The sequence below is a fragment of the Mustelus asterias genome, chromosome 3 (assembly GCF_964213995.1).
Source record: "Mustelus asterias chromosome 3, sMusAst1.hap1.1, whole genome shotgun sequence".
NCBI lineage: Eukaryota > Metazoa > Chordata > Chondrichthyes > Carcharhiniformes > Triakidae > Mustelus > Mustelus asterias.
Window position 1 is genome coordinate 68,921,901 of NC_135803.1, and position 72,089 is coordinate 68,993,989.

A 72,089-nucleotide genomic window follows, 5' to 3' on the forward strand; every position below is an offset into this window, starting at 1 on the left:
AACCTCTCCTCATAGCTAATGCCCTCCATACCAGGCAACATCCTGGTAAATCTTTTCTGTACCCTCTCCAAAGCCTCCATGTCCTTCTGGTAGTGTGGCGACCAGAATTGAACACTTTATTCCAAGTGCGGCCTAACTAAGGTTCTATAAAGCTGCAACATGTCTTGCCAATTTTTAAACTCAATGCCCCGGCCAATGAAGGCAAGCATACTGTATGCCTTATGACTACCTTTGCCATCTGCATTGATACTTTCAGTGACCTGTGTACTTGTACACCCAGATCCTTCTGCCTATCAATGTTCTTAAGGGTTCTGCCATTTATTGTATATTTCCTATCTGTATTAGACTTCCAAAATGCATTACCTCCTATTTTCCGGATTAAAATCCCTTTGCCGTCTCTCTGCCCAAGTCTCCAACCAATCTACATCCTGCTGTATCCTCTGACGGTCCTCATCACTATCTGCAATTCCACCAACCTTTGTGTCGTCCACAAACTTACTAATCAAACCAGTTACATTTTCCTCCAAATCATTTATATATATATATATTACAACCAGCAAAGGTCGCAGCACTGATCCCTGAGGAACGCCACTCCATTTAGAAATGCACCCTTCCACTGCTACCTTGTCTTCTATGTTCAATTTATAATTAATTTGAGGATTTTCTCCCTCCCCTCTTTCTGCTGATGTCCTCTTTTGCGCTATCTATAATAAGTCCCAAAGCACTTCACACTTAATTAAATATTTTTGAAGTATAGTCATTGTTGTAATGCAGGTGTTATAAAGCCAAACTTTCTCTCAAAAATGACTTTATTTATTTACTGGTTGAAAAACACAGATTTGAAAGACTGAAATGGCATTCTAGCATCTTGAACCAGCAGTTTATAAGATGACTTAAACAAGGGGCATTCTGGTCCGGTGATCCAGGCTGATATGCTGGGGATATGGGTTCAGATCCCACAGTGGTAGCTGGTGAAATTTAAATTCAATTAATAAAATCTGGAATTGAAAGCTGGTCTCAGGAAGGTTGATCATGAAACCGTTGTCAATTTTCATAAAAAAACAATCTGGTTCACTAATGCCTTTAGGGAAAGGAATCTGCCATTCTTACCTGGTCTGGTCTACACGTAACTCCAGACCCACAGAAATGTGGCTAACTTTTAGCTATCCTCTGAAATGGCCCAGCAAGTCTTACAGTCCAAGAGCAATTAGGGGGCAACAAATGCTGGTCTTATCAACAATGCCCACATCACATGAAAGAATGAAAAAGAAAGTTGCATCCCTGTGTCTTATAAAAGCCAATAAAATGGAGCAAACCTGTCCACAGGGCCTCAAAGATGGTCACCTGAGAGGAATGTGAATGAGCCACATCTCCTGACCCTTTGACAGAACAACCAGACAGCACCTGGATGGAGAACAAGTCTTTTGACATAATCACTTCCGACAATGGATTGTGCCTGAGAGAGTAACTCTTCCAGCCAATCAAGTAGAAACCATGCACCAGGTATCCACTGGATACATGCATATTTGGATAACTGATCAGTTAAGGGGGCCGGGGGGTGGGGGGAGTAATGTGGTAAGTCCACTAACCCTCTTTTGTGTTTGAGAAATTGCTTTTCTCGAGGCCTCAGAACAAAAGCAGAAGAGTTGTTAAAGAGACAGGGGCCCCAAGTGGAATGATTCTCTCTCTCTATCCCACCTGCAAGTCTGAGCCCCATTTGCTGTTCAACTGCCCACATGCCAGAGGCAGAGTTTTAAGAACCAACCCATGGCTGCTGCCTCCATAAGAACTTAAAAATCATCCATTTGTATTGTATTGATGTTAAATCCAGAGGAGCCCTCAAGCTTAGCCTAAAACCATCCACACCATCAGTCTGCTGGATTGTGTGTGTGCACGTGTGTGCGTGTGTGTGTGTGTGAATCTGAGTGAATGTGTGCAAAGGATTGGTGCTTTTTTGATTAGACTGGGTTAAATACAATAAATACTATTCTCTTTTCTTTTAAAAAACTTACAAGGAACCTATGTATTTGATTACAATCACAGGACATAAATAGTCAAAACACTCCTTGAATTGGCAAGGAGAAAAATTATTTTGACTGTTACAGTCAAATAAAGAGAGGAAAAAAGAGTGAAGCCATTTTACCCCTGCTCACCTATTGTAACACAGGAAATATTGTGACCAATTTGCACACAGGCAACAATGAAATAAATGACTAAATGATCTGTTTTATTGATAATGACTGAGGGCAAAATGTTGGCCACAACACCCGGAAAATCTGCTGCTCTTCTTCAAATTATCCCAGGGATCCTTTGTGTCCTTCCAAGAGGACAGACGGAATCAGTTTAAGATCTCTGAAAGATATATGGGAACAATAAGATCATAAAAAACAGAAGCATTCTGCCCATCAAGCCTACTTGCTATTCAATGAGATCTTGGCTGATTGGCTTGTTGCCATAACTCCATTTTCCTGCCTGTTCCCATAACCCTCAATTCACTTTTGAATCAAATATCTAACACCAACTTGAATAAAATCATGATCCAGCCTCCACCGCTCTCTGTGGAAGAGAATTCCAAAGATAACCAGCTCTCTGAAAGAAGCAAATCCTTACTTATCTCCATCCTAAATGGGAGACCCCCTATTTTAAACTGCAGTTCTAGATGCCCCCATGAGGGGAAACATTCTCTCAGGATCTACCCTGTCAAGCCCCTAAGAAAGATTTACGAGCAGTAGTAGGCCATTCAACCCCTGAAGCCTGCTCTGCCATTTAACTAGATTGTGACTAACCTTCTATATCAATGCCAATTTCCTGCATTATCCCCCATATCCCTTAATGTCATTGGTATCTAGGAATCTAAAAGCCTCTGCTTTGAACATACTCAAATACTGAGCATCCACAATGCTCTGGAGTAGAGAATTCTAAAGATTTACCACCGTGAGTGAAGAATTTCCTCCTCATATCAGTCCTAAATGGTCTGCCTCTTATTCTGAGATGATGTCCCTTGGTTCTAGACCCCCTAAACATCTGCATCTATCTTGTGAAGCCCTATTAGAATTTTGTACACTTTATTTGGTCACCTCTTATTCTTCTAAACTCTAGCGAATACAGGCTTAATCTCCTCAATCTTTCTTCATAGGACGATATAACGATTCCCAGGATTAGTCTGATGAACTTTTGTTGCACTCCCTCTATGACCAGTATATCCTTCCATAGGTAAGGAGATCCAAACTGTACACTACTTCTGGTATGGTCTCACCAAGGCTCTGTACAACTGCAGCAAGACTTCCTTATTCCTACACTCAAATCTCCTTGCAACAAGGGCTAACATACCATTTGCCTTCCTAATTGTTTGTTGAACCTGCACATTAGCTTTCAATGACTTATGAACAAGAACACACAGGTCTTTTTGGACATAAACACTTCCAAATCTCTCCCCATTCAAGATTCTGACAGAGCTCAATAGAGTAGATTGAGGAAGGATGTTGTCCCTAGTTCAGGGGTTTAGATCTCGGAGTAGGCTTTTTAGTGTCAAGATAAGAAGGAACTTTTACAATTCCTACCCAAGTGTACAATTTCATGATTTCAACATTATATTCAACCTACCATGTTTTTCCCACTTACTTAGCCTGTCTAAATGTCCTTGAAGCCTCTTTACATCCCCCTCACAACTCACCTTCCCACAATGTTTTGTGTCATGAGCAAACTTGGAAATATTACATGCGATTCCCACATCTGAATCATTGATACAGATTGTGAATAGCTGCAATCCAAGTGCCAATTCTTATGCTACCCCACTATTCATATCAACCTGAGAATGATCCATTTATCCCTACTCTGTTTTCTGTCTGTTAACCAATCCTTAATCCATGCCACTTTATTTCCCCCAATCCTGTGAGTTCTAATTTTGCATACCAACCTCCCGTGTGGGACCTTATCGAAAACCTTCTGAAAATCCAAATGCACCACATCCACTGGTTCTCCCTTATCCATTCTGCTAGTAACATTCTCAAAAAAATCCAACAGATTTGTCAAACATGATTCCCCTGGCATAAATCCATGTTGACTCTGTCCAATTATGCCATTATTTAATAAATGCCATGTTATTACATCCTTTAGAATAGATTCTCGCATTTTCTCTACTCCTGATATCAGGCTAACAGGTCTGTAGTTCCCTACTTTCTCTCTCCCTCCTTTCTTAAATAATGGGGTCACATTAGCAACCTTCCAATCTCCAGACACCATTCCAATTTTGAAAGATGATCATCAATGCATGTTTCAATAAATTCTCCCTTCATTCTTCTGAACTCCAACTAATATTGGCCCAACCTGTTAATTTTTTTCTCACAAGACAATCCAATCCCTTCATCCAGAACTCAACCCAGTGAACCTTTTATGAACAGCTTGCATTCCAAATATAAGGAGACTAAACTGCATATAATACTCCAAGTGTAGCCTTATCAATGCCCTGTACAGTTGTAGCAAGGCACACCTATTTCAATATTCAATTCCCCTTGCAATAAAGGCCAACATTCCATTTGCCTTCTAAATTATTTATTATACTTGCATGGTGCCTTTTTGTAATTCATGCACAAGGCCACCCAGATTCCTCTTTACTGAAACATTCTGCAGTCTCTCTCACCTAAATAATATTCCTTTGCTATCCTTCCTGTCCAAGTGGACAACCTCATATTTTCCCACATTATATTCCATCTGCCAAATTTTTACCCACTCACTTAACCCATCTAATCCATTTGCAGACATCTTTGGTCAGAACTTTCCGGCCATTTACGCCAGTGGGATCTTCCGGTCCCGCATTGTCACAGGAAACCTGTTGACAACAGTGGGACCAGAAGATCCCAATGCCAGCCAATGGTGGGCCACCTCCACCATCGCGAAACGCAAGGCAGGTTGCGTGGAAAAATCCACCCTGTGCATCCACCTCACAAGTTGCTTTTGTACCTATCTTTTTATCATCTTCAAATGTTTTTATAATACAATCAGTCCCCCCATCCAAATCATTAATATAAATTGTAAATAATCAAGGCCCCAGCACTGATTCCTGTGGAACTTATAGTTTGCCAATGTGAAAATGGCCCATTTAACCCAACTCTCTGTTCCTTGTTAGATAACCAGCCTGCTATCCCCTAACATATCACCTCCAGCATTGTGGACTCTTATCTTGTGTGCTAACCTTTTATGTGGTACTTTACTGAATGCCTTTTGGAAACAAGAAAAACACATGGACCTTCTTTCAACCTCCAGACAATTTATTTCTGATTAATTGTTTGACATTTCTGTGGTTCCCTATTACCTGCTCGAGAGCTTGATGACATTTAAGGGAACATAAATGTTTTTGAATCCAGAATGTTCCTGACAACCTCTGAGATTTTTAAAACAGATGCAAGTGCAGCAATGTGAACCTTTCTGATCTGGTCCAACAGTTCTGAATGGGAAGTGCCTGTGGAACTGTTCTATAAACAACGTTCGGAGCCCAAGGTCATTTACATAAAAAGCTATTTGTGTTCAAAAAACTGACTTGCATATTTCCCAGCATTGAGAGCAACTGATTAAAAATCAGACTTGACAATGGTGATGTATGAGCAGACCTGCTCGCTGCTGTTTGTTGTGCATCAATAGATTTTATTATACAACCTGCCCTTTATTGCTATCATTTGCTGTTTATTGTTACTTATTTTTTTAAAGTAACAATTCTTTTCCATTTTTTTTCTAAATTGCCAACTCTTGCACAGAACACTTTTTTAAGTGAAACATTCAGCCGAGAGTGCACTCCATCATTTTGTCACAGCAGCTTTCAGATGCAAGCGATGTCGCAATTTTTGAATGGCCCAGTGTCATCAGGAACAGCATGACTCTGCGGTATCAGTCACTGAAAAGGCTGCCTGACTTGTCGCATCAATTTTAATACAAAATTGTTCTGCTTGAATGTTGTTTCAGAGGGAAAGTGAGATAACCTAAACAGCCAGAATGCCTATTACCCCGAATGCGAACAGAATTAGTCATAATAAAAATCATTTCATTTTGTCTGTTAATTTACCTGAGCCAATGCTAATTTTGCGTGATTGATATCACTGGAGACCAGAACAAAAGGCAAAGCATTTCCACAGCACAGACTATAGCATTTTGGTACCTCCGAGTTGAGGTAATATTGCACTGAACAAAAGCGATAAAAGCTTCCCTCAATGTTGCTTAATTTTGGCCAGCTGTATAATGTATGTATTGACCACAGGTTTTCCGATTGCAATTAGGAAATGATGACCCTTCAGCTTATGTGCGTGAACTCAAATAGACTCTAATGACCTCAGTCTCTAGTAATTCCCTCATAAAACACGTTGACTTCATAGAAATCATCATAGAAATCATAGAAACCCTACAGTACAGAAAGAGGCCATTCGGCCCATCGAGTCTGCACCGACCACAATCCCACCCAGGCCCTACCCCCATATCCCTACATATTTTACCCGCTAATCCCTCTAATCTGCGCATCCCAGGACACGAAGGGGCAATTTTAGCATGGCCAATCAACCTAACCCGCACATCTTTGGACTGTGGGAGGAAACCGGAGCACCCGGAGGAAACCCACGCAAACACGAGGAGATTGTGCAAACTCCACACAGACAGTGACCCAAGCCGGGAATCGAACCCAGGTCCCTGGAGCTGTGAAGCAGCAGTGCTAACCACTGTGCTACCGTGCCGCCCTTCTACCGTGCCGACTTCTCTAATCCTGGTTTGATGGTTCAATATCCTACTCCCAATTCTTTATTGCAAGGGAAATTTATCAAGGGAGCACCAACATAAATTATATTAAACCATACATTGTTACAACTAACTGTGGGCTGAAATGGGATAGCACTCTGACTTCTGAAGATTGTGCCTTACTCTGGGGTGTGGCTTTATAAATTTGTATTTCTATGTTTGCTAAATACAAACTTATCAATCTCACATGGGACTGGTAAACCTAATGTAAGTTCAGTTTATTTGAAGATGTTGTACAGGATTGCTCAACAGGCAGATTTAACAGTTATTGTTAATAGGAACATACTACTGCAACTCCTTCACACCACAAGTTGCTAGCTAAACTTGCCTGCTGGTTTACATCCTGGTTGCTTATTCATTTGCATATTCTCTCAAAGTAATATCACAAAATCTCCTTTTCTTCCCCAAGGTAACATTATATATTAAGAGTGAAAATGCATACATGTGAGGGTAGCAAAAACAATTTACACAAAAAAAATCTCCATTCAAGAGTTTAAGGATTTAGAGTTTAAGGGTGGAATTCTCTGGCTGCACTCACCTCAAGGCCAGAAAATCCTGCCCAAGGTCAACGGACCTTTGCATGGTCCATGTCCTGCCCACTACGATTCCCGTGGCAGGCAGGACGAGAAAATTTTGCCCTTTGTGTTAATGTGAGTGGTGAAGAGAGTGTTAAGAGGCATCAATGTGATTGAGACAAGTCAAGTGAGTGGGCAAATACGTGGCAGATGCAGTAAAATATGGATAAATGTGAAGTTGTCCACTTTGTATAATATATAGGTGGTTTAAAAATGATCTGAGATCTCATAATGGCATGACTTTCCTCAGATCTAGACCTATCACTTGGGTGTTCTTGACTTGTAGCTGTGTTGGTATTTTGTGTTTTGTTGGAGTGCCGATAGTTTACTTGGTGGTTTTCCGTTAGCTCTCTCTCTGAATCCCTCTTTGGATGTAATCTAGACACTGTTGGACTGCTCATTGTTATGCAGTTCTACAATTCCCTTAGCTGGCTAGTGTTCCTTCTTAATGCCATTCCATTTGTTGTTGTGACTTCCTAGGATCTAGGCACAGTGCACATTTTTGATACTTGTTTAACTAAGATCCCTGGGTAGGGTATATGACTTGAACCTTTTGTCCTAGGCAGACTAGGCAGTTCCATACCTACATGTCAAGCATACACCATCTTCATTTTCCCTCGTTTATTGAGAAGTTTCTCCTATACTTCTGAGAAATGGCTTGGCAAGGTTGTCCTATCCCGCCTTTTGAACATGGTTTCCAGTGGTGAAGGTAAGTCAACCTCTCAAGGTGTTGCTCTTAAGTGCAACATGATAATATAGAGATCGTGTTTTGCCTCCTTGCATTTTATGATTGATGACTTGACAGTACAAATCATCTGCTTGGTGAGGCTGGTGATCTGGAATTGTGTGGCAATGCTGTCACATGGTTTCTACCCCATTTGGCACACGTGTCCCCAAAAGGTCTGCCACTGTACCACGATCCATTGCCTGGTATGATTGCTTCAGGCATACTGAACCAAACGGAAAGTTGAATTCATTGTGACTGTCACGAATGCACCTGAGCTGTCCTTCAGTGATGATTGGAAACTTTGAAAAATAGTCAGTGACTGGGAGAAAGCTGTTGCACGAGTAGTGAATAAATCTATTGCGAATTAAGACCAAGGGAATGACGGAAGTGCATGGAAGTGTAAAGGTTCTTTGCATTGATATGACTAGGCTCTCTGTCATGCTTTGCACATCCTCACTGCTTTCTCAATACTGTTGTTGACACAATATTCTGTGCCAGTCACCTTGTTTGCTCCATGCCCATGTGCCCCTGATGTAACTGTAGCAGTGTGTCCTGGCAAAGAACTTCAGGTTCAATCACCTGTTAACCCTTGTGTGACATTTTAAAAGAGAATCTGCAGATCACAAAGGTATAAAACAGACAAGAGCTTTTTATTGGGGAAAGTGTTGCTTCTACAGGCCCTTAGATTAGACAGACTGTAAGCCCAGCCCAACTGACGATGATGCCATCAGTATGTCACATGATCAAGTTCTTAAAGGGACCTTATCCCAACTAGGGACAACACACCACTGTGAAAATCATGTGTCTGGAAATACCTAGTTTCTCTCTGTACAGCCAAAAGTATCTGACGGTATCTAGCAGTTTTTGTATCATGTTAGGCCAATCCTCTGCAATAACTCTCTAGGATGCCTCCAGTCATGTATCATTCACTGTTCCTTTGTGAAGTTGGTTGCACTTGTGTTGACTAAAATTCATCAACGTTGAACACATCATCTACATTGGTGTCTACACCATCCACTCGTAGGTCTGGTGAGACATCCACAGTTTTTTCTGATCAGGTAATCTGCTCAGTGTGGCTGAAGTAACCATTCTGCTCCCAGATGTGTAAGTTGTAGCCCTGTATCTTTATCAGACCTCCTCTTGCTGTCACCATGATGTGGGGGGGGCGGCTTGAGTGACTTAGTGATCCTGAGAGCTTTGCAAGCGTGGGCTTCAGCTCCTGGTAGGTCTAACCAAGCTGGACAGGTTTTGGGTGAAAGGTCCAACAAATAATAGCAATTGGTCCTCCAGATTGGGGGTTGGGTGTGGGGCCAACTATCTCACCCTCTAAAAGTAGCATCAAGTTACAGAAATTGCAATAAACAGCCGTAAGTAATCTTTATCAGAAGTCACTGTAATCTGGTGGTGTACTTGTCAATGCCTTGCACCAAATCATTTCCAATGGTTTGTGGTCAATTTCCAGAATGAATTGTTAACCAAATAGGTGCAAGTGGAACCTTGTGTAACCAATTGCTAGAGCAAGTGTCTCATGCTCAATGTTCAAATAATTAGATTGCACTTACAATAGACCTTTGGAACCAAAAGCGGTTAGCTTGCCATCTTGCCTAATGCACGCTCCTAACTCTTTTGAGATACATCAACCTCTAAGATTATTTTCTTTCTTGGGTCGTGAAATACGTCTCCCCAGATGATGCCTGTTTAACTGACTCAAACGCATATTGATGGTCCTCCTGGCATACATATGGAACATCCTTCCTTGGCAACTCTCTAAGTAATGATGTTCCTTTGGCACAGTTGAATATGCATGGTGCTAAGAAGTTAATGGCAACTCTGCAAGTCCTCTTTATTCTGAGGAACAAGAAAGTCTCATAAATCTTCAAGTTTGCTTGAGTCAGGATGGATCAGAACTTGAATAGAATGAAAAAAGTGAATCTGACCCATGTTCACCTGGCATTTCTTGCTGTTCAAGATGAATTCTTCATGAAGAGCCCCTGCCATCAGTGAATGCAGATTTCAGTCATGCTCTGCTTTGGTTTTGCCCATCACCATAGTATCAGCGATGCGTATGCATCCAGACTTATTTTTCATAATTCTGTCCATCTGCTTCTCCAACAGACCCTGACTGATGGATAAACCAAAGTATCATCTGAATGGTGCCATGAGAGTAGTAATTTCTTGAGATCCCTCTGCCAAATGGGCCAATCAATATCCATGTTCGGCATCCAACTAGGAGAAAAGCCTTACTCCTATAAATTTGGAATTCAATTTCTCTAATGTTGGAATCTTGTGTGGGCATTTCCTCAGAATGAGAGTTAAATGTCCTGGGTCTATGCAAACCCGGATTTTGCCATCTATTTTCAGTGTTGATGTGATTGAACTGCAACAGTCGGTAAACAACGGATAATGCCGTTATACTTCATCTCATCCAACTCGCTCTTTAGCTTCTCCTGCACTTTCTAGGAGGATTAATCAATGGAATTGCATCTTCTCTGAGATATAGTACAGTAAGACCAGTACTGGTTTTAAATCTATGAGGGTACATCTATTGCAGATCATGGACTGACTCAATGTGATTGGTTTTGGCCTCTTCCACTGCAATTGTTACCTTGTGACCATACATAAGATCACCAACATTGAGTTCTGTAGCCATGCCACTGTTTGTGTCCACCACGTAAAATACTTATTGGAAGTTTTTCAAGTCTTCTACCATGTTGACAGATATAAAATAGTTGTTCAAAATCTCTGGTATTTCCTTGTCTTCATGATTAATATCCCCAGCATCATCCTCGAAGGGCCAAACATCGAAGAATGCTTGAGGATGTGGAAGACTTGGGCAGGAACTTGCCAGGAGTGAGAGGTGCATTCAATGGGAAACCCCGTTGACAATGTTGGGATCAGAAGATCCCACCACTGGCCAATGGCAGGCCATCTCCTTTCAGGGCGGGTTGCGTGGAAAATCCCACCCTATATGTAAATATAAATTCTTTCCAATTGAAAAGGTATGTCTGACCGTAATTGGAATTCCTACTTTTTTCAGGGATTTGTTCACTCTCAGTGACTAAAGAACATCACTCATCACCCTCCCCTCCCCAGCCTCCATCCAACTGCACAAACTTGAGTTTACCCAAGTTGTTTCTTCCCAACCCTGTGAAACAAAAGCAATCATAAGGAGACATGGTGGCATAGCAGTAGTGTCACGAGACTAGTGATCCAGTGGCCCTGACTAATGCCCTATAAGAAGTCTCACAACACCAGGTTAAAGTCCAACAGGTTTATTTGGTAGCAAATACCATAAGCTTTCGGAGCACTGCTCCTTCGTCAGATGGAGTGGATATCTGCTCTCACTCCATCTGATGAAGGAGCAGTGCTCCGAAAGCTTATGGTATTTGCTGCCAAATAAACCTGTTGGACTTTAACCTGGTGTTGTGAGACTTCTTACTGTGCTTACCCCAGTCCAACGCCGGCATCTCCACATAATGCCCTATGAACAAGGGTTCATATTCCACCACAGCAATAAATAAAACCTGGAATTGAAAGCTAGTTTCAGTAACAGCGGCCACGAAACCATCATCAATTGTAGCAAAAACCCATCTGGTACATTGATGTCCTTTAGGAAAGGAAATCTACTGTCCTTACCCAGCCTGGCCTATGACTCCAGACCCACAGCAATGTGGTTAACCCTTAACTGTCCTCTGAAAAGACTGAGCAATCCATTCAGTTCAAGGGCAAATATGGATGGGCAACAAATGCTGACCTTGCCAATGACACCCACATCCCATAAAACAAATGACCTTTACCTAGTCAACAATGACATTTACCTGGTAAAATGTCTCAATGAACTTCACAAGAGCATTAACAAACAGACAGTGAGCCACATGAGGAGATACAGGGATTTGTGACTAAAATCTTAAAAGTGAGTTTGTAGGAACATGGGAATGAATGTTCACGAAGGTTTACCTGCTAATCCATCGTGATTCCTGTGGCTCTTTTAACAAAGCTGCAGAATCGGGAAACGTCCAGGCAATGATTAATCCAGAATGATTTTCTGTATGTGTAATGCCAGACAATACATTAATTTATGTAGAGATGTGCTCTCCCAGAATAGGCATGGGGGCTAATGGACAATCTTACCAGGGCTGGGCATTCAAGTCAGTTGCAGGTCCTCAAGTGCCTGTTTCTGTTTAGCTGCAGTATTGCTGCTCAGTCACACTTGTGCATGTTTAAAAAAGTTTTGACAACTGCATTAGAACATGAAGAAAAATGAAAAAGAAAATGCCATTCTGTTTGGAGAATCACAGTGCAGTCACTTTAGACCCAGACAGTGCAGTGAGGCACAACCCCATCCCTAAATGTATCTTCAATCAAGTTAGAAAGGCTAGGAGCCAGCTGTTAAAAGCAATGCTTACTGACAGTTTGATTTGATTTGAACATAGGGCATTACAGGAATACAGGGATCGATCAATCACTCCTAACTTTATAGTGTTGTCCAAATAAGATGAAACGTTTTAATCTTGGTTTACTTGTTCTGCTCTAGAAAGACAACTGATGGTCTCAAAGTTTTATTTATTTATTTGCTCACAGCATGTGGGCGTCGCTAGCTAGGCCAGCGTTTATTTCTCATCCCTAATTGCCCTTGAGAAGGTGGTGGTGAGCCGCCTTCTTGAACTGCCGCAGTCCATGTGGTGTAGGTATACCCACAGTGCTGTTAGGAAGAGAGTTCCAGTATTTCGACAGTGGCAGTGAAGGCAATATCGTTCCAATTCCCAAAGAAAGTGTCTTGAAGGGGATCTTGAAGCTGGTGTTCCCATGTTTCTGCTATCTCTGTCCTTTTAGGTGGTAGTAGTGATGGGTTTGGAAAGTACTGGCTGAGGAGCCTTGGCACGTTGCTGCAGTGCATCTTGTAAATGGCGCACACTGCTGCTACTGTGTGTCGGTAGTGGAGGGACTGAATGTTTGTGGATGGTGTGTCCATAATTGTCCTGGATGGTGTTGAGCTTCTTCAGTGTTGTGGAGTTGCACATATCTAGGGAAGTGGAGAGTATGCCATCACACTGCTGACTTGAATGCTGTGTAGATGGTGGAGTCAGGTGAATTACTTTTTGCAGAATTCTCAGCCTTTGACCTCCTCTTGACCAACCCAAACATCCCCACTTTTGATTTATGAAGGGGAAGATATTTATGAAACTGAAGATCATTGGGTCTAGGATACTACCTTGATCAATGTCTTGGGATCTCCAACAACCTTTGCGTTCATGACTCCAAACAGTGAAGAGCTTTCTCCCAGGTTCCCATTGACTGATTTTGCTAGGGTTCCATGATGTCAGCCTAATGCTGCCTTGGATGTTAAGGTGAGTTAAGCTCGTTCACTTTTTTTCCCCCATGCTTGGACCAAGGCTGTAGTAAGGTCAAGAGCTGTGATGTCAACAATCCCTTCAATTGTTTTGCTGATGATCGTGAGTAGATATATAGGGTTGTAATTGGGTTAGATTGCTACTGCATTCTGTGGATGGGACATTCCTGAGCAATTGTCCACATTGCAGGGCAGATGCCAATGTTGGAGCTGTACTAGGCCAACTTGGCGAGAAGGTGCAGCTAGTTCTGGAGTACAAGTCTTCAGGACTATTGCCGGAAAGTTGTTGAGGCTCACAGCCTTTGCAGAATCCAGTGCTTTCAGCTGTTTCTTGATATCATGTGGATTGAATCAAATTGGCTCAAATCTTAGGCCAAAATGAATCATCCACTCAGCACTTCTGGGTGAAGATAGTTGTTGATAATTCTTGGTGGAATTAAATTTCAGTGGAATAAAGTTTGTGGAATGCATTCTGAAATTTCAATGAAAAAGTTTAAGGAATACATTTTGTTCAAAGTATGCTTTTGTCTAGCACAATTTACCTCTCCAAAAAATGCTTTGAAAATCCATCAGATTATGCAACCAAAACTCCATGTTGGGAGTTCAATACCTCCAGGTCGTACTGGTGAGAAGGTTGAGACATTATAGTAGAGCTTCACTCAGGGAACAGGCAGCAAGGTTAAGCACAGAGGGAAGTAGTGCTAGTTGTGTTTACAAAGAACAAAGAACAATACAGCACAGGAACAGGCCCTTCGGCCCTCCAAGCCCGTGCCACTCCCTGGTCCAAACTCGACCATTCTTTTATATCCCTCCATTCCCACTCCGTTCATGTGGCTATCTAGATAAGTCTTAAACGTTCCCAGTGTGTCCGCCTCCACCACCTTGCCCGGCAGCGCATTCCAGGCCCCCACCACCCTCTGTGTAAAATACGTCCTTCTGATATCCGTGTTAAACCTCCCCCCCCTCACCTTGAACCTATGACCCCTCGTGAACGTAACCACCGACCTGGAAAAAAGCTTCCCACTGGTCACCCTATCTATGCCTCTCAATTTTATACACCTCTATTAGGTCACCCCTCATCCTCCGTCTTTCCAGTGAGAACAACCCCAGTTTACCCAATCTCTCCTCATAACTAAGCCCCTCCATACCAGGCAACATCCTGGTAAACCTCCTCTGCACTCTCTCTAAAGCCTCCACGTCCTTCTGGTAGTGTGGCGACCAAAACTGGACGCAGTATTCCAAATGCGGCCAAACCAACGTTCTATACAACTGCAACATCAGACCCCAACTTTTATACTCTATGCCCTGTCTTATAAAGGCAAGCATGCCATGTGCCTTATTCACTACCTTCTCCACCCTTGACGTCACCTTTAAGGATCTGTGGACTTGCACACCCAGGTCCCTCTGTGTATCTCCACCCTCTATGGTTCTGCCATTTATCGTATAGCTCCCCCCTACGTTAGTTCTACCAAAATGCATCACTTTGCATTTATCTGGATTGAACTCCATCTGCCATTTCTTTGCCCAAATTTCCAGCCTATCTATATCCTTCTGTAGCCTCTGACAATGTTCCTCACTATCTGCAAGTCCAGCCAATTTCATGTCGTCTGCAAACTTACTGATCACCCCAGTTACACCTTCTTCCAGATCGTTTATATAAATCACAAAGAACAGAGGTCCCAATACAGAGCCCTGTCAATTGGAACTACAAGTGTTTGGTTTACATTTGGGACTGGTTTATGCGGTCTTAGATCCTGGAGGTAAATTAAATGAGTGCAAGATTTTGAGCTGTTAAAACAGTCAATTACAGTGCAATGGAGAATCAGTGCTGCATCTCATTTAAGTTATCACTCCCTTTCTCTATTTAGCTCCTTCAGTAGAAGCAAGGAGAAATATTTTGAGAGCAAACTGTAAAATAATGTTATTTCAATCAACCAAACCCAGCATTGGAATTGAATTCCAATCTAATAACCAAAAGGCTACTACAGGATAGAATATGTAATAAAAGATATTAAGCTATAATGGGAATAGAGACAGCAACAATTTGACCAGGAGACTTTGCCGATGCTTTTAAATACCTTTGCCCGAGAACTGCTAAAATTCTGGTTACTCTTGATTATCCTCCAGAAATTGGACAAGATTTCAGCTCGATATAAGGATAGGTAGCTGAGAAATGCGGTATATTTCAGTTACCCATCTGTGTTAAGCCAAATGTTTGGGAATATAACTGACAGCACCTGTGCTTCTACAACCCACCACGACACCCTCCCCTCCTCCATGGTAGTTGCCCCCACCCCACAGTATTTCCTGCCCCTTCCTGTGCCACCAGTCCCACTCTAAGTCCCCTCCCCCCGCCCCCAAATGGAACCTGAAACAACCTCCAACACTGCCTACTGCCCACCCCCGCCCCTCCGCCCAACAACTCCAACCTGTCAATTTCACTGGGCCCTTTAAACCTACTTGTTTTAAGGCAACCAGTGCAGTAAAATATGTGGGTGTGGCCTCCCAGTTGGCTGGGGTCCGCAGGGACTCTTTCACTGCAGGCTCCAAGCAGCTCCAACCAGCAGAGGTTTGAACAAAGTTTTCCCCGAGGGGCTAAGTATGCTTTAAACTCTAATTCCAGCGGCCATCACTTTCCAACGCTAGTAGGAAGCTTTGGCCCAGTGTTTCCAGTCAATCACCTTTCATCAGAACTGCTCTCACCCTACTTCAACTAACCCCATCAACATATCAATGTTAATGAAAGATAACTCTGGAAAAGCTTCTTTGCTGCTTTGTTCAGACTGAAAAAAGATAGTGTATAAATTACTAATAAGAGGAAACATTTCCAATTCTGTACAAGGCCATCAACCCGAAACACCAATTATTTCTCTCTCCACAAATGCTGCCTCATCAACTAAGTATTTCCAGCATTTTCTGTTTATTTCAGATTTTAGCAGGTGTAGTATTCCACTTTTATATTAAAGCTTTTATTGAGAATGGTTAATTCATTCTCCATGTTTAATTACCTTAGTTTACAGCAGATATTCAATCCACTTACTGGGAACAAGGAAAACAAAAGATAGCCCGCAATGTATTCTAGTACAGGGGTTCCCAAACCAGGTCCAAAAGGACTCCTCCCAGGGGTTCCATGGTAGGTCCGGTCGCAATAAGGGGTGGGGCAGGGGGAGGGGGTGCTGCTGGGAGGAGCCAGAGTGACCCGAGGGATGAGTAGGTGTGGCTGTCAGAGGGTGTGAGCTCCCATTAAAAATGACAAAAAAAGGTAAGGTTTGGAAGTACCCATTAAATAACAAAAGCTATTATAATAAATGTGTACAAAGAAGACATAGCAATATCTTGTTTGTTTTTGTATGCTGGTACCTATTGCACAATTTTAATTTTCCATTATAATAAGAATGTTTCTCAGGAGTTGCTCCACTACTCACTCATAGGTCAAAAGGGCTGGAAAAGTTTGGGAAACCCTGTTTTAGTAAATCAAATAATTAATGACAAGTGATCTCTATGCCATCCCGTAATCTTGCTGTTACTTATCTAGATAGTGGACATGTGGAGGTACGTTCAGACGCATGGGAATAGTCAGTGACATTGACCAAGATGGACCAATGTCCATCAATAGCTCCCCCCACCTCTGCCATTGTTGAACCCTGCAACATTCAGCAACAAAGACAAGAGGTGGAAAATGACAATTTGAATCAAGTGCTGGAATTTATCAGCACTCAACTGCATTGCCTTCCAACAACACACCAATCCGTTCAGAGGAGGAGAGGGAAAAGGGGAAGAAAAAACAACAAACATAAAAGCAAATCTCTGCAGAAGCTGGAATTTGAAACCAAAAACAGTAACCGCTGGAAAATCTCAGCAGATCTGACAGCATCTGTGTAGAGAGAACAGGGCTAATGTCGAGTCTGGATGACTCGTCATCGGAGCTGAAAACAAAATAAAACAACACTGGACAAGAGAGTGTTCGAGTGCTTATGTTGATGTACATTCTGCGAATAGGAGTCCAACACTTCACCACTGGAATTACCATAATGTTTAACTCAATTTGTTTAAAAGCTTTACCCGGAGTATTGAAAAACGGAGAGGACAGTTGTACAGCAATTAAATCAGTTTATTTAAATACACAATCTCATTCCACATAAACAATTTTTAATGGTACAATTAGCAATATTGAACCACAGAATCTACAACGTTTCCTACTGCTTTTGATGGAACATTCCTAAAAGCATTTTTAGCAGCTGATTAATCAGAGTTTAAATGAAGTACTAAAAAAATTAACATCTGCACACAAAAGACATTCTATAATTTCACTGGAGAGGATGTTTCTCTAAACATCAGTGCAACAAATAGGAGTAAGGCAAATAAATGAGTGTCCTGTTATTTGATGGAGAGCTACTGCAGTGAACACTAAGAGGGAGAAAATAGTTATTTACTGCCAGTGACAACCAACTAAAATAATTCTCCAAATCCCCACATGATTCATTCAAGCCACTTAGTGGCTCACGGCACTGCGCCACTTCACTCGATCCTGTCAATATTCAAAAGTAAAATTCACATCAACTTCCAGTGCTTCTCTCACGCTCCCATTTTCCCATCTGCGTACATTCTCATATCCAACCTATTTGTTCATCTGTGTTTGCGATTCACAGCTCTCCACTTGATTAGATTTTTTTTTCCCTGCTCCCTCAAAGCGGTGGTCACTAGCCAACTTCTGCAAGGTATGAAGATTTTCTTTTGTTAAATAGATATAAAGCTGTTATGACTAGGCTGTTCTATTAACCTGCTGAATAAGATAGAACATACTGGACAGTTGTGAGCCAGAAATCATCATGGGCATGATTTGGGTCACATCGTCACGAGTGCTTTAAATTCACTTGGGTACAATCACTTAAAATACAGTCCTAAGCAGCCACTCAGTTAACAAAACCAACTAGAAAAGGAACATCAGATCGTGCACTATGTGGAATCTTCACACACCTCCACCTTTACCTCAACTCCCACCCCTCAAAGTAACAAGTGGCTTCTATTAGATTGCTCATTTCTCATGGGGAATGCAAACAGTACCAGCCCACCTCCAACCCCACACTTTCCAACTGTTCCAATCCAAAAAGGGCGTATTCTTTGTTGGTTATGTACACGTCTGTAGAGAAACACAAGAAGAAACAAGCTTCACGACACTCCACGGAGCAAAAAAGGATGGGCCAAGGGATGTGTTGGGGCAGCAGTGAAGAGTGACATTCTCTTGGTTCCACATTGATAAAAGCATCAGACAGCCAAAGGCAAAATGAGCTCAAGGTCCAATAAGATGGTAAATTTGGAAGTTGGAGACATGCTGTTCAGCATCAATCAGGTTGAAGAGTTAAATGCCAAAGACTCCCTTCAGTATTGGAACAGGTTCACACTAATATCAAACATGAGCTTCCCCATCACTCAATTTCCTAACATGGAAATAAATGCTTGGAGGGGTACAAATTTACCTCAAAATTAAGCTCATTTTGGATTCCCTCTGGGGTAAGCTGACTGGCCAGCAGCAAATGACAGATGTTGAAAATGAAATGGACAGGATCCATTAAATTTTAGTCCATCATGCTGAGGGAACAGAGGCTGCCAAGTTCTCAGTTGATTCTAGTCAAGGTAACCTTCCTCAATTGCACTAGACTTACTGAGAACTAGAATTACAGGCAACCTAATACAAAATACATCAGAATACCCAAGAATTAAAGACCACCACTCTCCCCCTTCATTCCCCACAATTAGCAGCATCTATTTTTCCTTCTTGCCTGTGTGTGTTATTAGGGGAGGTGCACTGGATCAATAAACTTCCAATACCTTCCAATGACAAACAATAACTCATCCAAATAAGTTACCTCCAAGCACAAGGCACCTGCATCAATGTGATCTAACGCAAAGCTCTGAAGTGCTACAATGAGCAAATGAACTGTTAAAGCTGAAAGGGGAAAGCTTTCTAACAGCTTGTGATGCCAAAGTTCCAACTGCTGCTGTTACGTTTCTTGGTTTGTGGATGAATTAGATTTGCCACGATACTTTAGATGCGCAACAATCCACTGGAACACTTTTACTCCGAAGCCCCGATTTTGACAGTTTTACACCCAATGGCACATTTACCCAGAAGCAATTTAATGCTCAGTCAATACAAGGAGACACAGGATGAATTCAAAGCAATTTGTTCCCACTCATCTCTTATTGAAGTGTTTTCCCTGCGGCCTGCCTCCTTCTCATGCTTTGCTTCACGTAACAACATCCTGCTAACCTCTGCGCGGGCATCTCCGAATATCCTCAAGTAGTACAAGCGTGCACTTGAGATATACCAGCTACCAATTTATTCTTTCATTGGTGCGGGAGTGGGAAGGGAGACAACATCATTTCACAGTTTGCGTGGAGAATACCATGCAGGAATCTATAGTACGGTCTTCAGTCTCGAGAGGGGAGTGGGAACTGCATGTGAACTACACAGAGTTGGAGCTTCAACACTTTAAATAGAAACCAGGAGTTACAGACTCCACAACAAGTAATAGGAACACAAGTCTTCCATCACCAATTGATTGGTATGACTACATCAGACAGGTGAAGCAATTCAATAGTTCCTTTAAAAATCTCAGACCCTACCAGAGTTATCAAATAAATGCCTCCCTGGCCAAATTAAGTATTCACAGGTTAGCTCTGTCTGGACTGCACTCATCTTTCAACTCCAATGTCAGCCCTATTGATTTCCACTGTTTGCTTCTGAATTTACTACAACTTTATCTTCAAGGAGAAGTTCAGGACAAATCGCGTGCACAAGTCAGGTTCAGATCCAAGGCAAAAGTATGTACATCTGTTAACCAGTGGTATGGACAGAATTGGGGAAAGAAGGATCCAGGGGTTGGTCCCAGCTGACTGTGGAGACAGTGAGCGAATATTTATCAAGAATCCATACGCACAGCACCATATTAAATATAGCAATCAGAACACAGGAAGCTTGAAGACAACATAATTTCATGCTTCAACAAAGTGACACCACTTCTGTGGCCTCAAACATGTAAACGCTCTTTGATATAGAGATGTTAAGGGTTGACGCTTCAGAAGGGGAAAGGAAAGAGATTAATCGGGTCCTCATTTATCCAATGACTCATGAAATGGCTCTATTCAAACAAAGGACAAGTATGCAATTAAACTAGCAAATGGTAGCCAAACTGTAATTTGGATAAATGTAAACTATACTGATTTAAAAGTTGTGCATGTTAAATGTCCAGCAAACTGAACAGAATTTAAAACTGAGACACGTGGAAACAGATTTTTGGAAGTCACTTTCTATGTTGAGGCAAAGTGGTAAGTAAACAAAACACTAGGATGTAGAATATGAACAATCGGACACCAGTAATGCATGGCGGTTACAATGCTCTGGTCGGAATCCGTGCACAGCATTGTCTTCAGGTCTGGTGACAATCTCAAGGGAAAACCAGCATGCATTGGAAATGACTAAGTATTAAGAAAACCAGCAAGCATGATCCCAAGGATAAAACTTTGAGGATGGATTAGAGAAGTACAAACTCCACCAGGAGGTGGTTCAAGTGGAGATCTCAACTCTTAAATTTATAGCATTATAGGTTAAGCAAACACAGACTAATTTGAAACAAGCCAGGGAAATAGAATCAGAGGATATTCGAAAGGACTGAAAATGCTGGAAATATACAGGGTCTGTGAACGGAAAAGACTGGTCAATGTGTTCAAGTTTAGGAGGCCCTTTGTGCAGCTAGATTTCTGCTATTTTTTCAGCAGTGTCTGTTTTGGTTGAGTCAGAGCACAGATCATAAATCCGTATGCATGAAAAGAAAGGGTAAACAGATGGAAGCTTTGTTATTCAGTGATAAATGCTTGGTCTCGATGGAGGCATACACACTAAGGATATACATGGCTTTCATCAGACTGAACGGTCTTTCCTCATCCTTGACTTATGTTCTACAACCTGTTACTTTGGGATAGGAATGAGCATTGAAATAGAGTATGGACAATTAGCACATTTTTCTGTTTACAGTCCTTGCGTTTTGTCCCATTGAAGGAGCCTGCAATTTGCTGGAATTTTGTTGCGTGGTTGGTAACTAATGCAAAGCATCCAAATTGGTACCGGTGCTATTTTGCAAATGTAAGTGGAACAACCTTGAATGCAAATTCCAGGACAAAACTCAGGACGGTGCTTGAAAATCCATTGTACAAAATACATTATCCTTGTTAACTAGTTGCTAAACAGACTGGCAATGTAGCTTGAAATTGCATTTTCCTCCAAAGCATCAATTCTCACATGTCACACCTGGAAGGGAAATGGGCGCAGGCTAATTTGCAACATTCACTCGATGCAACAGAGCCAGATTCGGCTGAATTTATGAAGCAACCCAAGGTTTCTTCGGCAAGTCAAAGGGCGGACATGCAAAAGCTTTCATCCCAACACCCTGGACTTAATTCAAGAATCAGGGACTCTGAGGGAGTTACAACCCATTCCATCAACTCCACTACATATGTCACATTTTTCAAAAAGAATTTTGGAAGATATAAAATTAGAATGAGTGAAACGCATGATTTATTCATGGCATTCTTGAAACAAACTAATTATAATCTTGCTCATAATATAATAGACGCACTATTCAAGTCTGCTGCAGAAATGCCAGTGAAAATCTCAGGATGTGCTGTAATAAGACTAAGGTGCCATGTAGTAACGAAGCAAGTGTACCACTGCAGTATGTGTTAGGAACTTTGATGCAAGGTGCAAATTGCAAGGAGTGAGTCTACCAGGAAAGTGAAGGCGACGTAAACAGCAGATGAACTCAGCTGTCAGGAGTTCTAGAAGGCCCAAAACAGTGAGCCCAGCGCCATTCCAGTGGCAGCTCCTGCCACCATTCCCAACGCAAGGTCCCCATCGTCACGCCGCCGGTCTTGAATAATCACGTGATTGGCCGCTGGTGGGTAAGGGCCTGTAGAGACAGAAGAGCAACACAATCAACCACTTGCATTTAACATTCTAAAATTTCCCATGGTGCTGCACTAGATAGATAGATAGATACCCTACCGTGCAGAAAGAGGCCATTTGGCCCATCGAGTCTGCACCGACCACAATCCCACCCAGGCCCTACCCCCATATCCCTACATATTTACCCACTAATCCCTCTAACTTACACATCTCAGGACACTAAGGGGCAATTTTAGCATGGCCAATCAACCTAACCCGCACATCTTTGGACTGTGGGAGGAAACCGGGGCACCCGGAGGAAACCCACGCAGACATGAGGAGAATGTGCAAACTCCACACAGAGTGACCCAAGCCGGGAATCAAACCCAGGTCCCTGGAGCTGTGAAGCAGCAGTGCTAACCACTGTGCCACCGTGCCGCCCACTAGAGGAATGGGAGTAGATCAAATTTGACACGGAACCACAAAGAGGCATTGTGATGACAGGTCATCGATTTGAGACGTTAGCTTTACTTCTCAGTCCACAGATGCTGCCTGACCTGCTGTGTGTGCAGCTCCAGGAGTTTGTGTTTGAAGTCAGGAAATATTAGGACACATGACCAAAAGCTTAGATAGCTTTTTCTGCATACTGCAAAAGGAGGAGCGCGCGAAAGAGGTTTCGGGAGGGACTAGTGTTCTGCCGTACCATAACTAAGTTGGTAGAGGTGAAAGGGTGCAAAATCAGGTGAGGGGAGATGTAACAAATTGAAGGGAAACAGCAAGGTAATCGAACAGGGTAGCAATTTGAGTAATGATAACCAGAGATCAGGAAGGACAGAGCATACAGATTGAAGGGTGCACCAACAGATAAGACCAGAGCTTGCAAAAATAGTAAAAAGACAGAATTAAGAGGTTTTGTATCTGAATGCTTGCAACAAAAATGGATGATTTGTTAGAAGAGATAGAAATAAATACGTATGATCCGAAAGCCATTGCAGAGACATGGTTGGTAGATGGCCAAGGCTGGAACCCCAATATTGAAGGACATTTGATGTTTCAGTATGAAAGGATGCCAGGAAAAGATGGTGAGGTAGCACTATTTAAGCATGACATTAATACAGTAATGAGATGGACTTAGCTACAAAGAGCAAGGTGTGGAATTACTTTGGGGAGAGATAAGGGGCACGATTTTACAGCCTCACTTGTCCTGCAACCGTAAAATCCCACCCAAGGTCAACAGACCTTTCCACAGTCCGCCCCCCTCCTCTGCTCGGATTCCTGTGGCAGGCGGGACTGTAAAATTCCAGCCAAGAAATAGGAAAGCCCCCACCACCGCCACCCAAAACAGTAATCACCCTGTTGAACAGAGGATTCAGAAAGAAAGAAATGGAGCATGTAAGAAAGGTACCCATAATCATGGGGGACTTTAACCTACATTTAGATAGGGCAAATTAGATTGATAAAGGTAGCCTGGATAATGAGCTTATGGAGCATATTTGGGGAAGTGCAGTACATTATAATGCCAACCAGGGAACACGTTATACTGGACCTGGCAACGTTCAATGAGACAGAATTAATCATAGAAACCCTACAGTGCAGAAAGAGGCCATTCGGCCCATCAAGTCTGCATCGACCACAATCCCACCCAGGCCCTACTCCCATATCCCTCCACATATTACCCGCTAATCCCTCTAACCTACGCATCTCAGGACACTAAGGGGCAATTTTAGCATGGCCAATCAACCTAACCCGCACATCTTTGGACTGTGGGAGGAAACCGGAGCACCCGGAGGAAACCCACACAGACATGAGGAGAATGTGCAAACTCCACACAGACAGTGACCCAAGCTGGGAATCGAACCCAGGTCCCTGGAGCTGTGAAGCAGCAGTGCTAACCACTGTGCTACCGTGCCACCCCTTAATCAATAACCTTATATTAAAAGGAGCCTCTTGGCAATAGTAATGGTAACATGATAACATTTCACATTCAGTTTGAAATGGAAAAAAAGTGTTTTAAACCTAAATAAAGGTCATTGTAAGGATATGAAGGTAGAGATGGCTAAAGTGGACTGGGAAGCCAGATAAAAAGGTATGACAGTAGAGATGGCAGAGTTATTAGCTCTCAGCAAAGATTTATCCAAGTGAGAAAGGAAGCTTCCGAGAAGGACACATCATCTGTGACTAAATAAGAAAGGTAATGATAGCATCAAGTTGAATAGCTACACTGAACAATTCTGCAAAGATTAGGGATAGGTCAGAAAATCAGATGGATTTTAAAAACCAGTGAATAAAGAGCATGAAAGAAGGCTAGCTAGAAATGTAAAAATATATATAAATATAAAAATATAAATAGTAAGAATTTCTACAAGTATTTAAAAAGGAAAAAGTAAAGTGAGTTTTGACCCTCTACCATGTGGGACTAATAATGGAAAACAAGAAAATGGTAGAAGCATTGAACAGGTATTTTGTATCTGCCTTCACTGTAGAAGACTTGGAAAACTTTCCAAAGATATTTGAAAATCAAGAGGTGAAAAATTGTCACCAGAAAACTATTAGACCTAAAGGCTGAGAAGTTCCTTGGACCTGAAAGGTTGCATTCTGAAGCCTTTTAAGGAGTGGCTGCAGAGAGTAGAGACATTGCTTATAATCTTTCACAATTCCTGAGATTTGGAAGAGTTCTAGCATATTGGATAATGGCAAATATAACACCTCTACGCAAGAAAGGGGAAAACTACAGGTAGAATTTTCCAACCTCCAGTGCCATCACAAGTCAATGGACTTAGGCTAGGTTACCGCATCCCCGATGGTGGGGGCGGGAAATCATGTCTCATAGGCTAGTTAGCTTAATGACCGTCATTGTAAAACTGCTAGAATTTATTATGGAAGGTTATATAGCAGGATACTTAAACTCATATTTGGATCTGGCTCAGCCACCATGGTTTCTACACAAGGGAAATCATGCTCATCTGTAATAAGCAACGTAGATAAAGATTGTTCTGTAGTTGCGGTGTATTTGATAAGGTGCCACACAAAATAAAAGCTCATCCAGGCGAAGCCGCGATTCACTTGCACTTCTTTCAAATGTAGTCTGTGGTATTCGCAGCTCACAATGTGGCCTCCTCTACATGGGGGTGTCCAAATAAAGGACGAGGCTGGCCACTGAGGAGCCTCACTGTCTGCAAGCATGACCCCGGGCTTCCAGTTGCTTGGGATTTCAATTCACCATCTTGCTCTCACGCCCATATTTCTGCCTTGGCCCTTTGCTACCTTCTGGATTCATCACCGAGTTTAACAACTTCAGACCATGAACTCGGTTCTCCAATTCTGAATTTATCTCCCTCCCACCACCCCGTTCTCATGTTTTTGGCTCTCAGACAACGATGACTTGCATTCTGCTATTAACACCTACTTTGTCTTTATTACTATCATTAGCACTCCAATTGTGTTGTACTCCAAGGTATCTTTGTCATTCAATCTCCCCCACCCTATACTGAAGGGAAGAGGGGGGGGGCTGGGGGAAGAGAGCGAGCGAGGGAGCACAGGCCATTAAGCTGACGTGAGGATGTTCGGCTGTGACTGGAAATTCCAACCGTGAGAACAGCTAAATTTTCAAGCAAATCACAGTGGGTGTCTTACAGAGGCAGTGCTACTAAGGAAAGGTATGGCAGAGAAGGAGCGATAATGGCTGCTGTCAACAGACAGGAGAGAAAGAAGATAGTGATTCATTAGCAGAGACACCAAGCAGCAAGCTGGCATGTCTGTGACAGACAGCACTGTCAGCAGGCGTTGGGTAGACAACATCCAGGAATGGAGCATGAGCTGAAGTGGATGGATCGTAAAAGAATGACACTGTGTTGCCTATGGCAACCATCCTGGATAATGAGGGCAAGGCAAACAGAGGAAAGGGCTAGCATCCCGCATAGAGCAGCGCTTTGACCCCGCGGCGCCAGGCAATCATTGGGCAATATCGAGACACAGCTGGTAGCATTTGCACCATGAGGCTGTGTGAACAGTAGGATTACTAGTTAGGCCAATCTTGTAACGCCAACCATATTCTGCCTATCCATAACCACAGCGAATAAAACTGTCTTTCCATCCATCCACTGGAATAACTTGAACTTATGGCTTTCTGATGAGCAGGGAAGATTGATGGGAGATTTAATTGAGGTGTTCAAAGTAACGAAGAGAAACTGTTTCAACTGGCAGGGTTAATAACCAAAGAGGAGATGAGGGGAAAAAAAAAATTTTACACGGTGAGTCGTCAGCACTCATGTTTGAGTAAAAATTTCAAGGCTATGGTAAAAGAGCAGGTGCAGGACTAACTGTTCTCTCGTTCCGAGAGTCAGTGCAGACACAATGGCCTCCGAGGCCTCCTAAACGTGCTGTAAGTTTCTGTGGCCGAACAGGCATTTCACAGCAACACTGGCAGAAAGCTACCCTGATTGGAACTAAAGACATTGGCAAACGCAGGTCGACCCAAGAGGAGAAACAGGTTAATGAAGGAATGGACTGGAGCTGCATAACATCACAGACCAGACACCACACTCCAAAAGCAACTCTCCAATAATGGATGCTCTCCATGGTCAGCTCATATTGACAGTTTACGTGGCTCATTTGTCAATGCAAAACTTACTCAGCCCAGGAGGGCAGAAGCCAGCCAAGTGCCTGCCCTGGATGCGAATGTAAATGAATCAAGAACTCATTGCAGAGTCATATCACGACATGGATTTACTTGGGAAGGTATAAACAAATATAAAATTAAGAGGTTAGATGGCCCTAGGCCCTGCAATGGAGATTGGACACAGAATCAGAACAGGTTCCATTATTTAGACTATTTGCAAGAATGTGGGGTCTACAGAAACATGGATGGAACGTGTTTCCCAGCTGATCTAATCTCCCATTATTCACCTTAGACCAGAATACTACAGTGTGCTTGTTTTATGACAAGGACTGATCCCAGAACCCATGCCGGCTTCTTTTCAATACATAAAATGTTGGAAGGAGAGTAATAGGAAATTTGGGCAGCTATCTAGCAGTGGGTCGCGAATTGTACAGTTCTCATTACAAAGTATAAATTCAAGTCAGCTCTGACACTGTACATTTGTCCGGTCTGAGTGAGAAAAAGGTTTTGGAAAGTTGTCCAATGGTGCCACCATGTGCCCAGTGCCTGCAACTACATGATGCTTGACAGCAACTTTGAAGCGGCAGCAAAACACTGCAGATGCTGAAAATCAGAAATAAAAACAGGAAATGCTTTGAATACTCAGCAGGTTTGATGGCATCTGCAGAAAGAGAAATATTACAGCCCCAATCCATTCATGCTGCAGGTCAAAGACCTTTCTTCAAAACAGCAACATTGATATAGGAATGTCGACATTGCAAGTTAAAATGTTGACAGAGATGTGCTACCAGAACTCATATCAAGAGCCAGTATGGATATTGGAACAAAGTGTTTGGCTCACTGAAAAGATTTAATTTGTATTTAATCAGAATAGAATCAGTGCAATGAAATCAAACCCAACCCTCACTTCTGGCTCATTGCTTCATTTAAATGATGACATTTGAAGTGTTGAAATCAGTTACGAGGACTAAAAAGAAGTTGAAAAGATCCCATGCTGCTTATAAATTTCACTGTGATCAAAGATCAGGGAGCTGTACCCAACGTGATAGCACAACATCCATCAGTTTCATTAAATCTAAATGTGTTATTGTAATGCCATCTACAATAATGTAATGACTGTAAATGATAGATATCTCGTGATAGAATGCTTTGTTAATGGAGTTGTGTTTAATGTAGCATGCTCTGCCAATTCCACTGCTACACATTCTCCAACATTAAGACCTGGCTACGAAGTTTTCATCTAATTGTCAGGAAAACTGAAGCCAAACTGCCAGAGTTCAACCTACACCCATGTGAGGGATGTAACCCTGTGAACCTCGCTGGCTGGTACTTCAGGCTACCTTCAGCTGGAAAGAACCTCGACTCACCGTTCAGCCCCTAGCTCAGGCTCTCCTGCTCCACATCACATCTCCGACTGACTGCACGGCTTTCTTCCACTTGAAAACTGGCCACCTTGTCCCCCGTGCTTCCCACTGCCCATCTCCTGATGCCCTGTTTTGGGGCGGCACGGTAGCACAGTGGTTAGCACTGCTGCTTCACAGCTCCAGGGTCCCGGGTTCGATTCCCGGCTCGGGTCACTGTCTGTGCGGAGTTTGCACATTCTCCTCGTGTCTGCGTGGGTTTCCTCCGGGTGCTCCGGTTTCCTCCCACAGTCCAAAGATGTGTGGGTTAGGTTGATTGGCCAGGTTAAAAATTGTCCCTTAGAGTCCTGGGATGCGTAGGTTGGAGGGATTAGCGGGTGGGATATGTGGGGGTAGGGCCTGGGTGGGATTGTGGTCGGTGCAGACTCGATGGGCCAAATGGCCTCCTTCTGCACTGTAGGGTTTCTATGTTTCGTCACATCAACTGCTCCAAAGCTAATCTCACTGGCAGCCACAAATCAGAACCTCATCAGAAAGATGGGCCATGGACTCGTTCCCAGCCAGACTGTCTCCCACTGTCCTGGGACGGATGTCAAATACCTCCTGCCAACCCCAATGTACACACTTTCACACCCCCACCAGTTAAAGTATATTTATTAGTGTCACAAGTAGACTTACATTAACACTGCAATGAAGTTAGTGAAAATCCCCTAGTTGCCACAATCCGGTGCCTGTTTGGGTACACTGAGGGAGAATTTTAGCATGGCCAATACACCTAACCAGCACGTCTTTCGGACTGTTCTGATGAAGGGTCATCACGAAATATTAACTCCGCTTCTCTCTCTTTCCACAGATGCAGTCTGACCTGCTGAGTATTTCCAGCATTTTCTATCCTTTAAACTTGCGATTTCCAGCCTCTAAAGGATGCATTAGTGAGCTTGTAGTTGGTTTATGCCCCACCACTGGATCCAGCTGACCCCCGGAAACTGTAACAAGGAGAAATTCACCAACTTCCGCGCAGCGGTGGCACATTCCAACTCCCGGGGGCCGCAGCTTCCTTTTGAAATGACACAAGTCACAGAAGATTGTATTGAATGAGCATCATCTCCTGGAACTGTGAAGCTGTGCTTTTAACCTGCGATTTTCATTCTCAAATCAAACAGCTTGCTTTCCCACTAGGATTATCTTTCAGACAGCTTAGAGTCGTGACTCCTGCAAAGAAGTGGATAGAAATCATTGCTACTAATATAGACTCACCTTGGTAGGGATATTGATAGGCCACGGCATAAGGCTGTCCATTAGATGTGTAGATCACTTGCTGTGAAGCAGAATGTGGCTGTGCAGCATAAGCACTGCTGTACGAATCATAGCTGTAAACCTAAAAAATAAATCCAGATCAACCAACCAGTCAGCCCATCCAATATTGGTATTTTACAGCACCACACAAAGATAATCTCACTCAACTCACTTACATCCCAATCAGAAGACTAAATATTTTCAGCTTTACCAAATTGTCATTTCCGCAACCCTCACCCCCTCTTTTTCATTCATGGGGAGGTGGGAGTGACAGTAACATAGTGGTAATGTCATTGGACTAGTAATCCAGCAGCTCGGGTCAAGAGTTCAAATCCCACCACGGCTGCAAGTGGAATTTAAATTTAATTAATAAGATCTGGAATACAAAGTGATGGTGACCATGAAAATAGCCCCGATTGGAATAAAAACCCATCTGGTTCACCAATGTCCTTTAGGGGAGGAAATCTGCCACCCTCACCTGGTCTGGCCTATTGTTACTCCAGATTTACAGTAATGGACTCTTATCGGCTCTCGGAAATGGCCTAGGCACAAATGTTGGCCTTGCTAGCGACACACGTCCCATTATTTAAAAAAATCAAACCCTATCCTCCAAATGGTGGGGGTGAGGGGGAGGGGAGATAGTGCGGAGGGAAAAATAATGGAGTGACAATTATATTTGCAACTCAACAAGGCATTCAAATGAATCACTATGTAAAGTGAAGTTCCTTTTCCCTAAACATTTGAAGACAACAACAAAGAATAATATATTTTTTAAAAAGAGGAGGAAACCAAATGGGCTTGAGAGTTCTAGTCTGCAGAAACAGCACTTCACTTTCTTGTTGTGCCACTCAAAAAGGCCACAGGAAACTACCTGGTTTAACAGTTGCCATTTTTGTCTCATGACCTGATCACTGTGCAAGTGAACCATACATTAGAAATCCAAAGTTCATTTTCCAATTGGTCCCCAGCCCACACTGTAGGGGGCAGCTGGAGAAGGGATGATGGGAGTCCTGCCTACGACAATCGATACCCTGTTTCCAACAGGTGTTAAACAATACTCCCACAGGAGGCAACAATCCGAAGCAGGTAAGCACATCTGCCCTTTCTGAAGAGTGGGAAGGCAACACATTTGGAGTAACAACTATATTTGCAACTCAGCGAGGCATTCCTTGACATTTAAATGAGTCACTCTACGTAAAGTGAAGTTTCTTTTCCCTAAACATTTGAAGACAACAACAAAGAATAATATGTTTAAAAAAAAGGAGGAAACCAAATGGGCTCGAGAGTTCTAGTCTGCAGAAACAGAACTTCTTGTAAATAAATTCATGTTCTGACATTTATCAGAACGTGAATTTATTTATGAGAATTCAAGGTTATCACTGAAGCAAAAGGAGATACAAATGAACTCAAAAAACAGAGGTCGAGCATAAATGGTAGATATTCTGAATAAATGCTTCCTCCAAGAACTCAGCATACACAACATGTCCTCTCCAGGGAAAAATGGAAGTGAATCTAAAGACTTTGTTCTCACTAATTGATCAATTTTGTAGATAAATGTGAACCAGAGGGGCAACTAAACCCAAGCAAGCAGCTCCAGAAGTCACAACGCACGAAACAGATTATATTTAATGTGGAAAAGTGTGAAGCGCTACACACAGGAAATAAAATGGATGACAGGCAAACTCTCTGACTGGTGCTGAAATCACAGAGCATAAAGCTGAAGACTTGAGGTGTGCTCAAAAATCCAACGGTGAACATCACCGCTTAGAGCAATCAAGAACAACTTGTATTTACCCAACGCCTCTAACACAATGAAACATTCCAAGGTGCTTCACATTACAAATACTGAGCTACAAAAGGATGATATCAGGTCAAATGAACGAAGCAAGGTCAAAAAGGTTGCAAGAAGTGTTTTAAAGGAGGAAAGGGAGATAGCGAGGCAGAGAGGTTTATGGAGGGCATTGCAGAGCTTGAGACCTGGACACCTGAAGGCACATTCACCAATATTTGGAGAATGCACAAAAAGGTCAGAATTAGAGGAGTGTAGACATTTCAGAGGATTGTGGAGCTGGAGGAGATTACAGAGATAGAGAGGGGGGCGAGGTCACAGAGGGATTTGAAAACATAGATGAGAAAAGATGTTGCTTAATTGACTAGGGACCAATGAAGTTCAGCAAGAACAGGGGCGATAAGGGCAACAGGGCTGCAAGTTGAGACAAGGGCAGTAAAGTTTTAGAGTTTCATGTTTACGGAGGGTATGATGTGAGAGACCAGCCAGGAGCAAGTAGGAATAAGCAAAGTTAAGTGAAATTACAAGTTAGAGGTGATTATCATCATCAAACCTAATTCACTAGGCAAACAACACCTCAAATGTGTCCAGTTCTGGTTAGCAAGAATTAGGAAGCAATGTACAGTAGACTTCCAGTGCTGATCCCTAGCTTTTACAGGATAAATTGAGGCTTCTTTGACAGCACGTTCCAAACCCATGACTCAACCACCTAGAAGGACAAGGGCAGCAGGCATAAGGGAATACCATCACCTGCAAGTTCCCCTTCCAAATCTCACACACATCAGTAAACAAATCAAGGGTTATGGGGATAAGGCAGAAAAGTGGAGTTGAGTGGTCATTCAGAACAGTCATGATCTCATTGAATGGTGGAGCAGACTTGATAGGGACAGAAATAGGCCATTCGGTCTATGTCTTATGACCATCGTGACTTGAACATGCATCATGTTTCATTGCCACTGGGTCAGGGTTGAAGTCCTGGAACTCACAAACACCAATGCAATGACTGCAGCAATCCAAGGAGGATCACCTACTCAAGAACAGCTAGGGATAGTCAATAGATGCTGACCTCATCAGTGGCAATCTACAAGAGGTCAGAGATTAGGAATATTGCGGCAAATAACTCACCTCCTGATTCCCCAAAGCCTGTCCACCATCTACAAAGCACAAGTCAGCTGAGTGATGGAAAACTCACCAATTCCCTGGGTGAGTGCAGCTCCAACAACACAAGAATTTCGACACCATCCAGGATAAAGCAGCCCGCTTGTCCACAAACATTCATTTCCTCCACCACTGACACTGTATTATCTACAAGTTGTAGTGCAGGAATTCACCAAGGCTCCTTAGACAGCACTTTCCAAACTCACAAATGACACCATCTAGAAGGACAAGGGTCCATGTAGCCCCACATTGAGCGCTATTATTTGGGGCAGAACGGTGGCACAGTTGTTGGCACTGCTGCCTCAGTGCCAGGACCCAGGTTCAATTCCCGGCTTGGGTCACTGTCTGTGTGGAGTTTGCACGTTCTCCCTGTGTCTGCATGGGTTTCCTCCGGGTGCTCCAGTTTTCTTCCACAGTCTGAAAGGCATGCTGGTTAGGTGCATTGACCCGAACAGGTGCCGGAGTGTGGCGACAAGGTGAATTTCACAGTAACTTCATTGCAGTGTTAATGTGACACCAATAAATAAACTTTAAGGGCAGCAGATACATGGGAACACTACCATCTGGGAGGTACCCCTTCAAACCACACACCATCCCAACTTAGAAACATATCACCGTTCCTTCACTGTGATCAAAATCCTGGAACTCCCTCCCTAATAGCACTGTGGGTGTACCTACACCACGTCGACTGTAGTGGTTCAAGGCGGCAGTTCAGCAGCAGTTCCATAAGGGCAATAAATGCTGGCCTGGCCAGCAACTCCCACACCCCATGAATGAATTTAATTTATTTTTGGAATTTTAAAGCAAAGACCGAAAACCCCAGTTTTCCCCATCTAAAAGGAGGCCCCTGAAAGATGCTCCTCTCGAGATAGTTAATCCAGATTACTACATTAATTAAAACTACAGAGGCAGAACCCAAGCCTGACATCAAACTAGCAAGAGGACATTTTAAGGTTGTTGTCAAGAAACTCTTCAAACACAGTGATCACATTACAAGGGAAAAAGAGGTTACAACTCAGTGGTGTCTGGATTAGGGTGGGGTGGATGTATAAGTAACAGAACACAATCAGAAATTAGCGTTACTGATGTTTATAAAAAGCAAAAAAAAATGTCCGAGTCCACAAGGATTTGAAACAGTCCAAGCTCTGGAGCACGTTCCTTCACACACTAGCAAGTTGCCAAGCTTTCCTGATATGGTGTTGGTACATGTGCCTGGAAGCAGTTCATGCCTTGAACTCACAACCACCCAATCTATTTAACACTGAGGACCTTCAGAGCCCAGTGCTGTCAATCAAATGGGATCAAGGGAGGTTTTTTAAAACACTTGGCCTAACCTTTGAAGAAACCTCTGGCTCTTTCTCAGCAGACCAGCAATTCTAATAATTACTTCTATCAGTGGAAAGCACAGGGATGCACTTCAGCCCATTGTTTCAGGTCGATAAACGTCTTCCAGGAAAAAACAGAGCACTTTGCAAACATATAGGAAGAGGCCATTCAGCCCTCGTGCCTGTTCCATCATTCAATTAAAATCAATGTTCACCTGGGGCCAAACTCCACTTACTTAACTCTGTCCCATGCCCCTGAACAAAAACACAACAAAAAGCTATTAGCCTCAGCATTGAGATTTTCAATTGACCCTGGAAACTATGTCAAATCAATCAGTCGAAGATCAGTAGCCAAAAACACTGGGCACCATTGTCAAAGGGGAAAATAGCTGCAGCAGGTACACCAACAGTGCTGTTAGAAAAGGAATTTGATCCTGTGACAGTGAAGGAACAGTCAAAAAGTTCCAAGTCAGGGAGGCAAGTGGCTTGGAGGGGAACTTGCAGGTGATGCCGTTCACTTGTCCTTCTCAGAGGTAGAGGTCAGGAAGGTGCTGTCGAAGGAGCCTTGGCCAGCTGCCCTAGAGCATCTTCAGATGGTGTACACTGCTGCCAGTGATAGAGGGAGTGAATGTTCAAAGTAGTGGACAGGGTGATTTGTCCTAGATGGGGGTCAAGCTTAAATGTTGATGGAATGGCAAGTAAGGGGGAGTGGAGAATATTCCATCACACCCCTGATTGTGCCTTTAGATCGCAGATAGATTTTGTGGAGTCAGGGAGTTATTCTCTACAGAATTCCCAGCCTCTGACCTCTTACAGATGCAGTATTTACATGGCTGATCCAGTTCAGTTTCTGGTCAATAGTAAAATTCAGCAATGGTAGTGCCATTGAACGTCAAGGGTTAGATTCTCTCTAGCTGGACCTGGTCATCGTGTACCATGTGTGTTACTTAGCACTCATCAGCCCAAACTTGTATATTGTCCAGGTCTTGCTGCATGCGACACAGTATAAGAGTTGTAAATGGTACTGAAAACTGTGCAGTTGATAACCATAAATATCCCCACCTCTGACCTTATGATGGAAGGAAAGCAATTGATGAAGCAGCTGAAGATAGTGCCCTAGGCCCAACCATCTTGAACCCCTGCATCGATGTTCTGAGATGGAAATCATTGGCCTCGAACAATCACAGCCACCTTCCTTTGCACCAAGTACGATTGCAACCAGTGGAGAGGTTCTCGCTCACCATCCCAAACCCCCCCTTCTCTCACCAGTTTCACACTGACTTCATTTTATCTCGGTTCCTGGATGCCACGTGTGGTCAAATGCCTCCTGGTTGTGAAAGGAAGTCAGTCTCACCTCACCCTTGGAAGCTCTTTTGTTCATGTTTTGACCAAGGCTGCAATGAAGTCTGAGTACAGCGTTCTTGCCTGAACACAAACTGAACAGCAGCCAAGTTGTTGCTAGGCAAGTGCCATTTGATAGCACTGTTGACAACACCTATCACTTGGCTGATAAGAGTAGATTGGGTGAGTGGAGAGTTTGCACATTCTGCGTGGGTTTCCTCCCAGAGTACAAAGATGTGCTGATTAGGTGAATTGGCCATGCTAAATTGTCCCCTGGTGTTCCAAGATTGCAGATTAGGGGGATTAGCAGGGTAACTACATGGGGTTACTAGGATAGGACGTGGGTAAGATACTCTGTTAGATATTCAGTGCAGACTTGATGGGCCAAGTGGCCTCCTTCTGCACTGGAGGGATTCTATGATTCTAATAGCTTCATGGTAATCATTTCTGAGACTGGCTTTTCATTTCAGATTTATTTAATGAACTAAATTCAAATTCAGAAACTGCCATGATAGGATTGGAATTCCAGCCAGTGAACTATTCATCCAGATCTCTGAATTACTAGTCCAGTAGTGCATGCATTATGTTGTCACACCCTTGTAACCTCAACTCCAATCCCCCACATGGCCAAATATTTTACTGGCATTCACCATCTCATCTTGCACAGGGAGCCAGGTCGAGTGCAACCTGATGCCTGCTGAGTCACGGCGGTCAGAATCGAAACATCGAGGAGAGAAAAATTAAAACGGAAAAATAATGTACAGTTTCAGCTGCACTATTAAAATGAGAATTACTGAAAAAAAACAACGATTTAGAATGACAAAGAGAAACATCAAAAAACTCTACAAATCAAAAAGTGAGGGAAGTTCGATCTATTTGCTCAAATCTTTAAACAAGCTAACGTATCGTTCTCAGACTCTGTTCCGACGCCTATTCGGGAGCTGATGGCTGCCACCCAATGGCTGGAAGCAGAATATTCTAGAGAATTTGAGTGTTGGAGAACATAGAACAGTACAGCACAGAACAGGCCCTTCGGCCCACGATGTTGTGCCGAGCTTTATCTGAAACCAAGATCAAGCTATCCCACTCCCTATCATCCTGGTGTGCTCCATGTGCCTATCCAATAACCGCTTAAATGTTCCTAAAGTGTCTGACTCCACTATCACTGCAGGCAGTCCATTCCACACCCCAACCACTCTCTGCGTAAAGAACCTACCTCTGATATCCTTCCTGTATCTCCCACCACGAACCCTATAGTTATGCCCCCTTGTAATAGCTCCATCCACCCGAGGAAATAGTCTTTGAGAAAGAATTGCAATCCTTGAAGGGTTAATTTGAATGGAAAAATGATACTTCAAAACATGTGCAATCACTGAACACAGACACTGGATAATATTGTGTTAACAAGATCCTTTCCTGTGGTTAACTGTTATTGAATTTTAATACCAGCTGCATTAAAAGCAATAATCAGCTATTTCCAATGCTGAACAGCCAAGTACAGACACTAAAGTGAAAAATGCAAACGGAGTAACATATGCTTTAGCACATTTATGCAATTGAAACAGATCCTCAGGTTAGAAGAACACACAAAAATCAAGAGTAGCAGCAAGTTATTTGGCCTTCAGGGCCTGTGCTCCAGAATTCAATAAGATCACGGTTGATTTTCTACCTCGACTCCCTCTTCCCATATGATCCCCAAATCTCACTTGGTACTAAAAATCTACCATCACAGACTTAAATAGACTCAATGACTGACATCCACAACAACCTGGGGTGGAAAATTCCAAAGATTCACAACCCTTTCAGTTCAGAAATTTCTCCTAATCGCAATCCTAAATGGCTTATTTTTCATTCCAAGACTGTGACCCTTAGCTTTGAGCAAACTTGCTCGAGAGAACATTCTCCGAACATCTACCCTGCAAAGCTCCTCAACAATTTTATGCATTTGAAATAGATCACCTTTCGTACTTCCAAGCAAGTCCAAACAGATCAATGTGATGTGTCTGACATGTGGGTGAAGAGATTTAGCACGCTTCCCACCTGCGTGAAGTTTGCTCCTCATTTTCTGTCACATCAACAGCAGCAGCAATGAGAAAAAGAGAAGCCAGTGCATAAGTCTCTCCCTGTTAGTACTCAGCCTCGCTACCTACAGGCCCTCACCTTTAACTCCTCGTGGTGAGACATGGAAACTGAGTACCTTGGTTCACAGGTATCCGGAGAAGGTTTGGCCCCTAGACATGCAGTGTGCAGCCCACTTCGACCTCCCCAGTTGTCTCCAAAGGAATGCAAAGCGCTGCAGCACTAGTTTGGTTGCAGGAGTTGTTGAAAAGATAATTAGACATCAGGCCAACCTGGTGCTCCATTTAGGATTGTTACTCCCTTAAGCCTTCAGCTTCCTTGAGATATCCACAAGGCAGTGAAGCTATTCATCCGTAGCTGATAGTTTAGTTTGTGTGTTCTCATGCTGCTCAGCTGGAAGGACAAAGGCTGGAGTAGAGCCGAAAAGTGGACTGGCGTCTAAATAGGCCATCTTTGTGGTAAGTCTTGCGTCCAAATTTGTGCCATAGTGTTTTGCATTCCTTTGGAGAGAACACCTCCCTTTTTCCTCTCTGCTTTCTTTCCCTCTCACTACTACTCACCCCCCCAATCCAGTATTTGCCCAATCCCTTGCCTGGCCCCACAGTTATATACCTGACCTGTAAGTCTCTGAGCTGAATACTGCACTTGGTTTCTTGGGTCCCAATTTACAATGACACAGGTATTCAATACTTCAAGCAACTCAGGACTTTTTTTTCTTTTTTTTGATGGGACATCAATGGCATTTGTTGCCATCTCTAATGGTCCTTGAACTAAATGACTTGCTAGGCCATTTCAGGGGGCAGTTAAGAACAAAGAACAGTACAGCACTCGAAAGGCCCTTCGGCCCACCAAGCCTGCACTGACACATGGCATCTTCCTAAACTAAAGACCCTTTTCCTCTACGCAGTCTGTATCACGCTATTCCCGGACTATTCATGTATCTGCCAAGATATCTCTTAAATGTTGCTATTGTATTTGCTTCTACCACCTCCTCTGACAGTGCATTCCAGGCACTTACCATCCTGGGTGTAAAAAAACTGGCCTCTAATATCCTTTAAACTTTCCCCCTTTCACCTTAAATGTTGCCTCTAGTATTTGACATTTCTACCCTGGGAAAAGAGTCAACCATATTGCTGTGGGTCTGAAGTCACAAGTAGGTCAGACCAGAAGGTTATCTCGGATTGCAATGTGATCTTGACCAATTGGGCCAGTGGGCTGACGAATGGCAGATGGAGTTTAATTTCGATAAATGCAAGGCGATGCATTTTGGTAGATCGAACCAGGGCAGGACTTATTCAGTTAATGGTTGGGTGTTGGGGAGAGTTACAGAACAAAGAGATCTAGGGGTACAGGTTCATAGCTCCTTGAAAGTGGAGTCACAGGTGGATATAGTGAAGAAGGCATTCGGCATGCTTGGTTTCATTGGTCAGAACATTAAATACAGGAGTTGGGACGTCTTGTTGAAATTGTACAAAACATTGGTAAGGCCACACTTGGAATACTGTGTACAGTTCTGGTCACCCTATTATAGAAAGGATATTATTGAACTAGAAAGAGTGCAGAAAAGATTTACTAGGTTGCTACCGGGACTTGATGGTTTATGTTATAAGGAGAGGCTGGATAGGCTGGGACTTTTTTCTCTTGAGCATAGGAGGCTTAGGGGGTGATCTTATAGATCTTATAAAATAATGAGGGGCATAGATCAGCTCGATAGTCAATATCTTTTCCAAAAGGTAGGGGGGGGGGGGGGTCTATAACTAGAGGTTTGTGAGGGGGGAGAGATACAAAAGGGCCCAGAGGGGCAACATTTTTTTTTGCACAAAGGTTGGTGAACGTCTGGAACAAGCTGCCAGAGGTAGTAGTAGAGGTGGGTACAATTTTGTCTTTTAAAAAGCGTTTAGACAGTTATATAGGCATAGAGGGATATGGGCCAAATGCGGACAATTGGAACTAGCTTAGGGGTTTAAAAAAAGAGCAGCATGGACAAGTTGGGCCGAAGGGCCTGTTTCCATGCTGTAAACCTCTATGACTCTATGACCAGATAAGGATATGGCAGATTTCCTAAAGGTCACTAGTGAACCAGATGGACTTCACAACAATCGATAATAATTTCATGGCGTTACAGAGACAAGCTTTATATTCCAGATTTTATCAACTGAATTTAAATTCCACCAGTTGCTGCGGTGGGATTTGAACCTGTGTCACCAGAACATTAGCCTTGGTTTTTGGATTACTCGCCCAGTGACAACACCACTACACCACCATCTCTCCAGCAAAGAATGCATGTGAAAATGAGACTAACATTCAAAGCAAAGGACAATATCAGTTTGTATAGTGGCTACATTTACCTGTGCTGCTGCGGTGGGATAAGCTGTGTAGGGTGGGGGGGCGGAGGCATAAACAGCCTCATCCAGAAACATTTCAGGACCAGGGTTCTGTAATCAGTCACAAGTTTCATTCTTAAAATTCGCTGAGACTAAAATTTAGTTAATGTAACAAATTCTACAGCCAAAATAAAAGCACATTAAAAATATCAAATAGTCCAATGACACATAACCTTAAAAACCATAACCGTCAGTTACTGTAACAGAGAGCCATAGACAACTCACTCAGTTACTGCATGTCTCATGCATAAAGCCCATATAAATGTATTGCACATAAACCACAATGGAGAATCAGAGGATAAGCTACTTGAGCTACAGTATAAAATTACTCATATGATCAACAGCCAACAGGTCCTATGTACACAAGCAGTGCTAGCCATTCCCTTGTGTACACTATGTTTCTCCTGTTGAGACTCCTACCATTTTGTTTTCCCTCAGCCAAGGCCAGAACTGATTTCACAGTCCCTCTTCAATGGAGGGGGAACGCTCAGGGTTGCTACTTATAAAGCATGGATGTTGGGAGAGCACAGCCTCATATTCATGGTAAAAAGAGTTGGTTGACACCCATCAACTAGCTTCATTAATGAACTGAGGGCACTTGGCAAAAGTAGCGTGTGTCCGGGTTGCAGCTAATAATGGAGCCATGTGCCTGCAGGTGTGGAAGGTAGAAGAGGGGGAAACAAAATATCTATTGAGAAAAGGCATAGAAAGTGGGAGATATTTATAGTGTAGGATGAGGGAATGAAAGATGATTCATAGTCCCAAAAACAAGGGGGAAGGCTGCTAATGGCAGTCCTTAGAGCGAATAAAAGGTGCGAATGGTCAAACGGCAGAGAAGCTGAAATGAGAGGGTAAGATGTGACCTGTGACAGATGAAGATGCCAGGTGAGGCGGGGGCGGAGGAGGAGGTAAAATTGAGAAAAAAAAGGGGAGAAAGGCAAGGAAAGGGGGGATAAAATAGGGGAAAGAGTGGAGGGGGGGGGGGTGGAGTGGAAGAAAAATAAAAGGTTTTTATCCAGTATTTTACTGAGAAAAGTATTTCGCTACGCTGACACCCCACTGTGTAATAATACTTGAATGGTTTCAAGAAGGAGAAGGAAAACTGCTTGAAAGAGCAAGGTTTAGGAAGTTTTTGTGTCACGAGTCAAGTCTTTGATGATTCCCACATACTCCTATTACTCACTACCCAAAGCAGATTATCGTGAGTCTGATGCTCTACTCACCGAGTTTGTCTGCGCCTCTTGAAGAGCAAGTTTCCAGGCCCTGCATAAACCGTAAACAAAACCATTAACACACAGTTCAAGAACAAAATCAGGTAATATTCCACATGAGCAACTAAAGTACAAGAAATTCATGATTGATTAAACCTCTCCTTAATTAGTGCAACATTCAGATATGAAAAATTTCAACTCTCATACCTCCAGTGGTGTAGCTCAAATTTAGTCAGAAAGGGTGCAGTGTATTAGAAGGGTAGGAATGTTATACTATTTAACACTCCTGTTGCTCAGCTGCTCCCCCCTCCCCAACTGCCCCCTGCCCCCCCTCCCCCCCCCCACGAAAGTCAAAGTCTAACTGCTGCAGATAAACTGAGTTTCTGAAGAAAAGCTCAACCTGAAGTCCATTGACATCCTGGTCACACAACAGTCACTCAGCTACAATTTGCAGTATCCCTCGTGGAAAAGAGGCGAGGGGGCACGAGCAGCCTGCGAGAGGGCGTATGCAAGAGAGAGACTAAAGTGCAAGTGAGTGAGACTGAAAGCAATACAATTGAGCGAGAGAGAAAACAGGAGACGGAGAACATCAAGAGCGAGAAAGAGAGATTTTAATGTTGAGATTCCAACACCAGGATCAAATCAAGCTTTTCACAAAAATGTAAAGTAAACTTACAGACAGTCATCAGCACTCTCAGCACACAGATTGATGGTTCTTTCATCCCTGCACAGAATCTGGAGTAAACAATCTCTAGGTTTTCCTTCTGGAGGATGGAAATCTAATTTGGGAATAAATAATAACTGAAACCAAACCACAATCCAAACAAAACTAAATGAAAATGAACTACTTCACTTACACAGCAGGCAGTTCAAGACTCTTCCTGTGTCTCTACTCAAGTGTTTACACAACGGGTTAAAGTCTGTTTTCATTGCAAATCTTCAGAAAATGCACAAACAAAAAAATCTCAGGAAATAACCATCCCAACTGACTTTCAGTGACACCAATTACTTGTTTTTTTTTTAAAGAGTAGGTTTAAAATCAGCCAAAATCCAATGTGGCAAAGAAAAATCCTTCCAAGTGGCTAACTGGACCAGCCCCAAAGTAATCCAAACTCAAAAGGCAGGATTTCGAGAGTGCAGCAACTTTTGAGTTCAGCACAGCTTAACTGCTATTGGACCATGTGGCAAATACTCCAGATTGTTCAGGTTGTGTTACAAATTATTATAGAATCTCTACAGTGCAGAAGGAGGCCATTCAGCCCATCAAGTCTGCACCAACCACATTCCCACCCAGACCCTATTCCCATAATGCCTCATATTTACCCTGCTAATCCCCCTGACACTAGGGTCAATTTTAGCATGGCCAATCAACTTCACCCGCAGATCTTTGGACTGTGGGAGGAAACCAGAGCACCCGGAGGAAACCCACGCAGACACGGGGTGAATGTGTAAACTCCACACAGTGAATCAAGGCCGGAATTGAACCCAGGTCGCTGGCACCGTGGGTCAGCAGTGCTAACCACCGTGCCACCCACCATAACACCTTGACAGAGTGAAGACAATATCAAGCTACATAGGAAGTTGCATGATATAAAACAACGATAGATGGGGCAGCTTTCTAACAAACTTGAAGTAGGAAAATTAATAGCAAATGCAACGTGATCATAGGGCTGACTAAAAGCCTCTGTCAGGGTGAAGTCGATAAATTTGAAGTACCTCGGCACTCATTTCCAGATCGAATGTTAATGCAATCAACTTTCATATGGATCTTATCTTCCATGTCTTCTCGCAACTGATCATCATAGTAAAAGAGCTGGCCATTGGACCACAGGTCAAACCAGTTGTTCTTCCATCGCTTTAGAATAGTACCTGAAACAATAGAAATTCAATTGCTGAAGCTTTTCTCATCAGTTCTGCTTACTCAGGACCAAACAGCCATGAAACATTTAGTCCAAGAGGCTGTGAAGAACCTAACATGCAGTACAATGACGGCCCCATCAAGGGTACAAAAATAATGTTCCAAACCAACTTATCTCACCCATCCATGCTTACCACTACAATACCAACCTTCCCAACATTTCGGTGATACACCCATTCCAACCTGCAAAACGTAGAATCATAGAATTCCTACAGTGCAGAAGGAGGCCATTCACCCCAACAAATCTGCACCGACTCTCCAATAAAAAGGCACTGCCACTAAACCGGTCAGGTTGTTAGTAACAGTTTGCATGGGGGGGTGGGGAGCATATAGGCTTGTTTTAGAATCATACTTGTCTTTATAATAAATGCACTGTTAATGGAAGATGTATCACACAGCTGCCACTGGTGAACTATAACACCAGCTTCAAATGAGATCTTTCCAAAAGGTTCCAAGAGAAGCAATTGAAAAGTGTAAAAACAAGGTGCCAATAGTTCTCCAAATAACCCAACGGGAAGTGATAATACACCAGTACAGAGAGGCCTGGATAATCACAGATTTTCAATTAGTGCTGACCCAGAAGCAGAGCCTTTGATTATTTTTAAGGCAGAGCTAGATAGATTCTTGATTAACAAAGGGTTAAAAGGTTAAGGGGGACAGGCAGAAATGTGGGGTTGAAGTTACAATCAGCCATGACCTTATTGAATGGCAGAGCAGCTTGAGGGGCCGAGTGGCCTGCTCCTAATTCGAATGTTTGTATGTCCCAGAGCCATTGCAAATGTGAAAGTATCTAATAGTAGAGGGACAGAGAAAGAGACAAAGATTTCCAATGGAAGTTATTAGGATTTGAATATGTCTAAGCTTTAAAACCTCTAACTTTGAGAGTAGTTTAGAATGCTTGGTACCAATCAAAGCTGGTTTAAATTATTTTCCCCAATCAATTCTACCACAGCTCACAATCTGCAGTTAAACATCACTATCGCTTTACACCAGATTGATAAGTATAACTCACTCTGCCGCAACAGCCACCCACTCTTAACGTAGGCCATGTCTGGAACAAAAAAAGGATCTGTGGAAAGAAATGGAAAAGATTCAAAATGAGAAAAATAAAGCCCTGCATTGTTGTATAATATTTAAAAGGCATGTGAAAATGTAAGGCAGGGAGAAGCATACATTTTTATAACAAACAACTTGCAGTTTATCGCGAGTGAATCAATAGGGAAGCTGTAAAGCTACAAAACTGTAAGCCAGAACAACAAAAAAAAAATCAGCGACTGGCACAGGACAAAGAGAGAAAATGTAGGAGACACAACACCTGTCCTTTTAGCACCTCTCCCCACACCTGAAACGTTAACTCAGTTTCTCTAACCACCCAGATGCTGCCTAACCTGCTGAGTTTTCTCCAGCATTTTTGGTTTTTAGTTCAGATTTTCAGTATTTGCAGTATTCTGCTTTACATATAAGGGAGAGAATGAAGAAAAGGGTGTCTCATTTGATTGTGGTGTTACTGACTGCAAATACACTGTTTTTAAAATACTAGCTGCAACATATTGGATGCCTTACAACAAGTGATCAACATGGATACTTTTTGAAACAATACGGTTTGTATAATTATAACCTCTTGACAGTGTAGTCGATCACTGAAACAAAAGGTCCAACTTCTTCTCAGCCTTGAAGAAGCCAATTTAGTTAAAACTTGTTTGATGGCAGGGGAATGGCAGATTATACCCTTGCAATAAGGCAGGCCAAGTACACCGGCACACCACAGAAACAGCATGTGAACCCAGCGGCAGTGACAATGCAGCAGAGAACAAAACTGAAGTAGGGAGAAATTCTAAAAAGGGAAAGTCATATCTTAACTAACACAGAGGAAGGAGCAGCAGAACGTGAGAGTTTTAAGGCAAGTATACAGTATATTCTTTAATATACTGCGCTTGTGCGTTTAGTATTTTTAACATCTAACCACTTAGTTCAAGAATCCGTTTGGAGGCAAGGAAACAAGATCAGGGAGAGAAGTAAAGACATCTGAAATGATGCAACACAAGGGGAGGCACTGGCTGGTAAATACTTGGGAAGCTTCTCCAGATCAAATCAAGGGCAGGTTTAGCTTATTTCTGCTAAGTTTATATCTTGGTCCAATAAACAAAAACATGTAAAACTTTTTCTTTTGTTACAGCACTTCGTGCAGGTAGGAAAAAAAAGGAATAGCCAAACCAGATATAAATAATATAATCTGGATTACGCTGTGTGCCTGGACTACAGCATGTGGGAGTTTATGGCCAGTCTCAAGCCAACATATTAGGAGGTGTCTCCATCGCAAACTCTCTGGCTGAGTCAACAACTGGAAACACTAGCATATGTGGGAGGGCTGGGGGCAGTGTTGGAGAAACTAATCCTAACCAACACATACAAATGCATTTGCTACCTGTGAAGCCAAGAATAAAAAGACTGGCTGGAGGATATCCAACATGCAGACCATGGTACCTTAAAAGAGGAGATAGTCTGATGTGTGAAAGTATGATGCGGTAGCTGTAAGGGATGCAATACTTAGGAGATAGATACCTTTGTAAGCAGGGTTGAGAGTCCTATGTGGTGTGTTGCCTACCTGGTACCAGGGTAAGGAACATCTGAAATCTGCTTGAAAGGATATTTGAGTGGAAGCAGGAGGCTCCTGTACTGTGATTAATGTTGGGACCAAGAACATAGGGAAGAGTGGGAAAATGGTCCTGTTTGAAAAGCACTGGGAACTAGGAGCTTAGAGCCGTAGAATTCCTAGTGTAGAAAGAGGCCATTTGTCCCACTGAATCTGCACCGACTTTCTGAAAGAACATCCTACCCAGATCCTCCCCTCTGCCCTATCCCCACAAACCCATGCATTTACCATGTCTAATCCATTTAATTTAGGCATCTTTGGACACTAAGGGCATTTAATTTAGGTATCTTTGGACACCAAGGGGCAATTTGGCATGGTCAATCCACCCAACCTGCTCATCTTTGAACTGTGGGAGGAAACCCACACAGACAGGAGGAGAACGTGCAAACTCCACACAGTCATCCTAGGCCGGAGTTGAACCTGGGTCCCTGGTGTTGAGAGGCAGCAGTGCGAACCACTGTGCCACCATGCTGTCTTTAAGATAAATTAAAAGGAGTTCAAGGTTTACAACCTTCAGATGATTACCCAATACATAAGAAAATTAACCTAGGGATAGGCAGATGAGCAAGCTGAATATGTGAATGATGGAGTGGTGTGGGAAAGAGAGGTTCCATTTTACGGGGAGCTGGTACCACTATTGTGATGGGAAGGAATCCACCTAAACTGGGCTGTGATCGGGGTCCCATCAGAATGGATAAATAGGGCTGTCACAAGAACGTTAGACTAGTAAATGGTGTAGGAACCAATGGAAAAGGCAGTATCAATAATACTTGTTAAAAAAAAACAAATGAAAGGGAAGAGTGTAACAGCCAGAAGTTGTGCTCAAGATTTTGCAGGTACGAGGGGAAAAAAAGTGGTTAAACCAAGAGAGAATTTTAAAGAGCGAAGGAAAGGTCAGGGTATGTAGCCCAAATAAGCACTCTTCACACAAATGCACAGAGCAGAAGATACAAATTGAATAGATTGCAATTCAATCTGGAGAATATAACACAGTAGCCATTATTGAGACATGTCTACAAGATGGTCAGAACTAGGAACTAAATATAAACAGGTTATAAAAGTTCAACAAGGAAGATAGGGAAATGGCACTGGGAAAGGAGTAGCTGTCGTGAATTAAGGATGAAATTATTTCAATGATGAAGGATATAACAAGAGGGATGGAGACAGTGGAGACTTCATGGGCAGAATTAAGAAACGGAAAACAATTTAAGGCTGTAGTGAAAGTTGTGTATAGGCCTGTACAGTTGTACAATAGTTGATTATATTAATGCAGAGATTAGACAAGTAGAAAAGACTGAAGAGTTAACGGGGGATTTTAACTTTGATACGAACGTATGAATTAGGAACTGAAGGAGGCCATTTGACCACTCAAGCGTGCTCCACTATTCAATAAGATCATGGCTGATCAGATTGTGACCTCAATGCCACCATCTTTCCTACCCCTGATAACTTTTGACTCCCTTTTCATATAGCTTTATACAAGCCGACTTCAGCATGTTTAAGGGGTAGTAAACTTCCTGAGTGTGTCCAGAATGTTTTTTTTAATTCTTTCATGGGATGTGGGCATCACTGGCAAGGCCAGTATCTTTTATCCACCTGCAACTGCCCTTGAACTGAGTGACTTGTTCAGTTAACGAAGAGTCATACACATTGTTGTGGGACTCGAGTCACAAGTAGGCCAGACCAGGCAAGGATGACAGGTATCTTTCCCTAAAAGGGTATTAGTGAACCAGATGGGTTTTTACAACAATCAATGATAGTTTCCTAGCCGTCATTAGTGAGACTAACTTTCAATTCAAGATTTTATTTAATTGCATTTAAATTCCACCAACAGCTGTGATGGGATATGAACTCATGTCCCCAGAATATTAGCTTGAGCCTCTGGATTATTGGTTCAGTGATACTACCACTATGCTACCCTCTCCCCATCTGCAGCAATATGCCCCGGGCGAGGGGAGGGAATGCCATATTAAATTTAATGAGTGACAAGCCAGATTTAGTTAACTGCCTATCAATGTACAAACTTTTAATCGAACAGCAATTGATCTCAAAATGGTGTTCAAAGGGGGGGGGGGGGAATGTGAAACAGCTACTAAGATTCTACATTTAGGTGAAGCAGACTTGAACCCAATGAGAGAGACTGCCCACAGACAATGGACAAAATAACAGAAGATCAGTGGGAGGTGTTCAAAAGAGATACAGACATAGTTTAGCATCTGTCTATTAACAAAAGCAAAAACTCAATTCATCCAATAAGTGCATTTATTCACCAAGCCCATACCGTTGAATTTTGCTGTTCAGAAGAATGTTTGTGCAGGCAAGTTGCCAACACATTTCTATACTCATTTCATTGTCCTTCCCTCCTCCCTAAAGCATCATCTGTTTCAATTATTTATCCTCCAAGGATATAATACTTCTAAGGGGCTATGGCTCTCGCCAAAAAAACAGTCATGGACAACTGATGAGGGGAGAAACAGCATAAACATAAGAGTAAGCAAACAAAAAGTGCAAAAAAAAAGGGGGAATCGGAAAGGGACAAAGGATGATAAAAACAGATAGTGAGAGTTACAAAAAGAGTGTGAGAAAAGAAACTTGGAAGGATATCAAAATCAACAAAAAGCTTTTACAATTGCATTAGCTAAAAGAAGTTGGTCAGGAGCATGTTGAGGCTCCTTAAAAACTGAAGGGCGATATTATTCAAAATGGCTGATACGTCGAATAATTATTTGGGACCTGTAGCGGAGCAGTTCAGCTTGGCGGAAGTCCGGAGGAATTTAAACAGGGACTCACCAAAATCAGCATAAGCAAAATAAGAATCAAGAAAATAACTTTTTAAAATGGAGATTAATAATGATTTTGTTAAATCAACAATATTAAGGGATATGGGACAAAACTGGTTTAGAATGAAGTTGGAGATCAGCTATGCTTTCATTGAAAGGCAGAACAGGCTGGAGAGGCAAAATGGCCTTCTATTCCTATGTTCCATGACGGATAGACATCAGTAAGGCAGCTGAGTGCTTTCATGGTCATTTTTGTCTGCTGCCAACCCACAAATGAACTGAAACAAATTCAGTTGCGTAACTGTTACAATGAGGCTTGAACTCATAACTTCCGGGTTACAAGACAAGTCTAATGTCATAATCACCACACTATCTGGGCACATTCCTTCAACATAATGGGCTTGGCTAGTCTTCAGCTATGCCGAAAAAAAATTACATTAAGAAAACTATAGGCATCCAATTCCAAATAGAAGATTCTATGGCACAATTTGCCAAATGGTCAAATTTGTGTGACTTTTGAGTATTAACGCATCCACAGTTCCTCTTCCAGATGGCCCAGATCCAAACTTGGGCCTCAGAAACTAAATTCCTCAGTTAATGCCCCCCTCTCAGGGGTGGACAACTGAATATAACTGGAAAAAAAAATGGTTGTGACAGAGACAAAATCTATGATAAAAGTCCCTGAACACACTGTTGTCCTATCATTCACAAACAGGGGAGAAACAGTAACACACACTGTTCAACAGGGCACTTTGATATTCAAAGTTTTGCATGTAGTTGGACTTTTCCAGCACTTTCCACAATCAACTTTCCAAGTTGAGCACTATATTTTTGCATGCAAGAGTGAGCTAAGTGGGATAATCCCCTCAAATGCTGCTTTTGTAAGCAACACTCACATCCCATGAAGCAATTTTTAAAAAAGCAACTTTCATAATCTAAAAGAAAACCAAAAGCACTTTTCAGCCAATTAAGAAATCACTGTCACAAAGGAAGAAACAGAGCAGCCGCCTTGTGCACAGCAAGCTCCCACAAACAGCAATATGTTAAAGACCAGGTATGGCCACGTAGGTTGAGGGATGCTCCCACTTGTAAATGATGAGACTTGTAAATGGCCTCCGGAGATGCTGAGTGATAAAGTGAGATGCTTTCTGAACAGATTTAAGTGGGCAAGTTGTTGTGAAGTGTCCTATGGTTTGGAGCTCATGGCTACTATTGTACTTCAGGCGATTTCCCACCTTCCATTTGTGCAGCAGTGGCTGCACCATCCATACCCTGTGCTGATTAGGTTCACTGCTGAAGGAGGTCAATGAGGAAATTCTACTGTTAAGTCAGCAATTAGGTCTTTTTTTTAAAAATTGCAGCACACATCCCACAATTATGACCTTCTGGAGAGCGAGTTATTACCAGCTGGATGAATATTACATTCTCCAGAAATATTGGCACAATTTGAAGCATTTTCTTTAGGTAGGTCCAGTTAAATATTAGCCCTATTCTTTTTTGGAAATTGCCTGAGATGGTGGTCAGTTCGAAGGTTCATCTGGAAGGCAGCACATCCCATAGCGCAGGACTTCCTCAGTAATGCACAAGCATCATGTCCTAAAATCTCTGGAATGGGTCTTGAATCTTCTGACACAAAGGCAGGATTGCTATCACTGAGCTAAGGCTAAAACCTATGTCCCAAATTCTGAACCTGAAAATGCTGCTGCCTGTCCATGTTTTTATAAACCTACACTCTCAAGGAAAGATGCATCTAACCACCAAGAACTGCATCCATCAAAAGTCTTCAGCACCACCTCACAAAGTTTACTTCAATGGTTTTGTTTCTTAACCTCAAGTCTCCCTGCATGAAAACACAGCTTGCGTGTGTACAATCTGTTAACCAACCTATATTGTCCTGAAGCCTTTTATAGTCTCCCCTCACCGTTTACCAAACTTCCAATGTATTGTAGCTGCAGATTTTGACACCGTGGACCCACCATATCAGACACAAATCCAAGATCCTATATTCAATTTGCAAGAACTGAACAATAAACTTATAGCTCACTGATTTTATGCAGCTTTGGTCTCTTTTACTGAGGAAGGATGTTCGTGCTATAGAGGGAGTGCAGCAAAGGTTTATCACGAGAAAATGAGTTGATTAGGGCTACATTTGCTCAGAGGGGGGTATCTCATAGAATCCAATAAAATTCTAACTGGACTAGATAGGGTAGATGGAGGAAGGACATTCTTGATGGTGGTCAAAGTCTGAGGATGAGGGATAAACCTTTTAGGACTGAGATGAGGAGAAATTTCTTCACAGAGTGGTAAGTCTGTGGAATTTGCCACCACAGAAAGCAGTTGAGGCCAAAACATTGTATGTTTTCATGTAGTAGTTATAGCACTTGGGGAAATGGAACAAGGGATATGGTGGTGTGGGGTGATGTGGTGTGATGGGGGTGGCAGGGGAGGTAGGATCAGGCTATTGCGTTGGATGATCTGCCATGATATTGGTGAAGCAGGCTCAAGGGGCTTTCTTATGTTTAAAATATTCAAATATGAAACTGATTTTCAGCTCAAGCATTCAGCCATGATGTCAACCATTGGTAAGGGCACATGTTCTCTTTCTCCAACATCATACAGACCTGTCCCAACTAATGTTGATGTTTGAAACTGTACTCACATAAAATGCCAATGGGTCACAGTAATAGAAGTTTTAATGCCATGCCATTTTGATTTATTGAGTTCCAGATTAAGTGAGGAAAACCTAAGAGCCAAATGCAGTAAATCATAGAAACCCTACAGTGCAGAAAGAGGCCATTTGGCCCATCGAGTCTGCACCGACCACAATCCCACCCAGGCCCTACCCCCATATCTCTACATATTTACCTGCTAATCCCTCTAACCTACGCATCTCAGGACACTAAGGGGCAATTTTTTTTTTTAGCATGGCCAATCAACCTAACCCGCACATCTTTGGATTGTGGGAGGAAACCGGAGCACCTGGAGGAAACCCACGCAGACACGAGGAGAATGTGCAAACTCCACACAGTGACCCAAGCCGGGAATCGAACCCAGGTCCCTGGAGCTTTGAAGCAGCAGTGCTAACCACTGTGCTACCCATGGTAAAGAGGAAGCGATAAATTAATAGCTGCATTTGTGACATTGGGGTAAGTCATATTTGGGACAGGGGACAGAGAGTTTGACTCTGAATTGGTCTACAACTGATCTACAAGTAACTCATGCTGGCACAGAGTCAAAGTGCATTCCATCTCCCCACTGACGTCATTCAATCAGCCTGATTGAAAGGTTAGCTTGATGATGATAAACAATGATAGTGATTATAATGTTTACACCATGCATTAAATAAAACAAAACCAGATCAACAATTATTTATTGAGAATTGAAACCGTAACCTGGTCCAGGTGATACCATGGTGAACTGTTCTTTCCTCAGTTTGCACCTGACTCCTATCATTACATCAGTTCCATGAAATATAAGAAAACAAATAAAATCTCCATCATCCTGTGCTAGTGTTTATCACTGGATTAACAATTTACTGGAGGGAGGATTTTGGAGAGGAAGTGGTGGGGAGATTAGAATTATTTCTTTCTGAGAAAGTAGTCAGACTCACATGACATTGTCACAGATGACGACAACCACACACAAACAGGGACAAACGCTTTTTTCCCCCTCCTCCCTGCATCACAATAAAGCTCCATCAAGCCCGTGCCAGTGTTGTTTAGAAGCACAGGAGGTCAATAAGCCCCCAGAGCCTGCAGGGAGATAGCCCATTTTGAAATGCGCCCAGAAAACGTAAATCCAAAAAGAAAGGGTCAGTTAGCAGGTGCAAGAGAAACCAATCCGCCTGTTTTGCGAGTCGGCTGGACGAACGGGTACAAAAATACAAATCCTGCTTCTCATCCTCTTATTGCTGCCGATGCGCAATGATGGGGGGTGCCGGGTTAGAGATACTGGAAATAGAAACAAAATCCATATACAATAAAAACCCTTTACCAACTGGACGCGCTGTGAGGCCGGCTCACTTCTGATACAGTTCCAGCTGCGAGCCTGAAATTGACACAAGCGGGAACATTCCAAATTGGAACGTTGACGCTCCAATAGAACGCCGTGTAACCATTCAGCGTTCCATTCCAGCCGAGGCTGCCGCCGTTGCCTCTCAGCTGCGACTTACCCTCTCTGTCACTGCCCAAATCCAGCCGCCACTCTCAACCTTTAGCTCAACTTGTGGCGTTTCACTTATGACAAGTCACGTCCTCCCCGCGGCTGCAGTGTCCTCCGGGGGTTGTAGTCTGCTCCACCCAGCTCCTTCCTTGCCGCCAGAGATAGGGAGACTACATTTCCCAGCCATCGCCGCGGGACCTTCCTTCCTGGTTTTTTTTGGTGGGGTGGATCGCGGGGAGTCTGGTGACGATGTTTTCGGTTCCAACTCACTCAATGGCGTCAATGATAAATAGCAGGGCCTTCAGGAGGTGTTCATATTTGCGGGAGCGATATTTTTTTTCCCCTAGAGAAGACTTGTCTGAGGCCTCCATCGATTTGCTGGAGCTGTAAATCCCTTCCTCAAAGATGCATTCCAGGACAAGTATGCAAGGGAGGAGGGGATAGATGGTTCTGTTGGTAGATTTAGATGAGGAAAATGGGAGGATTGGAGCATAAACAATGGTGTGGCATGATTGGGCTGAACAGCCTGTTTCTGTACTGTACTACTTTAACCTGGTGTTGTGAGACTTCTTACTGTCTGTACTGTACACCCAATGCAATCTATTAAGAAAGTGGATGATGGATTCAGGTGTTTCATGGGTAAAAACACATTTCTGGAAATGTGGGATAAGAGCAAATTATCTTCATGACCCTATGATGGTTATCAATTAAGATACACCAAGTAGTGAAATACTTCACTTGAATCAGGAGAGAAAGTGTAATCACTTTAAAGTTCTTATTGAGCAGTGTTAAAGCTGGCCAAAGGCCCTAGTCAGAAGTCTAGAAAGATACTCATTGATATTCAAATGCCGACTACTTGAAGGCTAGTAAATACAGCCCTTTCCAATCTTTGTCACCCAAGGTATCTATGGTGGCACTCACAGCTTCTGGGCCAGATGAACAACTAGGGGCTAAATTAAAAATACAGAACTAAAAAGGTAATAATCTTTGGATTACAACCTGAGCCAAAAGCAAATTGACATTAGATCAGAGAGTTAATTGACATGGGAGAAATGGGTATTGATTCATGGGCACTGGTATGTGGAAAAGCTACTCCACCTGAACTGTGCTGGAGCAGTTTAATAGTGAATCAAATAACTAGGTTGGCAGAGAGGGCTTTAAATAGCAAGAGGGAAGGGTTCACGTGAAGGGAGATTTGGAAAGTTAAAGAGAAAGGACAAGGCTGAGTAATGATACAGCTCTTGATAATCAGAGTGGCAGAGCGTACAAACAGAACAGTGAACCTGCAAATAAGGTCAGAGTAAAGATAGCGGTAAAAATACAGAATTAAAGGTTCTTTATCTAAAAACATACAGCATTAGCAACAAAATGGTTGAATTGATTGCAGAAATGGGAATAATTGAATAAGATATATGATAGCCATTATAGAGACATGATTACAAGATGACCAAAACTGGGACCTGAATATTGAAGTATATTTGACATTTTAGAAAGGACCGGGGGAAGGGAAATGGTGGGGGATAGCTCTGTTAATAATGAGAAACGATCTTGGTTCAGAAGATCGAGATGTCAAGTCAGTTTGTGTGGAAATAAGACATAGCAAAGTAAAGAAGTCACTGGTGGAATTACTTCATAGGTCCCCTGGCAGTAACTATACAGTAGGACAGAGTAGTATTTTCCACAAACTGCCCCCCAAAATGACCTTCTGCCTACCACAGTGGGACAGAGTATACATCTTCCAAACCTACGACCACTTCCATCTTGGAGGACAAGGGCAGCAGATAAATGGGAACACCTCCACCTGCAAGTTCCAAGCCACTCACCATCCTGACTTGGAAATATATCGCTGTTCCTTTGCAGTCGCTAGGTCAAAATTCTGGAATTTCCCCTAATGGCATTGTGGGTCAACCCATAGCATGTGGACTTTCAAGAAGGCAGCTCACCACCACCTTCTCAAGGGCAACTAGGGATGGGCAATAAACGCTGGCCAGCGATGCCTATGTCTTATGATCTTAGAAACCCTACAGCACGGAAAGAGGCCATTCGGCCCATCAAGTCTGCACCGACCACAATCCCACCCAGGCTCTACCCCCATATCCCTACATATTTACCAACTAATCCCTCTAACCTACGCATCCCAGGACACTAAGGGCAATTTTAGCATGACCAATCAACCTAACTTGCACATCTTTGGACTGTGGGAGGAAACCGGAGCACCCGGAGGAAACCCACGCAGACACGAGGAGAATGTGCAAACTCCACACAGACAGTGACCCAAGCCAGGAATCGAACCCAGGTCCCTGGAGCTGTGAAGCAGCAGTGCTAACCGCTGTGCCACTGTGCCGCCCGGATGAATGAACAAAAAAAAGGGGGGCTTGCCGGAAAGGTGCTGCAATCGTGGGTGACTCTAATCTTCACATCAATTGGACAAATCTAATAAGCAAAGGGAGCCTAGAAGGTTCCCCTGTGAGCAGTGGAGGCTGGGTTATTAAGTATACTGAAGGCTGAGTTAAACAGATTTGTGATCAATAAGGGAGGTAAAGGGGCAGGCAAGAAACTGAAATCAAGGCCCATCATCAGATTAACCAAGCTTGATGCTGAAACTTTACACATCAAAACTATCCTGCTGGATAATGGCAACCCTGATCAGTTTATTGCTTGCTGTGTATGACAGATACTTCAAAATGGGCCTAAGGCCCATCTTCAGACTTGAAAAGTGTCCAGTCTACCTCAAATTACCCTGGAAGTGTAAAGTATCCCAAAACTTTGATCAACGGGTGAAGCTAGCTGTTTCACACTACTATTATGCATTGGCAACAGGAGTAATGTTTTCCACTAACCGCCCATCCACAATGATCTTCTGCCTACCACATAAATAAGCCATGTGGTATTTGAATTTCAGCATTGCTATGATGCCAGGTACATAGCCATGTGTCCCGATGACTGGTGGACCATATAAAACACCACATCCCTTCAACTGTTTGCGATAGGCAGATTACTGACCGTACTCAACCAACTCATGCTTTCAAAATTCAGAACATAATAACGTTAGATATGATTCTGTGATTGGGCAGCATTTTCTGAACGATCCTGAGTGTGCTAAGAATTATGCTAACAACCAATTTAAGATTATTTGTCGGATTCGAAATGTAGCTCACTTATGCTTATAGAAGCTACAAATATTTATGTGCAGTGACCGATCCTGTGCAAGTGAAATTAATATGTCCAGATATTACACCTTTTTTGAATAATCAAACGCATGGGGGCCAATAGCTACCTGTGCATTCACTGTAGCAATGTCTCAACCCAGAGTTGACCCGCCAACCAATCAACACCCCTTTTGTCATGCAGAGTAGATTGCTGTTTCCTTTAAGTTTTCACATTTTTGTGCCTGCTCCTGACAAGTGCACGACTAAAAGATTCAATAGCATGTCGCTTTTTTCAGCAATACTCGATTTAATTTAGAACATACAACATAGAGCATAGAACAGTACAGCACAGAACAGGCCCTTCGGCCCACGATGTTGTGCCGAGCTTTATCTGAAACCAAGATCAAGCTATATCACGCCCTATCATCCTGGTGTGCTCCATGTGCCTATCCAATAACCGCTTAAATGTTCCTAAAGTGTCTGACTCCACTATCACTGCAGGCAGTCCATTCCACAACCCAACCACTCTCTGCGTAAAGAGCCTACCTCTCATATCCTTCCTGTATCTCCCACCATGAACCCTATAGTTATGCCCCCTTGTAATAGCTCCATCCACCCGAGGAAATAGTCTTTGAACGTTCACTCTATCTATCCCCTTCATCATTTTATAAAGCTCTATTAAGTCTCCCCTCAGCCTCCTCCGCTCCAGAGAGAACAGCCCTAGCTCCCTCAACCTTTCCTCATAAGACCTACCCTCCAAACCAGGCAGCATCCTGGTAAATCTCCTCTGCACTCTTTCCAGCGCTTCCACATCCTTCTTATAGTGAGGTGACCAGAACTGCACACAATATTCCAAATGTGGTCTCACCAAGGTCCTGTACAGTTGCAGCATAACCCCACGGCTCTTAAACTCCAACCCCCTGTTAATAAAAGCTAACACACTATAGGCCTTCTTCACAGCTCTATCCACTTGAGTGGCAACCTTTAGAGATCTGTGGATATGAACCCCAAGATCTCTCTGTTCCTCCACAGTCTTCAGAACCCTACCTTTGACCCTGTAATCCACATTTAAATTAGTCCTACCAAAATGAATCACCTCACATTTATCAGGGTTAAACTCCATTTGCCATTTTTCAGCCCAGCTTTGCATCCTATCTATGTCTCTTTGCAGCCTACAACAGCCCTCCACCTCATCCACTACTCCACCAATCTTGGTGTCATCAGCAAATTTACTGATCCACCCTTCAGCCCCCTCCTCTAAGTCATTAATAAAAATCACAAAGAGCAGAGGACCAAGCACTGATCCCTGCGGCACTCCGCTAGCAACCTGCCTCCAATCCGAAAATTTTCCATCCACCACCACCCTCTGTCTTCGATCAGACAGCCAGTTACCTATCCAATCGGCCAACTTTCCCTCTATCCCACACCTCCTCACTTTCATCATAAGCCGACCATGGGGGACCTTATCAAACGCCTTACTAAAATCCATGTATATGACATCAACTGCCCTACCTTCATCAACACACTTAGTTACCTCCTCAAAATATTCAATCAAATTTGTGAGGCACGACTTGCCCTTCACGAATCCGTGCTAACTATCCCGGATTAATCCGCATCTTTCTAAATGGTCGTAAATCCCATCCCTAAGGACCCTTTCCATCAATTTACCAACCACCGAAGTAAGACTAACCGGTCTATAATTACCAGGGTCATTTCTATTCCCTTTCTCAAACAGAGGAACAACATTCGCCATTCTCCAGTCCTCTGGCACCATCCCCGTGGACAGTGAGGACCCAAAGATCAAAGCCAAAGGCTCTGCAATCTCATCCCTTGCCTCTCAAAGAATCCGAGGATACATTTCATCAGGCCCAGGGGACTTATCAACCTTCAGTTTATTCAAAACTGCCAGGACATCCTCCCTCCGAACATCTATTTCCTCCAGCCTATTAGCCTGTAACACCTCTTCCTCAAAAACATGGCCCCTCTCCTTGGTGAACACTGAAGAAAAGTATTCATTCATCACCTCGCCTATCTCTACTGACTCCATACACAAGTTCCCACTACTGTCCTTGACCGGCCCTAACCTCACCCTGGTCATTCTTTTATTCCTCACATAAGAGTAAAAAGCCTTGGGGTTTTCCTTGATCCGACCCGCCAAGGACTTCTCGTGTCCCCTCCTAGCTCTCCTAAGCCCCTTTTTCAGCTCATTCCTTGCTAACTTGTAACCCTCAATCGAGCCATCTGAACCTTGTTTCCTCATCCCTACATAAGCTTCCCTCTTCCTTTTCACAAGACATTCCACCTCTTTCGTGAACCATGGTCCCCTCACTCGGCCATTTCCTCCCTGCCTGACAGGGACATACCTATCAAGGACATCCAGTATTTGTTCCTTGAAAAAGTTCCACTTTTCATTAGTTCCTTTCTCTGACAGTTTCTGTTCCCAACTTATGCCCCCTAATTCTTGCCTAATCGCATCATAATTACCTCTCCCCCAATTGTAAACCTTGCCCTGCCGTACGGCCCTATCCCTCTCCATTGCAATAACAAAAGACACCGAATTGTGGTCACTATCTCCAAAGTGCTCTCCCACAACCAAATCTAACACTTGGCCCGGTTCATTTCCCAGTACCAAATCCAATGTGGCCTCACCTCTTGTCGGCCTATCCACATATTGTGTCAGGAAACCCTCCTGCACACACTGCACAAAAACTGCCCCATCCGAACTATTTGACCTACAAAGGTTCCAATCAATATTTGGAAAGTTAAAGTCCCCCATGACAACTACCCTGTGACCCCCACACATATCCATAATCTGCTTAGCAATTTCTTCCTCCACATCTCTATTACTATTTGGGGGCCTATAGTAAACTCCTACCAACATGACCGCTCCTTTCCTATTTCTAACCTCAGCCCATATTACCTCAGTGTGCAGATCCCCCTCGAACTGCCTTTCCGCAGCCGTTAAACTATCCTTGATTAACAATGCCACTCCTCCACCTCTTTTACCAGCTTCCCTACACTTAGTGAAACATCTATACCCCGGAACGTCCAACAACCATTCCTGTCCTTGTTCTACCCACGTCTCCGTAATGGCCACAACATCGTAGTCCCAAGTACCAATCCACGCCCCAAGTTCATCTACCTTGTTCCGGATGCTCCTTGCATTGAAGTAGACACACTTCAACCCACCTTCCTGTCTACCGGTACCCACCCTTGACCCTGATACCTTCCCCAATACCTCACCACCCTCACTGACTTCTGGACTACAACTCCTTTTCCCACTCCCCTGACAAATTAGTTTAAACCCCCCTGAAGAGCCGTAACAAATTTCCCTCCTAGGATATTGGTGCCCCTCTGGTTCAGGTGCACCCCGTCCTGTTTGTACAGGTCCCACCATCCCCAGAATGCGTTCCAATTATCCACATATCTGAAACCCTCCCTCCTGCACCATCCCTGCAACCACATGTTTAACTGCACTCTCTCCCTGTTCCTCAACTCGCTATCACGTGGCACCGGCAACGTACCAGAGATGACCACATGTTTTGTCTTGGCTCTCAGCTTCCAGCCCAGCTCCAGAAATTCCTGCTTTAAATCCCCGTCCCTTCTCTTACCTATGTCATTGGTACCAATGTGTACCACGACTTGTGACTGTTTCCCCTCCCCCTTCAGAATCCGGAAAACACGGTCTGAGACGTCATGGACCTTGGCATCCGGTAGGCAACATACCATCCGTGAGTCTCTTTTGCTGCCACAGAACCTCCTATCTATCCCTCTAACTAATGAGTCCCCAATAACTATTGCCCTCCCGCTCTGCCCTTTACCCTCCCGAGCCACAGAGACGGACACAGTGTTGGAGATCCTCTCACTGCGGCTCACCACTGGTATGTCATCCCCCTCAACCGTATCCAAAGCGGAATACTTGTTGCTAAGGGGAACGACCACCGGGGATCCCTGCACGGACTGCTTCCTCCCAGCCCCTCTCACCGTCACCCATCTGTTTTCATTCCTCGGAGTAACTGTATTCCTAAAGCTTCTGTCTATGGCCACCTCTGCGTCCCTAATGATCCTAAGTTCATCCAACTCCAGCTCCAGTTCCCTAACACGGTTTTGAAGGAGCTGCAGATGGGTGCACTTCCCACAGATGTAATCAGCAGGGACACTGTCGTCGTCCCTCACCTCAAACATAGTGCAAGAGGAACATAGCACTGCCTGCACACCCATCCCCTCTAGATACCTTGCCAGTACCAGGTAGAAACAGCAAAAATGAATTAAACTCACCCCTGCTCGCCCTTTCTGCCTAAGCCCTGTGAGCCAAAGCCTTATAGCTCACACTCTGCTTCCCACTCACTCAAGCCCTCTGAGCCAAAGCCTTATAGCTCACACTCTGCTTCCCACTCACTCAAGCCCTCTGAGCCAAAGCCTTATAGCTCACACTCTGCTTCCCACTCACTCAAGCCCTGTGAGCCAAAGCCTTATAGCTCACACTCTGCTTCCCACTCACTCCACTGCCCGCTCCCGATGCTGCCCGCTGTATACTGCAGCCTACCTTTTATACTTCGTGCGCTTAAAAAACCCTTCCCAGACTCCTTAGCAGCCCACTTCCAGTTTTCATTTTAAACTTAAAATACTACTGCAAAAGTAAAGGCCAAAAAAAAAACACACACTAGCTGACTAATTAAATAAATAAACAATTCAATTAATCTCTCACCAGCACTGCTGCCTCCAATCACTCCCTCTCAGCTTGCTCCAGTGGAACAATGATTTGATTTATTATTGTCACATGTATTAGCATACAGTGAAAAGTATTGTTTCTTGCGCGCTATACAGATAGAGCATACCATTCATAGAGAAAGAAACGAGAGAGTAGAGTACTACCAAGGGACTATTTCTTTTAATCAACCTTTTTTTACTCCTGTCTTAGTCTGACAAATACATTTTGGCCTAGGACCACACATTCCTTTTCAGTTCCACTCAATTCTGCTTTCTTATTGTAGAATAATAGAAACATTACACATCACAGTAAGAGGTTATTTGGTCTGTCTTGTCTGTGCGAGCTTTCTGTGAGAGCAACTCAGCTAGTCCCCATAGCTGAGTATATTTTTCTCTTCAGAAATTTGCCCAATTTCTTCATGAAAACCACTATATGTTTGGCCTCCATCACATTCTCAGCAAGTGTGTTCCGAAAGATTTTTCTTCATCTTACTTTTGGTTCTTTAGCAATTTTTCTCAACACATCTTCAAAAACTCTTTTTCTTCCTCTCTGTCCATTGTATTATTGCTATCTTTGTTTTTAATAAGATAATTAAAATCTCCCTTTATAACTACACAAGACTTATTGAACCTCTTTGTAATTCCCTTGCAAATTTGTTCTACATCTTTCTCAAGAGCTGGAGGCCCATGGTATATAACCAATAGTGTAATACTGTCTCTATTGTTGTTGTGCTCTAACCTAATAGATTCTGCTCTAGCTGCCCACGCTCCTCCCTCCCCACCCCCACAGCCCCTCTAAGACATCTTCATTCTCCAGCATTGTAATGTTTATCTTAATTAGTACAGCTACCTGCCTTCCTTTCTTCGGGCCATTAACTTTCACACTCCAGGGCAGTGTATCTGGCACAGATACCCCAAAGATGTACTGGGAAACCACCCCTCTCCCTGCTCCCAGAGATTACTAGGTAAGGATTACACTGCAATTGCCTGGAAAGTTCAAACTTTCTTTGGGCAATTGCCCTGCACTAGGAACAATACAAAAATGTGAATTAAATGTCACACAGCAATAGTTATCCAGAAAAAATTAGAAGAATTAAAACATATCTAACTTCTGGGTAATTATTGTACTGACTCACTCCAGTACTCCCACAGGATTCCCCCCACTCCACCCCCCGCCCTCCGAGTATACCGTCTGACCCCCCACCCCACATACGACTTCCCCGACCTGATTGTCAAGATTACAAACACCTTGACAATCCCCACTCCCACATGGGACGTACATCGCTCCCTTCCACAACCCCCCCTTCACTCCCTTCTTGGAAGACTTTGGGGTACTAACTGATCACTTTGTACAGTCCCCCCATGCCCTGCCTGAAGACCTTCAGCCAGTTCAGTCTGATATGTTAGAGCCAATCTCTCCCCATAAGACTGGGTCCTTGTCCCCGTACAATGATGAGTGTGAGTCAAGCTGACTGTTGCCTGCAAGTCATTAGGGTTGCCGTAGTGCCCTTTATCTGCAATAGATCCTCCGTATAGATGGCCAGCCTGACCTTTGTGCTTTCTAAGTTCAGGGGGCTGAATACTCAGCCGAAGACAATCATAAATCTGCTCCCTGATAATGGAGGCCGTAGCTCCTATATCCACTTCCATTTTTAAAGGGTGGCCATTCACTAACAACTCCACCATTATGTGGGCAACCTTTGTCGTGGAGATGTAATTTAATTCCATTGTTCCCATTCCGGCTGTAGGCCTACCTGCAACGTATGGTCCAGTACTGGCTTTGGCCTTTTTTCAAAATAGCACGCATTTTGACTGTCTCTATATCTTAGCTTCGCTTGTGGTCTTCTGCAGCACTTGCAATCGTCTGCTGTCTGGCATCTATAACCTTCTGGAATATGCTCCCTCGGAGATTGAAGGTTGTCCCTGACCTCGACTGCCTGGTGATATGACTCAGGCTCCACCATTGCCAGGGATTCTGAGATATTTTACCATTACCATTGCTCTCACTTGAGAGATGGAAATTGCATGAGGCCCCTCCCACCAATCAGACAACATCACTACCTGACGTCCCCTGAAGTTCCTGAGCTCCTTTCTCTGCATTTTCCAATGATAGAGCAGTCTCAATGGTCTTCTTTAGATCCAAATTGGGTTCTACCAATAATTTTCTTTTGGACTGTCAACTTGTTTAATTCCACAGAACAGTCTCTCTCGCAACATGTTGTTCAGGGATGGCCTGAATTCACAGTACTGACAATCAATTTTCACAACTTGGTCAGAAATTCAATGACAGGTTCCCCAAATGTTTGCCCTGCTGTGTTAAAACTGGAGTATTATGGAAGGTTTTGGGCCTTTAACCAAGTCTACCAATTCATTAAATGTTTTGGAGTCTGAGCCCTGTCTTCTATGTTTGCATTGTAAGCTTCAAGCTTACCAAAAAGTGGCATTTTTCTTATCGGAGGATTACTTACCTTAACAGTAAAGATGGTTTGGAGGGAAGAAGAAAAATTGCTTTACTCCTCATCGCCAATGTAATAATCTTACCAAGTCGTCCATCACCATCACCTTTTATTTGCAGTGTTTAAAGAGCTGTCCAATGACGACAGAGTGCAGGTCAGCCCCAAGTCTTTCAACTGCTGGCCTGAGTAGAGCCAACTGGCTTTAAACTCCCCACTGCTCCTTCCCTATTGGGTGAGTCTCCACTTGCCTAATAGGGGAGCTCATATTCTATGAGCCCCACGGGAAGATCTATTGATGATCCCCTGTAGCCATCAGAACACTCCCATAAAGGTTTAATCTTTACTCGCCTTGTCCTATCAGCATAGAAATAATAGTAGGCTGATAGGTGTTTGAAGTACACATTCAATGATACCCAAGTACCTACACTGCAAGTTGTGTGTATGTATGAAAAGAAAGGCATCATTCTGCTGGAAATAACTTTTTATTTGTTGCCTTGTTCAGATCTCTTTATGACAAAAGTATTTGTGGTAAGTTACAGTTGTAACATGCACTATGTTGCAATGTGGTCATGCAGTCAGCAATCTCAGGAATGTCAAAGTGCTTTACATAGTTCAACAGGTAATGCATTTCAGATTTGGTGGTAACAATTGGGACATTTATACTTTGCTCATCTTCTTGCTGTATGGAAATGCCATGTTCAATGGCATTACTATCACTGAATGCCCCAACATCAACATCCTGAGGGTTACTATTGATCTGAAACTTAACTGGACCACATAAATAAGGGCAGGTCAGACGGTGGGAATTCTGCAGGGAGTAGCACACCTCTTGACTTCCCAAAGCCTGTCCGCCATCTTCAAATACAAGTCAGGAGTGTGATAGAATACTCTCCACTTCCCTGGATGAGTACAACTCCAACAACACTCAAAATGCTTGACACCATCGATGACAAAGCAGCCTAGTATCCTTCCACCACCTAAAATATCCACTCCCTCCATCACCAGTGCACTGCGGTTGCAGTGTGAGTGATCTACTGCCATCATCTTCCAAACCTGCAACATCTACCGCCCAGTTGGACAAGGGCAGCAAATGCATGGGAACACCATCAGCTGCAAATTCCTCTCCAAGTCACACTGAGTTGGAACTAAATCACCAACCCTTCATTGTTGCTGAATCAAAACCCTGCAACTCCCTTTGTAACAGCATTGTGGGTGTACCTGCATCACATGCCTGCAGTTTCTCAAGAGCACAGTTCACCACCACCTTCACAAGGGCAATTTGGGATGGGCAACAAATAATAGCCTAGCAAATAACACTTGTATTCCACGCTTTACTTTGGCAGTCTTTATCAAGTTGTGAAACCATTTCATCATTTGCTCCGATATCCTTCCTTTGTTTCTGTCTAATCTGCCCCAGTTCATCATGACCTGTGCTAAATTAACTGATCGCCTCTGGGGTTGGAGAGGCAGTAATACCTGGATGAGAGAAGAAAAATCCACTCAGCTCCCTTCCCTGATCAATGTTTAGTGATCCCCTTCTGGAAGTGTGCTGCATGAATGCCAGGAAATGACAGCTCACACTTGGTTCTGATTCCAATGATGGACAAATCTATTACAATTAACTTCAAATCACTGTCCCTTCAACTTTCTGAAAAAGCTACAGCTCTAGCCCTTCATAATTTGAGATTCTTCTGCTATATCGGTTCATATTTTTCTCTGTTTTAATAGAAGCATCCACAATTTTTCAAGCCTGGTTTTGTATTTAGATTGCATTACCTTTTACCAAGCAGCATCTTAGTGAATGTGTGCTGTCTCCGGAAGATAAGTTACTTCTGGTCGACTTGCGAAAATGTAACTGGATCATCCATTGGCGTAATTGAGATATACGTTTATTCGACTTGGTCTTCATTTATAGCAGCCTTCTCTTAAAAATACTTTCTTATATCTCTCTAAGCTCTGGACACAAATCAATATTGCAACTCCAGCTTTTATAACTTCCAAAGTGTGAGAAATGTTTCATAGACTCAGAGTCATAGAATCTACAGTGCAGAAGGAGGCCATTTAACCCATCGAGCCTGCACCGACAACAATCCCACCCAGATCCCATCCCCGTAACACCACATATTTAGTCCTGTTCCCCCTGACACTAAGGGGCAATTTACCATGGCCAATCTACATAACCCGCACATCTTTAGACTGTGGGAGAAAACCGGAGCACCTGGAGGAAACCCACACAGACATGGGGAGAATGTGCAAACTCCACACAGACAGTTACCCGAGGCCGGAATTGAACCCAGATTCCTGCTGATGCAACAAGGAATTAGGCTAAAATCTGTACAAACTGTGGTTCTATGGCTGGATAACAGCATGATAGCAGCACAACTGATATGCCAGTGTCACACAGGTCTTGTTTTTTAAAATAATTTTAGCTCTCCAAAAATAAAGACTCGCAACATCTTCCACTATATCTCAAAGCAATTTACAAGCAAACAAGTGTAGTCAGTGTTGTATTGTAGAAAACGTGGCAGCCAATTTGCACACAGCGATCTCCCAAAAACTACAATTTGATCATGGTCAGATAATCTGCTTTCATGATTTGTCTGAGTGATAAATATTGTAAGAAGTCTCACAACACCAGGTTAAAGTCCAACAGGTTTATTTGGTAGCACAAGCCACTAGCTTTCGGAGCGCTGCTCCTTCATCAGGTGAGTGGGAGTTCTATTCACAAACAGGGCATATAAAGACACAAACTCAATTTACAAAATAATGGTTGGAATGCGAGTCTTTACAGGTAATCAAGTCTTAAAGGTACAGACAATGTGAGTGGAGAGAGGGTTAAGCACAGGTTAAAGAGATGCAAGGACAGTTAGTGAGATTTTGCAAGCCCAGGCAAGTCGTGGGGGTTACAGATAATGTGACCCAAGATCCCGGTTGAGGCCGTCCTCACGTGTGCGGAACTTGGCTATCAGTTTCTGCTCAGCGATTCTGCGTTGTCGTAGGAGCAGCGCTCTGAAAGCTTGTGGCTTGTGCTACCAAATAAACCTGTTGGACTTTAACCTGGTGTTGTGAGACTTCTTACTGTGCTTACACCAGTCCAACGCCGGCATCTCCACATCATGATAAATATTGACCAGGACACCACTGAAAATTCCCCTGCTCTTCTGCTTTGAAGAGTGCCATAGGGTCTTTTACATCCACCTGAGATGGTAGACAACACCTCAGTTTAACATCTCATCTGAAAGCTAGCATCTTCAACAGTGCAGAGATCCCTCAGTTAACTTAGATTTTGTTCCAAAGTCTGTAGAATGTGACCTGAATTCACAACCAACTGACTGAGACAAGAGTGCTATGCACTGAGTCATAGATGATGCACTATGCATAACTTTGATTCCAAGTTTTGTTTACTTGAGGTTCCAGCTGACTTAGATGATTGTCAACCTCAAAATACGCTGTCAATGTCTGGAAAATGCATCCGATTGTCCTTGTGATTCATATTACAGAGGGACTGTGGGAAAGGTGTTAGTTACAGATTGGCATGTCTGAGAGAAGTCTCTAGTAGTCTATCAGTTCCAACAATTCCACATGCACAGTAAAGGATGCAGGCTAGGAGATATACACATCTCTGTTCAATACCACACTGACCCCTAGGTCTGGGTCATGTGTCTCTTACATCACTGTGTGGGCAGGACTGTACTTCCCTCTGCCTCAGAAAAGCAGACAGCATAATTAAGGACTCCACGCACCCCAGACATTACTCTCTTCCACCTTCTTCCATCGGGAAAAAGATACAAAAGTTTGAGATCATGACCAACTGATTCACGAACAGCTTCTTCCCTGGTGCCTTCAGACTTTTGAATGGACCTTCCTTATATTAAGCTGATCTTTCTCTACACCCTAGCTTATGACCATAACACTACATTCTGCACCCTCTTCTTTCCTTCTCCCCTTATGTACTCTATGAATGTGATGTTTTGCCTGTATAGCGTGTAAGAAACAATGCTTTTCACTGTATCCCAATACGTGTGATGATAATAAATCAAATCAAATTAAATCAGTCCCACATTAACCCTGAAGGTGTCAGGCACATATACTACAGGGGAAAAACCGCAGCTATTCACTGGGCAAAAATCACAATATATCACACTGGGACCTGTTTCCTTATAGCACCAACACTATTTACCAATTTTTAAATGTCTTCTAGGATGGTCCATTATCAGTTGCATTCCTCATCAGAAAGTGGAATGCATCCTGGAATACTTTAAGTTTTAAGTTTATTTATTAGTGTCACAAGTAGGCTTACATTAACACTGCAATGAAGTTATTGTGAAAATTCCCTAGTTGCCACACTCTGGTGTCTGTTCGGGTACACTGAGGGAGAACTTAGCATGGCCAATGCACCTAACCAGCACATCTTTCAGACTGTGGGAGGAAACCCACGCAGACACGGGGAGAATGTGCAGAGACCCAAGCCGGGAATTGAACCTGGGTCCATGGCGCTATGAGGCAGCAATGCTAATCACTGTGCTACCGTGACGCCTCCCTTTTATTTTTGGAAAAAAGCAAACCACAGGATTTGGACACAATATCCAATTTATGCTAATTACCTTTAAAAGTCTTTCCCATGCTCCAAGCAGAATGTGAGAATGTTTAAATTTTACTTTTTTCTGTTGACAATCACTATTGTATTTTTAAAATTATGAATGTCTCTTTGTATGTTTATTTCACATGATGGGCGAGACTTTACACACCCCTCACAGCGTGTTTCACGGTTTTGTAGGTGCCCCATCACTGGCTGGCAGCAGGATCTTCTGGTTCCGCCATTGCCAACAGGGTTTCCTATTCAATGCACCCTCCTCCGCTGGGAAACCTGCTGTCAGGGGCTATCAGCGTAACCAGAATATCCCACCGGCGAGAATGACCGGCCAATTTATATATGTATAGAGATTGGCAGCAGCATCCAACTTCCCTCTCCTCACTTCCAAACATGATACCCTGCATCAGGGAATGACTGGTCTACTGAAATAACCTAAACCTGGAAATGCAGGGAAGGAGGAGGGAAAAGAAGGAGGAAGTTAAACCACAACACATTCCCTGGTGAGTTGAAAACCCAGTGTGTCCCAACCAGCATACATGTACATTAACAAGATCGAACTGACACAGCATACCATTTGCCCTGTCCTGGATTCTTGGGAGTCCAGAGACAAGTGGGAAATTGGTGAGATTGAGTACACCCTGACTGAACTTTTTTAGATAAACAACTTCTTCAGTTATGCTAAGTCTGAGTCACTTTTGTTGAGTAAAGCCCAGGAATAGTGTCCTAATGAAGGTTCACAACCAAACATTAGCCTGTCTCTTCTGTAAATCAATCAGTGAAACATTTCTTTTTTTTTGTTTTAAAACTATTAAATGGACTAAACTGGAAATTATTGTTGGCAGGAATAGCAAGTGTGTGATTAACAGTTTGGTCCGACATCACTCCTGCTTCTGCTATTTTTACAAATACATTAATTTATTTCAAAGAAATAGGATAGCATAGGTAGACAAATCTCATACATAGAAACATACATAGAAGAGAGAAACAGGAGTTGGCCATTCGGCCTTGGAGCCTGCTCCACCATTCGCTATGATCATCAAATTCAATACCTTGATCTCCCTTTCCCCCTCATATCCTTTGATCCCTTTAGCCCCAAGAGCTATATCTAATTCCTTCTTGAATTTACACAACTTTTTGTCCTCAATTACTTTCTGTGGTAGTGAATTCCACAGATTCACCACTTTCTGGGTGAGGAAATTTCTTTTATTTCAGTCCTCAAAAGTTTATCCCTTGTCCTCAAACTATGACCACTAGTCTGGACTCCCCCACCGTGGGGAACATTCTTTCTGAATCTATCCTGTCTAATCTTGTTAGAATTTTATAAGTTTCTGTGAGATCTCCTCTCACTCTTCTAAACTCCAGTCAATATAATTGTAACTGACTTGGTCTCTCCTCATATGACAGTCCTGCCATCCCAAGAATCAGCCTGGGGTAAACCTTCGCTGAACTGCCTCGACAGCAAGAACATCCTCCCTCAGATAAGGACACCAAAACTGCACACAATACTCCAGGTGTAGTCTCACCAACACTATACAATTGCAGTAAAACATCCCTATCCCTATACTCAAATCCTCTCACTATGAAGGTGAACGTACCATTTGCCTTCTTTACTGCCTGCTGCACCTGCATACATGACTTAATAAGAAGTTTAACAACACCAGGTTAAAGTCCAACAGGTTTATTTGGTAGCAAAAGCCACACAAGCTTTCGAGGCTCTGAGCCCCTTCTTCAGGTGAGTGGGAATTCTGTTCACAAACAGAACTTATAAGACACAGACTCAATTTACATGAATAATGGTTGGAATGCGAATACTTACAACTAACCACTACATGACTTAAAGCAGTCTTCCGCTGTTATCACCAACAGTAACGCCTAACTTCTTTGATCCCGTGAAAATACATAACTTTCTCATGCTAGGAATAAAATTCACAACAGATTTTCTTTTAAATCAAATGTGCCTGAAAGTAGTTTGCTAGAAGTCATGAATTTTTTGCTCACAGGTAGATTAAGCTGACAGCCTTTAGTCTGGTTTTGCAATCTATTATACTCTTATTGATTATTAATGTCACTCCTCAGATTTCCTTGTCAAAGTTGTCTGTGCTTATACGCTATGCAGGCTGTCTCCTGGATACAGTATAGTAACAAAGTGATCTCTACCACATTTGCAAAAGCAAACTGAAAATAATTACAACGTGACAGACGAAGACTGAGTTTCGGAACTCACATCATGTTTCATAAATCATAATCAGACAACATAGCAAATTTGAAAGTTAAGAAAAAACCACTGAGGATCCCAATCCCAATACCACCTTCCCGTTTTGTTTCCACCAACAATTCTACAAGTCCAGCAACTTATAAAACCAGTCAATGCATTTACACCCTCCCCCACCCCCATCTCAAAATAAGAAAGTAATCATATGCAAAAATCCTCACTTTGGGTAACAACCAAGAGTGCGATGAAAGTCACTCTGAGGAAAGTAGGTTTGCAAAGGTAGAATTTTACCAGCTTATTTTCAAATGCTATTTCTTTGTGAATACAATGGGCCAAAATTAACTGCCAAAGGAAGAGTGAAGCTAACTCACTGTTATTGCCGGTGAGGACAGACTCGATGCGACAGTAAATATGAAATTCCAGAAGGCATTGTCAAAATGTGCAGCTCCACCATCTGCATTCCAACGACAAGATGTCACAGTCTGATTGACCACTGAAAAGTATTGAATGGTGTGAAATTCCTGTACTTTTATGGCAGATACAAACAAAGCTCACCACAGGAAGTTAGGTTAGTCAAGTTAGAAAAGTTAGAAAAATTAAGATCAGATGAAAGGTCATTGACCTGAACTTAACTTTTCTCTCCATAGATGTTACCCGATTACCAGCATTTTTTGTTTTTAATTCAGGAAGGACCTGTCCATTTCAATAATGATGTCTGATGCGTGTTAATTACTATCATAGATGTAGCACTAAAAAGCAAAGTCTTAATTCGTCATTGTTATTAGAGACTTTCTAAAATAAAACATTATTTTGTCTCTTTTTATTCTCCCTCATAATCAAATCTTTTTTCCCATTCTTTATTTTGCTTTCTGCTCCTGATTTGAAGCTGACTTTGCTATTCTCATTTACACTTTCTGGTTCAGACTCCATTCTGGTCAAATCTCAATCTTTCAGCCTGTGTGGTTAAGATTATGGCACTAAGACAGGAAGTGAAACTGGTGTCTCCTGCCTCTGATAGTGGTTAAAACAGTTCACCCTTTTAAAGATTGAAAGCATATTTACAAGTTTCAAAACCTTGAATGGCATTCAATCAAATCAACCATGATCTTATTGAATGGGGGAGCAGGCTCAAAGGGCCAAATGGCCTACTTCTGTTCCTCATTTGTATGTTCATATGTTGAAGTTCATGGTGACAGTGAAGATCAGGTCACTCAACCAGGAAACATCAAACACACATTTGATGAGAATGACCACTGCTCGAGATCCAGGAGCTGATAAGCCACAAGCACAAGACTTTTCTGAGCCGGAAACAGCAACCCAACTTGAGATGAAAGCAGCTCTACAGATGGCTGAAGGCTGAGTTCAAGCAAAAAAACACGACCTAAAGAACAGATGGTGGGTGGAGAAAGCACAGGAGATCCAGCAGTTAGGTGACAACCATGACAAGCGGAGTTTCTTTAGTGTAGTCAAGACCACCTATGGCTCAAGCACCCATGTCCCCACTTGACTGCAGGCCAAGAGTAAAGAGGTGCTCAAGAACAGCGAGGCAGTCAGTACGCGTTGGAAGGAACACTTCAAAGACCTCCTAAACAGAGACTGTGGCTAGAATTTTAATGCCTCGCCTGCCCCGATTCTGGAATTCCCCGATTCTCGCAGAATGGAATTCTCCTTGGCCTCAGGTGGGATTTTACAAGTTTCGCCCGAGCGAAGTCATAAAATTTCGCCATTTGTCTTCAATGTGAGTATCCTCACTCCATTCCAGTTACCTGCTATAATCCCAGCACAACCCCAACCCCCGCCAAATAACTAAAGTGGAGAAGCACTAGATTAAAGCAAAATACTGCAGACGCTGGAATCTGAAACAAAAACAGAAAATGCTGGAAAATCTCAGCAGGTCTGACAGTATCTGTGGAGAGAGAATAGAGCCAATGCTTTGAGTCAAAAAACATGACAAGTCCAAAAACAGTAACTATAGAGGAATTTCCCTGTTGTCGGCCATCGGAAGGTCCTCACAGGAGTCCTCCTTAATCGCTTTCTCCCCGTAGCTGAATAGCTCCTCTCAGAGTCACAATGCAGATTCATCCACTAAGGGGCACAATGGACATAGTCTTCACCTTGCAGCAACTGCAAGAGAAATGCAGCGAACAGCACCAACCTCCATTTTGGCTTCCCCCAAATGTTTGTCACCATCCTCCTCCGCCTGCTCCATGGTGACATGCAAGCTGTGATCCCTACCAACTGATTCACCACAGACCCAATTCACGTTTGGACAGGGTCAAGCAAGGCTGTCAGCAAACTGATGCTCTTCTCGATTTTCCTTGCTGCAATGCTTCATCTCACCCTCAACAAGCTCCTCATTGGACTGGAGCTAAATTGCAGAACCAGTAGGAATCTGTACAACCTCAGCCGCCAGTAGGGCAGATCCAAGATCGCCCCATCCTCTGTCATTGAACTACAGTATGCAGACCATAATTGTGATGAGGCTGAGCTCCAAGCCGTCATCAACACCTTCACCAGGGCATACGAG

The 72,089-nt window shown here is 43.0% G+C and overlaps 1 protein-coding gene across 3 annotated transcripts; it reads right to left on the reverse strand.

The window, feature by feature from the left end:
• Positions 1–21,984: 21,984 nt before the first annotated feature.
• plekhb2 (pleckstrin homology domain containing, family B (evectins) member 2) lies at positions 21,985–52,568 on the reverse strand. 3 transcript variants are annotated; one of them, XM_078209105.1, is made up of 8 exons: positions 52,452–52,568; positions 43,860–43,916; positions 42,646–42,798; positions 41,606–41,708; positions 40,942–40,981; positions 39,683–39,769; positions 29,604–29,724; positions 21,985–22,392 (listed from the first exon to the last, which is right to left on the reverse strand). In XM_078209105.1, the coding sequence occupies exons 2-8, from the start codon at positions 43,894–43,896 to the stop codon at positions 22,262–22,264; spliced, it is 672 nt and encodes a 223-aa protein (XP_078065231.1). In that variant the 5' UTR covers positions 43,897–43,916; positions 52,452–52,568; the 3' UTR covers positions 21,985–22,261. The 3 variants fall into 3 exon arrangements, with proteins under 3 accessions (XP_078065231.1, XP_078065232.1, XP_078065230.1); XM_078209106.1 differs by having other exon boundaries at positions 52,274–52,474; XM_078209104.1 differs by lacking the exon at positions 52,452–52,568 and adding an exon at positions 51,891–51,912.
• Positions 52,569–72,089: the final 19,521 nt, after the last annotated feature.

What these genes read in the sequence shown, in the direction of transcription:
- plekhb2 (XM_078209104.1), bottom strand. An exon ending in TGGGTGGCTGTTGCGGCAGA is followed by an intron (nt 42,799 to 43,859) that starts GTGAGTTATACT and finishes CTATTGTTTCAG; the next exon opens with GTACTATTCTAAAGCGATGG. An exon ending in AAGAGGCGCAGACAAACTCG is followed by an intron (nt 39,770 to 40,941) that starts GTGAGTAGAGCA and finishes GACTGATTACAG; the next exon opens with AACCCTGGTCCTGAAATGTT.